The sequence below is a fragment of the Scyliorhinus torazame genome, chromosome 24 (genome assembly GCF_047496885.1).
Source record: "Scyliorhinus torazame isolate Kashiwa2021f chromosome 24, sScyTor2.1, whole genome shotgun sequence".
Lineage (NCBI taxonomy): Eukaryota > Metazoa > Chordata > Chondrichthyes > Carcharhiniformes > Scyliorhinidae > Scyliorhinus > Scyliorhinus torazame.
In genome coordinates, this window is record NC_092730.1 from 16666521 (window position 1) to 16737873 (window position 71353).

The 71353-nt window shown below is 55.1% G+C and overlaps 2 protein-coding genes across 3 annotated transcripts in view; both read left to right on the top strand.

The window, feature by feature from the left end:
• Positions 1-572: 572 nt before the first annotated feature.
• polr2g (RNA polymerase II subunit G) lies at positions 573-51411 on the top strand. Of its 2 annotated transcripts, none has more exons than XM_072489408.1 (8): positions 573-696; positions 2522-2631; positions 4502-4661; positions 6158-6208; positions 12696-12761; positions 48886-48957; positions 50139-50172; positions 50488-51411. In XM_072489408.1, exons 1-8 carry the CDS (start codon positions 685-687, stop codon positions 50499-50501), a joined length of 519 nt encoding a protein of 172 aa, XP_072345509.1. In that variant the 5' UTR covers positions 573-684; the 3' UTR covers positions 50502-51411. The 2 variants fall into 2 exon arrangements, with proteins under 2 accessions (XP_072345509.1, XP_072345508.1); XM_072489407.1 differs by lacking the exon at positions 573-696 and adding an exon at positions 850-981.
• Positions 51412-60932: 9521 nt separating this feature from the next.
• LOC140399926 (5'-3' exonuclease PLD3-like) overlaps positions 60933-71353 on the top strand; it is a 43516-nt gene continuing 33095 nt past the window's right edge. The window contains exons 1-3 of the mRNA XM_072489409.1: positions 60933-61268; positions 63827-63994; positions 65225-65365. Of these exons, the coding sequence (XP_072345510.1) occupies positions 61215-61268; positions 63827-63994; positions 65225-65365 (363 nt within the window). The 5' untranslated portion in view covers positions 60933-61214. The remainder of the gene's footprint in view (positions 61269-63826; positions 63995-65224; positions 65366-71353) is intronic.

Below are 71353 nucleotides of genomic sequence, written 5' to 3' on the forward strand. Positions count from 1 at the left end.
CTCCGCAGGTTCCTGTGCTCCTGCGACGCCCGGTCTTGCTCGATCTTGGCGACGGCGGTACTTTTGGGAGGGTAAGTGCGGCGGGGGGGGGGGGGAGGGAATCCTCCGTCCTCGCCCCGGCTTGACCGACATGCGACGTCAACCCCGCTCGCGCCCCACACCGCCAACGTGGTCGACTCATAACCACCCCATAACCGGCCTGATGGTATCAAACCACCACAGGTAAGCGAAGAGGGGGTTATTTTATGCGGGGGGGGGGGGGGGGGGGAGAGAGGAGGGGGGGGAGGAGAGCTGTCCTCCCTGGCGGGCGTCGATCTTTTGGCTGAGGGAACAAAATGGCGGCCGGGGCCGTCAGGCGGGACGACCGTTGGAGGGGGAGGCGGGGCAGCCGCGTCACGTGGTGGGAGGGGGGGGGCGCGGAGCGACGTACGCGGGACGGGGGGACGTACGTGGGGCGGTGCGATGTCGGCCATCCGACGCGATGACGTCACCAGCGGACGCGATGACGTCACCAGCGGACGCGATGACGTCGCCCATCCGCCGCAGGCCTTTTGGGCGGCCTGAAGGTTGGTTGCCGGCTCGGCTCCGGCACTCGCGCTTTTTCCGGACGGCTTCACTGCACCCAGCCACCCCCCCCCCCCCCCCCCCCGACCGAACGGAGACGACTGAGATCGCGTCGCCGCCATGTTCTATCACGTGAGCGGTTTCAGCTTTTGTTCGACGTTTTTAAAAGAAAATCGTCTTTTTGTCCGCGCGGCCGGGAGACGGTGGCCGGGCGCGAGGTGGGCGGTGACGTCGGCTGACGGACAGCTGTCCCGACCAATCCGGGCGCGGCTGGGCAGCGATGCCGTTTGACGGGCAGCCAGCCCGACCAATCCGGGCAGCTGGTGGGCGGTGATGTCAGTTGACTGACAGCCATTTCGACCAATCCGGGCGGTGATGGTACCTGATTGGCAGCGGTCTCGACCAATCCGGGTGGCGGTAGGTGGTGATACTACTTGATTGGCAGCCATCCGGACCAATCCGGGTGGCGGTGGGCAGTGGTGTCGGTTGACTGGCAGCCGTCACAACCTATCCAGGCGGCGATTTCACCTGACGGCAGCCGTCCCGACCTATCCGGGCGTTGGCCCCAGGATGGGGCGTGACACCAGGTGACAAACTCCATTTTCCTTCTCGGATGGCGGCCGTGGAACTTTTACGTCCAGCGAAGAGGTTTTAAAATTCCTGGTGAAGGATCGCTGACCTGAACCGTGAACTCGCCACGTGCCGCTTTTGTGATCTATGCACGGCAACCCCCAAATCCCTCGGTGCTGCAGCTTTCTGCCGTCTCTCTCCATTTAAGTAATACTCGGCTCCTTTATTCTTCCTACCAAGGTGCACGATTTCACATTTTCCTGCATTATATTCCATCTGCCTTACCTAGACCCATCTTCCGTTTGTTGAATAATAATAATCTTTATTAGTGTCACAAGTAGGCTTACATTAACAGGGAAGCGCCGTGGTTAGCACAGTTGCTTCACGTCTCCAGGGGCGCAGGTTCGATTCCCGGCTTGGGCCACTGCGGAGGCTGCACGTTAGCCCCGTGTTTGCGTGGGTTTCCTCCGGGTGCTCCGGTTTCCTCCCATAGGCCAAAGATGTGCAGGTTAGGTGGATTGGCCATGATAAATTGCCCTTAGCATCCAAAAAAGGTTAAGTTGGGTTGCGGCGGTGTAAGCTTAAGTGGGGTGCATTTGCAAGGGCCGGTGCAGACTCGATGGGCCGAATGGCCTCCTTCTGCACTATGATGTTCAGTTCTATGATGTTTGAACACAGCAATGAAGTTACTGTGGAAAATCCCCTTGTCGCTGCATTCCGGAGCCTGTTCGGGTACACGGAGGGAGAATTTAGCAAGTCCTATTCATCTAACAAGCACGTCTTTCGGGACTTTGTGGGAGGAAACCAGAGGAACTATCAGCCATGATTGAATGGCGGAGCAGACTCGATGGGCCGAGTGGCCTAATTCTGCTCCTATGTCTTCTGACACGGGGAGAATCTGCAGACTCCGCACAGACAGGGACCCAAGGGGCTGGTTTAGCACACTGGGCTAAATTGCTGGCTTTGAAAGCAGACCGAGGCAGGCCAGCAGCTCGGTTCAATTCCCGTACCAGCCTCCCCGAACAGGCGCCGGAATGTGGCGACTAGGGGGCTTTTCACAGTAACTTCATTTGAAGCCTACTTGTGCCAATTAGCGATTTTCATTTCATTTCACGCCTGGGAATTGAACCTGGGTCCCTGGTGCTGTGAAGCAACGGTGCTAACCATTGTGCTACTGTGCCGCCCTACGTAGCGCCGCCTCCTTTTTTTTAACCTGGCTCCGTCATCCCTTGCCAATTAATCTCTCCTGTCTCCTACCCCCTCACAGACCGTCTCCTCCGACTTTGGCGAGCTCGGGGAATGGTTGAATCCTGTGAAATTCCGGTCACGGACAGGCCGCGTACCCGTGACATTTTTAAATATTTGGGTGCCCCTCTCATATTTTCAGATTTCTTTGGAGCACGAGATCCTGCTGCACCCTCGGTATTTTGGACCGAACCTGCTCAACACCGTCAAGCAGAAGCTCTTCACTGAGGTCGAGGGAACCTGCACTGGGAAGTGAGTGACATTTGCAGTCGTGAACCTCGCGCCTGTGCTGCTTCCCGTGTACAAACATGTGGCGTCTTTTCTCCGGTTGCGCTGTCCACAGTCGATCACCCCCCCCCCCCCCCCCCCCCCCCCCCCCCTCACACCCCTTGAAGCCTGTTGCAGGCACGGCAGACATATATTGCCCATTTTGTTGCCCAACCATCGGCTCTGGTTGGGACTCCCACCTCTGACTGACTCAAGGCAGTGAGGGGGGGGGGGGTGACCTCCTGGTGGGGGTTTAAGATCCTGAAAGGGTTTTGCGTGAGCGCGGCTACAGAGAGATTGTCTCCTCTCCGGGGGAAGAGCATAGACTGGAGGTCTCCGATATAACACAGTCCCCAGTCCTTTACCCGGAGAATGTGGAACTTGCTCACAGTGGTTCAAGCGAATCGGTTCTCAAAATTTATTCTTTCAGGGTACAGGGCAGCAGAACTTTAGACTTCAAAAAAAAAAAAAATGATTGATGGGAGTTTTAAATTTAGAGTACCCAATTATTATTTTTTTCCCAATTAAGAGACAATTTAGCCTGGCCAATCCACCTAACCCTACACATCTTTGGGTTGCGGGGGTGAAACGCACGGGGAGAATGTGCAAACTCCGCAGGGGCAGTGACCCAGAGCCGGGATTCAAACACTGCTCCTCAGCGTCCTAGGCAGCAGTGCTAACCAGTGCGCCGCCGTGCCGCCCCGCTGATTTCGTGGGAGCTGGCCGTCGCTGGACAAGGCCCAGCATTTGTAGTCCAGCCCCTCAAACTGAGCGTCTCGCTCGGCCCATTTCAGAGGTGGGGGGAGGGGGGGGGTGCGGTTAAAAGTCGACCACATTGCTGTGTGGGGGGTCTGGAGTCACGTGTAGGCCAGACCGGGGTAAAGACGGCAGATTTCCCCTTTGCCTAAAGGGGACGTGACTGAACAGGATGGTTTTTTTTTTATTTTCATGTCAATCGAATATAGTTTCTTGATCACCATGAATGAAACTGGCTTAATCAGTCCAGATTTTATTAATTGAATTTAAATTCCACGCCCTAATAGTGGTGGGATTTGAACCTATGTCCCCACAGCATTAGTTTGGATTACTCCTGCTTCATCTTTGGCAGTGCCTGCGGGTCGAGGATGGGGGGGGGAGGGTTTATAACCAATCCCGGAGCCACAGATTGAAGAGGCGGGTGGGTGGGACGCTCCGCATTCTGTGCGTTCTTTCCGCTGCTTGTGCCTGGCCGCCACATGCCCCACTCGGTGACGCTCGAGGCGGTTGGCGCCTTCACAGAATTCCTACAGGCCATTTGGCCCATCGGGTCGGCCCCGACCCTCCGCAAGAGCACCCTGCCTGGGCCTACCCCCTACCCTATCCCCATGACCCCATCTAACCTGCGCGTCTTTGGACTGCGGGAGGAAACCGGAGCGCCCGGAGGAAACCCACCCAGACGGTGGGTGGGGAACGTGCAGACTCGGCACAGACAGTGACCCGAGGCCCGGGAATCGAACCCGGGACCCCCGGCGCCGTGGGGCAGCGGTGCTACTCACCACGGCGCGGATGACTCTATTCCAGCTTGTGCTTTCTGGGTCGAGTGATTCCCCTGTGTCGGTGGGGATGTTGCGTTTATTTAGGGGGGGCGCTTAGAATGCCCTTGTAGAGTGCCCCCCCCCCACCCGCTCGGCCTGTACGTTTCGCTGGCCGCCCGAGCATCAAGGCAGGCCCGCGCATTTGTCCAGGAAACCGCCGGGGAGCTCCGTACCCTGACCTGGTGGCCGGCACTGCCTCGTGTTTGAGTGGGCCGTGAGCTGGGCTGGAGTAGCTGCCGCTGTAAACTGCAGCCTTGCTGTTCGATGTGGTCTCTCCACAGGTACGGGTTTGTCATCGCTGTCACCACCATAGACAACATCGGAGCCGGGGTGATCCAGCCAGGGCGGGGATTTGTACTCTACCCCGTCAAGTACAAGGCCATAGTCTTCCGGCCCTTCAAAGGGGAGGTGGTCGACGCTGTGGTCACTCAGGTCAACAAGGTAACTGAACGTCCGGGTATATTCGCTCCCCAGAATCCCAGCGTGACGTCCGATGAAGCTGACTCCAGTGACTTCCAGTGAAGTTTATTCCCTCTTCTCTTTGCTCTTACACCTCTGGAAAGCTAAATGACCGGATTGGGGGGAGGGGGGGGGGAGGTGAATTAGCCAGGGGGAGGTTAATTGACCGGGGTGGGCGGGGGTTTAATTGGCCGGAGGGGCAGGAGGTGATTGATGGGCGGCTGGAGTGGGAGGACGTATTTGGCCAGGTCACTTTGGCGGGCTTTTCTTGCCCTTGGGTTGGCACGGGGCCTTTTTTTTTTTTTGTTGTTGCGGTTTCACCTTTAAATCTGAGCTGGGCGTTGCCGGCAATTCCGCCCCTCGGTCGGAACGTGGCCGGTTCCAACCCCGCGCCAGGGACCAAGCTCAGCAGCCTCCAGTGGCTGCCGTTCCTCTGCAGTGCCAAGGAGCTGCTGCATTGTCAGAGGAGCTGTCCTTGAACGGTCCCATCCGGATCCTGGGTCATCCTGAGGCTGTGCCTTAACAGGCCCCCCCCCCCCCCCCCCCCGTGACGATCAGCTCCTCAAACATGGTCACAAACATGCCCCACCTTTTACCAAACCCCTCCGCAGAGCCCCTTAACTAAGACTTTACCTTCTCTAACCGCAGGAAGTCGTACAGGTCGCCCAGCCAAGCCGCTACCCCCGGTGGCGATGCCGACCGCCACTCCAGCAAAATTCGCCGCCGTGCGGTCAGAGAGGCGAAGGCCACGACATCGGCCTTCCTCCTCTCAGTGAGCTCCGGCTTCTCCGAGACCCCAAATATCGCCACCAAAGGGTCCGGGTCCACTCCCTCCTCCACTATCCTGGCCAAGACCGCGAACACTCCCGCCCAGAATCTTCCCAATTTATCGCAACCCCAAAACATGTGCGCGTGATTCGCTGGCCCCCGCCCCCACACCTCTCACACTCATCTGCTGCCCCCTGAAAGAACCCACTCATTCTCGCCCGAGTCATACGCACCCTGTGCGCCGCCTTAAACTGTATCAGGCTCATCCTTGCACAGGAGGAGGTCCCGTTTACCCTGCGCAGTGCCTCACTCCATACTCCCCAATTGATCTCCCCGCCCGACTCCCCTTCCCATTTCTCCCTGATCGTCACCACCCGCTCGCCTCCCTGCACCCCCAGCCACTTGTGTATATCCCAAGTCCTCCCTTCCACGTTTACAGAGGGAATAATCCTACTTTCTAAATACAATTGTTACGTTGTCGGCCCTGGCAGAATCTGTCAGAGATTCAGTTGAATGAAGGTGGCGCGACCGCCATCGAGCAGTGAAGGATTACTCACTTAACAGTATCGAGCCCTGGTTGGTTCACCCCCTCGGACAGAGGATCTCTCGTTTTGTAACCGCGTCTCTTTATTCAGCAGCTCTGTCGCTGTCCGGGGTTCCTGTCTGTCTGACTGGGGGTTGTTGTTTTTTTTTTTTTTCTCGTACCACAGGTCGGACTTTTCACTGAAATCGGGCCCATGTCCTGCTTCATCTCCAGACACGTGAGTTGGACAATTTGAAAGGATCGTTCCTCTTATCCAGCGATGGTTGTTGCAGAAATCCAGAGAGCCGGGATTAAAATCCCTTCTTGGCAGTTTGACAATGCAAATTCAGTTCATTTTCCCAGGGTGGGGGGGGAAACCCTGAAGCATTAAAACGTTGGTCGGAGAGGGGGGGGGGGGGGGGGGGGGGGATACTTAGCGTAAGGCTGTCAGATTGTCGTAAAACTGTTCGCTGAGTCCTTTGTTCAAGGAAAGAAAACCCCCCCCCCCAAAAAAAAACTAATTCCTAAATCAAACGTTTCTTCAGTTCGAAAGTTTTTTTTACATTTAAATATGTTTATTCAAAGTTTTTACAACAAAAATTTTCAACCAATTTAACCCCCCCCCCCCGGTAACAGAAAAGCAGAGCAGAACATTACATAAACCTATCAATCCAACATAATACAGAACTTGTACACTGGGTTCCTCCCGCACATATTGACTCTCCCATATATTTATGTTTTTCCTTTTTCAAGTACCCCTAGGAAAACCCCCTTCCCCGCCCACCCATACCCCCCCCCCCGGGGTTGCTGCTGACCGACCTCTTTCAAACGCTCCGCGAGATAGTCTAGGAACGGTTGCCACCGCCCAAGGAACCCCTGCGCAGACCCTCGCAAGGCAAACTTTATCCTCTCCAGCTTGATGAACCCGGCCGTGTCATTTATCCGGGCTTCCACACTGGGGGGGGCTTCGCATCTTTCCACAATTGCCAAATCCTCCGCCGGGCTACCAGGGACGCAAAGGCCAGGATACCGGCCTCTTTCGCCTACTGCACTCCCGGTTCGTCCGCCACCCCAATTAGTGCCAGCCCCCAACTCGGCTTGACCTGGACTTTCACCACCTTGGACATAGTCCTCGCGAAACCCCTCCAAAACCCATCCAGTGCCGGGCACGACCAGAACATATGGACGTGATTCGCCGGGCTTCCCGAGCACCTCCCACTTCTGTCCTCCACCCCAAAGAACCTACTCAGCCTCGCCCCTGTCATATGCGATCTGTGGATAACCTTAAACTGCATCAGGCTAAGCCTGGCAGACGAGGAAGAGGAATTAACCCTACTCAGGGCGTCAGCCCACAGACCCTCTTCAATCTCCTCCCCCAGCTCCTCCTCCCACTTGCCCTTCAGCTCCTCTACCGAAGCCTCCTCCTCTTCTTTCATCTCCTGGTATACTGCCGACACCTTGCCCTCTCCGACCCATACAGCCGAGATCACCCTGTCCTGAATCTCCTGTGTCGGGAGCAACGGGAATTCCCTCACCTGCCGCCTCACAAACGCCCTCACCTGCATATACCTGAACGCATTTCCCGGGGGTAACCCAAACTTCTCCTCCAGCGCCCCTAGGCTCGCAAACGTCCCATCTATAAACAGGTCGCCCACCCTTCTGATCCCCGCCTGATGCCAGCTCTGAAACCCCCCGTCCATCCTTCCTGGGACAAACCGATGGTTATCTCTGATCGTGGACCACACCGAGGCTCCCATCTCACCCCTGTGTCGTCTCCACTGCCCCCAGATCTTTAGCGTTGCCGCCACCACCGGACTCGCGGTGTACCTTGTCGGCGAGAGCGGCAGCGGTGCCGTCACCAGCGCCCTCAGGCTCGTTCCTTTGCAGGACGCCATCTCCAACCTCTTCTCATGCCGCCCCCTCTCCCTCCATTACCCACTTACAGATCATCGCCACATTGGCTGCCCAATAATAGCCGCACAAATTCGGCAGCGTCAGCCCCCCCCCCTGTCCCTGCTACGCTCCAGAAACCCCCTCCTTACCCTCGGGGTCTTATTTGCCCACACAAAACCCACGATGCCTACCTGCTTAAAAAAGGCCTTGGTAATCATAATAGGAAGGCACTGGAACACAAAAAGAAACCTCGGGAGGACCATCATTTTAATCGACTGTACCCTGCCCGCTAGCGAGAGTGGCAACACATCCCATCGTTTGTAGTCCTCCTCCATCTGCTCCACCAGCCGCGTCAAATTAAGTTTGTGCAGGGCCCCCCAACTCCTAGCTACCTGGATCCCCAAGTACCGAAAGCTCCTTTCCGCCCTCCTCAATGGTAGGTCGTCTATCCCTCTTCCTTGGTTCCCTGGATGCGAGCTCTCCAGAGCTCACTTTTCCCTACATTGAGCTTATACCCCGAGAAGTCCCCAAACTCCCTTAGGATCCGCATGACCTCCACCATCCCCTCCACTGGATCCGCCACATACAGCAACAGGTCGTCCGCATACAGCGACACCCGATGCTCCTCTCCCCCTCGGACCACCCCCCTCCATTTCCTGGACTCCCTTAGTGCCATGGCCAAAGGCTCAATTGCTAATGCAAACAACAGGGGGCACCCCTGCCTCGTCCCTCGATACAGCCGAAAATACTCCGACCTCCGCCGATTCGTGACCACACTCGCCACCGGGGCTCTATATAGGAGCTTAACCCAACTGATAAACCCCTCCCCAAACCCAAACCTCCACAACACTTCCCAGAGATACTCCCACTCCACTCGGTCAAAGGCCTTCTCCGCGTCCATAGCTGCCACTATCTCCGCCTCTCCCTCCGCCGATGGCATCATAATCACGTTTAGGTGCCTCCACACATTGGTACTTAGCTGCCTGCCCTTTACAAATCCCGTCTGTTCCTCATGACTCACCCCCAGGACACAGTCCTCAATTCTCGTAGCCAGCACTTTTGCCAGCAACTTAGCATCCACATTAAGGAGCGAAATCGGCCTATACGACCCACATTGCAGTGGGTCCTTGTCCCACTTCCGGATCAGAGAGATCAGCGCCCCGGACATTGTCAGGGGCAAGGTCCCCCCATCCCTTGCCTTATTGAAGGTCCTCAGTAACAACGGGCCTTGCAGGTCCACGTATTTCCTGTAAAACTCGACCGGGAACCCATCTGGCCCCGGGGCCTTCCCCGCCTGCATTCTCCCCAGTCCTTTAATCAGCTCCTCCAACCCAATTGGACGTCACCCTCGGGAACCACAGTTGATCCAGAAATCGTCGCATCCCCTCTTCCCCCGCTGGGGGCTGAGATCTGTACAGCTCCTCATGAAAGGCCTTAAATGCCTCATTTACTTTCACCGCACTCCGCACCATAGTTCCCCTGCCATCCTTGACTCCACCTATCTCCCTCGCTGCCATCCTCTTACGGAGCTGATGTGCCAGCATCCAGCTCGCCTTGTCCCCATACTCGTACACCGCCCCCTGTGCCTTCCTCCACTGTGCCTCTGCTTTCCCTGTGGTCAACAGGTTGAATTCCATCTGGAGACTTCACCGCTCCCTAAGTAGTCCCTCTTCAGGGGCCTCTGCATATCTCCTGTCCACCCTTAGGATCTCCCCCACTAACCTCTCCCTTACCCTGCCCTCTCTCTTCTCCCTGTGAGCCCTGATGGAGATTAACTCTCCCCTGACCACCGCCTTCAGCGCCTCCCATACTACCCCCACCGTATACGTTTACCAATACCACCCACGCCCCCTGCAGCCTACCGCTCACCATCACGTATCGACCTCCATTGTCCACTACTATGTTCTTGGCCTCAAATGACACCCGCTTCCCCACCAGTATTGCCACCCCTCTATTCTTCGCATCCAGCCCCGAATGGAATACCTGTCCTACCCATCCCTTCCTTAACCTGACCTGATCTGCCACCTTCTGATGTGTCTCCTGGAGCATGACCACGTCTGCCTTCAGTCCCGTTAAGTGCGCGAACACTCGAGCCCCCTTAACCGGCCCATTCAGGCCCCTCACATTCCACGTTATCAGCCGGATTGGGGGGCTTCTCCCCCCCCCCCCCCTCTTGCCGATTAGCCATCTTAGCCATTTCCTTTTCTAGGCCAGTCCTGTGCCCGCGCCTCCCGCACCCTCCAGTCCCCCAGACGGGGGATCCCCGACCACCTCTTCTGTTTCCAGTTCCCCCTCGGCCAATGCAGCAGCAACCCTATCTCCCCACCTCCCCCCGCTAGATCCGTATCTAGCTCTTTTGCTCCCCCCATAACACTCCCGTAAGTCAGCTGACACCTGCTGACCCCGGCCTCCCCCGCCATCCCATGTGTGGGAATCCCCCCTCCCCTTCCTCCCCAGCAATCGGTGTGCGCTCCTCCACCCCCACCCCTCCGTCCTTCCCTAGCGCGGGAAAAAGCCCGCGCTTTCCTGAGCCAGCCCCGCCCCCTCTGCCGCAGCTCCTGTTGCGGCCTTATCCCAATTCCCCCATCCCCGGGCCTCCCCTCCCTCCAGCACCAGCGCCCACATTCTCTCTCAGTCTCCCCATCAGATCTCTTCCCCCATCCCCATCCATCACCCAACCCGTGGAGCATTCCCTACGCATAGTTAAAACCCTGTATACAACCGACATCCCCCCCCCCCCACAACCACAGACCCTCAGTTTGAGTCCAACTTTTCAGTTTGTATAAAGGTCCAAGCCTCTTCAGGCGTTTCAAAGTAGTGGTGTTGATCCTGAAATGTGACCCACAGTCGCGCTGGCTGCAGCATTCCGAATCTCACCCCCTTCCGATGGAGCACCGCCTTAGCCCGATTAAAACCAGCTCTCTTCTTCGCCACCTCCGTACTCCAGTCCTGATAGATTCAGATCACTGTATTCTCCCACCTGCTGCTCCGCTCTTTCTTGGCCCATCTCAGGACACACTCTCTGTCCACGAGACGGTGAAACCTCACCACTACCGCCCTTGGGGGCTCGTTGGCCTTGGGTCTCCTCGCCAGGACCCGATGAGCCCCATTAGCTCCAGGGGACTCGGAGAGGCCTCCGCACCCATCAGCGAATGGAGCATCGTGCTCACATACGCCCCGGCATCGGCCCCCTTCAGGGAGACCCAGAATCCGAAGATTCTTCCTCCTCGACCTGTTCTCCAGGTCCTCTAATCTTTCCGCCCACCTCTTGCGCAGCGCCTCGTGCGCCTCCACCTTCACCGCCAGGCCCAAGATCTCGTCCTCGTTCTCCGAGGCTTTTTCCCGGATCTCCACCCCGTGGGCCTTCTGGGTCTCCTTCAGCCCCTCGATCGCCGTCAGCAGTGGCGCCAGCACCTCTTTCTTAAGCTCCTCCCCGCTGCTCCGGCCCCCCCATGCCGCTCGATCTCCGCCATCTTGTTTTTTCCTCCCTCGCTTCTTTCACTGCTCCGAAACCGCTTTTTTGACCGCTCCACTTCTGGTCCACCCCATATACTATGGAAGGGGGGAACCTTGCTCTCACCTTCCCATACGGGAAGTCGTCGAAAAATTGCCGTTGGGGCTCCTCAGGAGAGCCCAAAAGTCCGTTCTAGCGGGAGCCGCCGAAATGTGCGGCTCAGCTCCGCATCGCCGCAACCGGAAGCCCCCTCAGTTAGAAAGTCAACACCATCATCAGTTGGCAGATTCATTCTGGTGTTCAAAGCGAGTTTCCAGTCAACTCAATAAACGCTTTAATTTCCAATGGTACAAGCCGTGGCCGCTGTTTTCCCCCGCACGTTACCCGCTCTTTAACTACCCTCCAAAGTGGTCTCTGGTGTAGCAAAACCCCTTCAAGCGGCCGGTGGATTGGCCATAATCAATTTCCCCTTAGTGTCCAAAAGGTTAGGTTAGGTGGGGGTAACGGGGATAGGGTGGGGGTCTGACCCTCGGCTGGGTTCCCTTTCAGAGGGTAGGTGCAGACTCGATGGGCCGTATGGCATCCTTGTGCACTGTAGTGATTCTATTCTATCCTAAATGCTGGGCTCGCCAGCAATGCCTGCATCTTTGGGAGTTCATTTCCTTTCCCCGGGGCCAGATGGGTTCCCGGTAGAGTTTTACAGGAAATACGTGGCTCCCGTTTGGGTTCAGAGCATGTGACATCTTATGCACAATTAGCTCCTCATCCGACGAGGAGAGGGAATCCTCGTCCCTGTCTTTAAGTCTAAATTCGACTTTTCCGAGGCAGTGGTCAGCAGCAATGTTGACTGAGGGGCGATTGTCAGGGGGCCCTCCGGCTGGGGGATATTTAAAAGTCAGTCGAGTGTGCATAGTCTTCCCCCACAGTGTCGGGTGACCGTTTGAAACCTTTACACATCACTTCCTCCTCACCCTGAGGGTTATGGCCGGCTCGGAGCTCCTGGGATGGACTGGCTTTATGTTCTTGACACGTCCACCTCGATAATGGCGGCAGGAAGATACTGGGTGGGCAGGAGTCACTGCAGGCATGTGGATATGAGCCCCCCCCCCCCCCCCCCCCCCCCCCCCCCCCCCCTCGTTCATGTCTGCCAGGGAAAGGGAGGTTCGTCGGGACATCCGGTATGAAAATCCCATGTGGCCCTGTGCCCGATGGGAGTTGTGACGGCGTCCGCAGTCTGATAGCCCGCCGGGGCCTTACGACGAGGCTGAAGCATGCCGGCGGCTGCTCGCGGGTCGGGCCACTGGGTGGGGGGGGGGGTGGGGGGGTACAATTGCCGCGTCTGCCGCTAAATCCGTCGCCCTCTTCTCTTTCCTTGCAGTCAATTCCGTCAGAAATGGAGTTTGATCCCAATTCCAACCCTCCCTGTTACAAGACCGGTGATGAGGTATGTTTGCGCCGGATGAGGTATGCGTCACGTTGAGAAATGGACGTCTAGCCAGCTCGTGAACCATGAACCTGGGTGTGAACTGGTTTAGTTACAGAATGCAACGTTACCTATGTCTGCCCTCTGCGTGCTAACCCAGTCGCTCAGCTGGTAAGAGAGAAATTATCCTTGGTTCCCACCTCCTCGGTGACGAGTCACCCGATTCGCCGGAAAACAAGTCCATGCGGACGTTAGGCGAGTGAGAATAAATTGCCCAGTCGTCGTGCAACAATTATTAAATACTATTAATTGAAGAAAAGACAAATAAATGCTAACAAGACCAATCTACTCTCACACGGTTAGGAATGTATGAATTACTAAACACACCGTTTCCCTAGAATGTATCCCTTGTTACCAAACATGTCTAGGGTACCTGAACTCTTCCCTGTTCCCCAAAACTCGTCCAAATTGAATAACACATTACAGGGATGGTACTCAAATCTTGGAACCGCTTTTTTCCTGATCCGGCGGAGATATATTATGACAAAAGGTTTTCTGCACTGCCTCGACTCCCAAGACGCGGAAGCTTGCTTGCTGTAAGCCTGGCCTTCAGGCTTGGTGGCTGGAAGCTGGCCTGTCCGCTGTCCGAGACTGATAGGTAGCAACTGCGTCTCCTGGATCCTCGGGTTTATGCCTTTGTTGTACTTTGATTATGCCTTCTGTGTTGTCGGCCGTCTGCCCCCCCCCCCCCCCCCAATCAACTTACCTTTTTTTAAATAAAAAAAATTTAGAGTACCCAATTCATTTCTTCCAATTTAGCGTGTCCAATCCACCTGCCCCGGCACATCTTTGGATTGTGGGGGCGAAACCCACGCAGACACGGGGAGAATGTGCAAACTCCACACTGACAGTGACCCAGAGCCGGAATCGAACCTGGGACCTCAGCGCCGTGAGGCAGCAGGGCTAACCCACTGCGCCACCGCGTCAACTTACCTGACCATATATTAACATAGGTATATCTCCGGGACCTTCCCGGTCATCTAGAACCTGTTCCTCCTCCGTAAACCATTCACGCTTGATAATGATCTGTGCTGCTGTACTAAACTCGAGAGAGAGGCGCAGACCACATGAGGCCCCTTTGAAGACTTGCTATTGCGGTCTTTTGGCCTGTCGCTCTGATGTGGGGACTCCCGGTAGATCCCGGGCTTCAAGAGCCCGGCTCCCGTTTGGGTTCAGAGCATGTGACATCTTATGCACAATTAGCTCCTCATCCGACGAGGAGAGGGAATCCTCGTCCCTGTCATTAAGTCTAAATTTGACTATTCCAACCCTCACCGGGCTGCTGGCCCGTATTCTACACTCCGTAAACGGGAGGACATCATTCTCAGCAGGTCCTGCTCCGTGCTTGCTGATCTACTTGCCTCCCAGTCAAGCAACATCTTGATTTTAAAATTCACATCCATGCCTTCAAATCTTTCCGTACGCTTCCCAGCCCGACAACCCTGCCTATCTCTGTAACCTGCTCCAGCCCCTGACAACCCTCCCTATCTCTGTAACCTCCTCCAGCCCCTGACAACCCTCCCTATCTCTGTAACCTCCTCCAGCCCCGACAACCCTTCCTATCTCTGTAACCTCCTCCAGCCCCCTACACGCCTCCCTATCTCTGTAACCTCCTCCAGCCCCCTACACCCCTCCCTATCTCTGTAACCTCCTCCAGCCCCCTACAACCCTCCCTATCTCTAACCTCCTCCAGCCCCGACAACCCTCCCTATCTCTGTAACCTCCTCCAGCCCCTACAACCCTCCCTATCTCTGGAACCTCCTCCAAACCCCACAACCCTCCCTATCTCTGTAACCTCCTCCAGCCCCTACAACCCTCCCTATCTCTGTAACCTCCTCCAGCCCCCACAACCCTCCCTATCTCTGTAACCTCCACCCGCCCCTACAACCCTCCCTATTTCTGTAACCTCCTCCAGCCCCTACAACCCTCCCTATCTCTGTAACCTCCTCCAAACCCTACGACCCTCCCTATCTCTGTAACCTCCTCCAGCCCCGACAACCCTCCCTATCTCTGTAACCTCCTCCAGCCCCGACAACCCTCCCTATCTCTGTAACCTCCTCCAGCCCCGACAACCCTCCCTATCTCTGTACCCTCCTCCAGCCCCGACAACCCTCCCTATCTCTGTAACCTCCTCCAAACCCCACAACCCTCCCGATCACTGTAACCTCCTCCAGCCCCCACAACCCTCCCTATCTCTGTAACCTCCTCCAGCCCCGACAACCCTCCCTATCTCTGTAACCTCCTCCAAACCCCACAACCCAACCTATCTCTGTAACCTCCTCCAGCCCCGACAATCGTCCCTATCTCTGTAACCTCCTCCAGCCCCGACAACCCTCCCTATCTCTGTAACCTCCTCCAGTCCCTACAACCCTCCCTATCTCTGTAACCTCCTGCAAACCCCACAACCCTCCCTATCTCTGTAACCTCCTCCAGCCCCTACAACCCTCCCTATCTCTGTAACCTCCTCCAGCCCTTACAACCCTCCCTATCTCTCTAACCTCCTCCAGCCCCGACAACCCTCCCTATCTCTGTAACCTGCACCCGCCCCTACAACCCTCCCTATTTCTGTAACCTCCTCCAGCCCCTACAACCCTCCCTATCTCTGTAACCTCCTCCAGCCCCTACAACCCTCCCTATCTGTAACCTCCTCCAAACCCTACGACCCTCCCTATCTCCGTAACCTCCTCCAGCCCCGACAACCCTCCCTATCTCTGTAATCTCCTCCAATCCCATACAACCCTCCCTATCTCTGTAATCTCCTCCAATGCCATACAACCCTCCCTATCTCTGTAACCTCCTCCAGCCCCGACAACCCTCCCTATCTCTGTAACCTCCTCCAGCCCCGACAACCCTCCCTATCTCTGTAACCTCCTCCAGCCCCGACAACCCTCCCTATCTCTGTAATCTCCTCCAATCCCATACAACCCTCCCTATCTCTGTAACCTCCTCCAAACCCCACAACCCTCCCTATCTCTGTAACCTCCTCCAGCCCCGACAACCCTCCCTATCTCTGTAATCTCCTCCAATCCCATACAACCCTCCCTATCTCTGTAATCTGCTCCAATCCCATACAACCCTCCCTATCTCTGTAACCTCCTCCAGCCCCGACAACCCTCCCTATCTCTGTAACCTCCTCCAGCCCCGACAACCCTCCCTATCTCTGTAACCTCCTCCAGCCCCGACAACCCTCCCTATCTCTGTAACCTCCTCCAATCCCATACAACCCTCCCTATCTCTGTAATCTCCTCCAATCCCATACAACCCTCCCTATCTCTGTAACCTCCTCCAGCCCCGACAACCCTCCCTAATTCTGTAACCTCCTCCAGCCCCGACAACCCTCCTTATCTCTGTGACCTTCTCCTGCCCACAACCCTCCCTATCTCTGTAACCTCCTCCAGCCCCGACAACCTTCCCTATTTCTGTAACCTCCTCCAGCCCCGACAACCCTCCCTATCTCTGTAACCTCCTCCAATCCCCTACAACCCACCCTATCTCTGTAATCTCCTCCAATCCCATACAACCCTCCCTATCTCTGTAACCTCCTCCAATCCCCTACAACCCTCCCTATCTCTGTAATCTCCTCCAATCCCCTACAACCCTCCCTATCCCTGTAATCTCCTCCAATACCATACAACCCTCCCTATCTCTAACCTCCTCCAGCCCCTACAACAATCCCTATCTCTGTAACCCACTACAACCCACCCAATCGCTGTAACCTCCTCCAGCCCCGACAACCCTCCCTATCTCTGTAACCTCCTTTAGCCCCGACAACACTCCCTATCTCTTAACCTCCTTCAGCCCCTACAACCCTCCCTATCTCTGTAATCTCCTCCAATCCCATACAACCCTGCCTATCTCTGTAAACTCCACCAACCCCTACAACAATCCCTATCTCTGTAACCCACTACAACCCACCCAATCGCTGTAACTCCCTCCAGCCCCTACAACCCTCCCTATCTCTGTAACCTCCTTCAGCCCCTACAATCCTTCCTATCTCTTAACCTCCTTCAGCCCCTACAACCCTGCCTATCTCTGTAAACTCCACCAACCCCTACAACAATCCCTATCTCTGTAACCCACTACAACCCACCCAATTGCTGTAACCCCCTCCAGCCCCTACAACCCTCCCTATCTCTGTAACCTCCTCCAGCCCCTCCAACCCTCCCTATCTCTGTAACCTCCTCCAGCCCCTGTAACCCTCCCCATCTCTGTAACCTCCTCCAATCCCCTACAACCCTCCCTATCTCTGTAATCTCCTCCAATCCCCTACAACCCTCCCTATCTCTGTAATCTCCTCCAATACCATACAACCCTCCCTATCTCTAACCTCCTCCAGCCCCTACAACAATCCCTATCTCTGTAACCCACTACAACCCACCCAATCGCTGTAACCTCCTCCAGCCCCGACAACCCTCCCTATCTCTGTAACCTCCTTTAGCCCCGACAACACTCCCTATCTCTTAACCTCCTTCAGCCCCTACAACCCTCCCTATCTCTGTAATCTCCTCCAATCCCATACAACCCTGCCTATCTCTGTAAACTCCACCAACCCCTACAACAATCCCTATCTCTGTAACCCACTACAACCCACCCAATTGCTGTAACTCCCTCCAGCCCCTACAACCCTCCCTATCTCTGTAACCTCCTTCAGCCCCTACAATCCTCCCTATCTCTTAACCTCCTTCAGCCCCTACAACCCTGCCTATCTCTGTAAACTCCACCAACCCCTACAACAATCCCTATGTCTGTAACCCACTACAACCCACCCAATTGCTGTAACCCCCTCCAGCCCCTACAACCCTCCCTATCTCTGTAACCTCCTCCAGCCCCTCCAACCCTCCCTATCTCTGTAACCTCCTCCAGCCCCTGTAACCCTCCCCATCTCTGTAACCTCCTCCAGCCCCTACAACTATCCCTATCTCAGTAACCTCCTCCAGCCCCTACAACTATCCCTATCTCTGTAACCCCCTCCAGCCCCGACAACCCTCCCTGCCCCTGTAACCCTCCCCATCTCTGTAACCTCCTCCAGCCCCGACAACCCTCCCTATCTCTGTAACCCCCTCCAGCCCCTACAACCCTCCCTATCCCTGTAACCTCCTCCAGCTCCTACAACCTATAACCCTCCCTATCTCTGTATCCTCCTCCAGCTCCTACATCCCCCTCTATCTCTGTTACCTCCTCCAGGCCCAACAACCCTCCCTATCTCTGTAACCTCCTTCAGCCCCTACAACGCTCCCTATCTCTGTAACCTCCTCCAGCCCCTACAACCCTCCCAAATCTGTAATCTCCTCCAGCTCCTACAACCTACAACCCTCCCTATCTCTGTATCCTCCTCCAGCTCCTACAACCCCCTCTATCTCTGTTACCTCCTCCAGGCCCAACAACCCTCCCTATCTCTGTAATCTCCTCCAATCCCCTACAACCCTCCCTATCTCTGTATTCTCCTCCAATCCCCTACAACCCTCCCAAATCTGTAATCTCCTCCAATACCATACAACCCTCCCTATCTCTGTATCCTCCTCCAGCCCCGACAACCCTCCCTATCTCTGTAACCTCCTTCAGCCCCTACAACCCTCCCTATCTCTGTAACCTCCTTCAGCCCCTACAGCCCTCCCTATCTCTTAACCTCCTTCAGCCCCGACAACCCTGCCTATCTCTGAAAACTCCACCAACACCTACAACAAACCCTATCTCTGTAACCCACTACAACCCACCCAATCACTGTAACCCCGCTTCAGCCCCTACAACCCTCCCTATCTCTGTAACCTCCTCCAGCCCCGACAACCCTCCCTATCTCTGTAACCTCATCCAGCCCCGCAACCCTCCCTATCTCTGTAATCTCCTCCAATCCCCTACAACCCTCCCTATCTCTGTAATTTCCTCCAATCCCCTACAACCCTCCCTATCTCTGTAATCTCCTCCAATCCCCTACAACCCTCCCTATCTCTGTAATCTCCTCCAATACCATACAACCCTCCCTATCTCTAACCTCCTCCAGCCCCGACAACCCTCCCTATCTCTGTAATCTCCTCCAATACCCTAAAACCCTCCCTATCTCTGTAACCTCCTCCCGCCCCGACAACCCTCCCTATCTCTGTGACCTCCTCCAGCCCACAACCCTCCCTATCTCTGTTACCTCCTCCAGCCCCGACAACCCTCCCTATCTCTGTAACCTCCTCCAGCCCCGACAACCATCCCTATCTCTGTAACCTCCTCCAAACCCCACAACCCTCCCTACCTCTGTAACCTCCTCCAGCCCCGACAACCCCCCCCTATCTCTGTAATCTCCTCCAATCCCATACAACCCTCCCTATCTCTGTAATCTCCTCCAGCCCCGACAACCCTCACTATCTCTGTAACCTCCTCCAGCCCCGACAACCCTCCCTATCTCTGTGACCTCCTCCAGCCCACAACCCTCCGTTTCTCTGTAACCTCCTCCAGCCCCGACAACCCTCCCTATCTCTGTAACCTCCTCCAGCCCCGACAACCGTCCCTATTTCTGTAACCTCCTCCAGCCCCTACAACCCTCCCTATCTCTGTAACCTCCTGCAGCCCCGACAACCCTCCCTATCTCTGTAATCTCCTCCAATCCCCTACAACCCTTCCTATCTCTGTAAACTCCACCAACCCCTACAACAATCCCTATCTGTAACCCACTACAACCCACCCAATCGCTGTAACACCCTCCAGCCCCTACGACCCTCCCTATCTCTGTAACCTCCTCCAGCCCCTACAACCTTCCCTATCTCTGTAACCTCCTCCAGCCCCGACAACCCTCCCTATCTCTGTCACCTCCTCCAGCCCCTACAACCCTCCCTATCTCTGTAACCTCCTTCCGCCCCGACAACCCTCCCTATCTCTTAACCTCCTTCAGCCCCGACAACCCTCCCTATCTCTGTAATCTCCTCCAATCCCATACAACCCTCCCTATCTCTGTAACCTCCTCCAATCCCATACAACCCTCCCTATCTCTGTAACCTCCTCCAAAACCCACAACCCTCCCTATCTCTGTAACCTCCTCCAGCCCCGACAACCCTCCCTATCTCTGTAATCTCCTCCAATCCCATACAACCCTCCCTATCTCTGTAATCTCCTCCAATCCCATACAATCCTCCCTATCTCTGTAACCTCCTCCAGCCCCGACAACCCTCCCTATCTCTGTAACCTCCTCCAGCCCCGACAACCCTCCCTATCTCTGTAACCTCCTCCAGCCCCGACAACCCTCCCTATCTCTGTAACCTCCTCAAGCCCCGACAACCCACCCTATCTCTGTAACCTCCTCCAGCCCCGACAACCCTCCCTATCTCTGTAATCTCCTCCAATCCCATACAACTCTCCCTATCTCTGTAATCTCCTCCAATCCCATACAACCCTCCCTATCTCTGTAACCTCCTCCAGCCCCGACAACCCTCCCTATCTCTGTAACCTCCTCCAACCCCGACAACCCTCCCTAATTCTGTAACCTCCTCCAGCCCCGACAACCCTCCTTATCTCTGTGACCTTCTCCTGCCCACAACCCTCCCTATCTCTGTAACCTCCTCCAGCCCTGACAACCTTCCCTATTTCTGTAACCTCCTCCAGCCCCGACAACCCTCCCTATCTCTGTAACCTCCTCCAATCCCCTACAACCCTCCCTATCTCTGTAATCTCCTGCAATCCCATACAACCCTCCCTATCTCTGTAACCTCCTCCAATCCCCTACAACCCTCCCTATCTCTGTAATGTCCTCCAATCCCCTACAACCCTCCCTATCTCTGTAATCTCCTCCAATACCATACAACCCTCCCTATCTCTAACCTCCTCCAGCCCCTACAACAATCCCTATCTCTGTAACCCACTACAACCCACCCAATCGCTGTAACTCCCTCCAGCTCCTACAACCCTCCCTATCTCTGTAACCTCCTTCAGCCCCTACAATCCTCCCTATCTCTTAACCTCCTTCAGCCCCTACAACCCTGCCTATCTCTGTAAACTCCACCAACCCCTACAACAATCCCTATCTCTGTAACCCACTACAACCCACCCAATTGCTGTAACCCCCTCCAGCCCCTACAACCCTCCCTATCTCTGTAACCTCCTCCAGCCCCTCCAACCCTCCCTATCTCTGTAACCTCCTCCAGCCCCTGTAACCCTCCCCATCTCTGTAACCTCCTCCAGCCCCTACAACTATCCCTATCTCAGTAACCTCCTCCAGCCCCGACAACTATCCCTATCTCTGTAACCCCCTCCAGCCCCTACAACCCTCCCTGCCCCTGTAACCCTCCCCATCTCTGTAACCTCCTCCAGCCCCGACAACCCTCCCTATCTCTGTAACCCCCTCCAGCCCCTACAACCCTCCCTATCTCTGTAACCTCCTCCAGCTCCTACAACCTATAACCCTCCCTATCTCTGTATCCTCCTCCAGCTCCTACAACCCCCTCTATCTCTGTTACCTCCTCCAGGCCCAACAACCCTCCCTATCTCTGTAACCTCCTTCAGCCCCTACAACCCTCCCTATCTCTGTAACCTCCTCCAGCCCCTACAACCCTCCCAAATCTGTAATCTCCTCCAGCTCCTACAACCTACAACCCTCCCTATCTCTGTATCCTCCTCCAGCTCCTACAACCCTCCCTATCTCTGTAACCTCATCCAGCCCCGCAACCCTCCCTATCTCTGTAATCTCCTCCAATCCCCTACAACCCTCCCTATCTCTGTAATTTCCTCCAATCCCCTACAACCCTCCCTATCTCTGTAATCTCCTCCAATCCCCTACAACCCTCCCTATCTCTGTATTCTCCTCCAATCCCCTACAACCCTCCCAAATCTGTAATCTCCTCCAATACCATACAACCCTCCCTATCTCTGTATCCTCCTCCAGCCCCGACAACCCTCCCTATCTCTGTAACCTCCTTCAGCCCCTACAACCCTCCCTATCTCTGTAACCTCCTTCAGCCCCTACAATCCTCCCTATCTCTGTAACCTCCTTCAGCCCCTACAACCCTCCCTATCTCTTAACCTCCTTCAGCCCCTACAACCCTGCCTATCTCTGTAAACTCCACCAACACCTACAACAATCCCTATCTCTGTAACCCACTACAACCCACCCAATCACTGTAACCCCCTCCAGCCCCTACGACCCTCCCTATCTCTGTAACCTCCTCCAGCCCCGACAACCCTCCCTATCTCTGTAACCTCATCCAGCCTCGCAACCCTCCCTATCTCTGTAATCTCCTCCAATCCCCTACAACCCTCCCTATCTCTGTAATTTCCTCCAATCCCCTACAACCCTCCCTATCTCTAATCTCCTCCAATCCCCTACAACCCTCCCTATCTCTGTAATCTCCTCCAATACCATACAACCCTCCCTATCTCTAACCTCCTCCAGCCCCGACAACCCTCCCTATCTCTGTAATCTCCTCCAATACCCTAAAACCCTCCCTATCTCTGTAACCTCCTCCCGCCCCGACAACCCTCCCTATCTCTGTGACCTCCTCCAGCCCACAACCCTCCCTATCTCTGTAACCTCCTCCAGCCCCGACAACCCTCCCTATCTCTGTAACCTCCTCCAGCCCCGACAACCATCCCTATCTCCGTAACCTCCTCCAAACCCCACAACCCTCCCTACCTCTGTAACCTCCTCCAGCCCCGACAACCCTCCCTATCTCTGTAATCTCCTCCAATCCCATACAACCCTCCCTATCTCTGTAATCTCCTCCAGCCCCGACAACCCTCACTATCTCTGTAACCTCCTCCAGCCCCGACAACCCTCCCTATCTCTGTGACCTCCTCCAGCCGACAACCCTCCGTTTCTCTGTTACCTCCTCCAGCCCCGACAACCCTCCCTATCTCTGTAACCTCCTCCAATCCCATACAACCCTCCCTATCTCTGTAACCTCCTCCAGCCCCTACAACCCACCCTATCTCCGTATCCTCCTCCAGCCCCGACAACCCTCCCTATCTCTGTAACCTCCTTCAGCCCCTACAACCCTCCCTATCTCTGTAACCTTCTTCAGCCCCTACAACCCTCCCTATCTCTGAACCTCCTTCAGCCCCTACAACCCTGCCTATCTCTGTAAACTCCACCAACCCCTACAACAATCCCTATCTGTAACCCACTACAACCCACCCAATCGCTGTAACCCCCTCCAGCCCCTACGACCCTCCCTATCTCTGTAACCTCCTCCAGCCCCTACAACCTTCCCTATCTCTGTAACCTCCTCCAGCCCCGACAACCCTCCCTATCTCTGTAACCTCCTCCAGCCCCTACAACCCTCCCTATCTCTGTAACCTCCTTCAGCCCCGACAACCCTCCCTGTCTCTGTAACCTCCTCCAGCCCCTACAACCCTCCCTATCTCTGTAACCTCCTCCAGTCCCTACAACCCTCCCTATCTCTGTAACCTCCTTCAGCCCCGACAACCCTCCCTGTCTCTGTAACCTCCTCCAGCCCCTACAACCCTCCCTATCTCTGTAACCTCCTCCAGCCCCGACATCCCTCCCTATCTCTGTAACCTCCACCAGCCCCTACAACCCTCCCTATCTCTCTAACCTCCACCAGCCCCTACAACCCTCCCTATCTCTGTAACCTCCTCCAGCCCTGACAACCTTCCCTATTTCTGTAACCTCCTCCAGCCCCGACAACCCTCCCTATCTCTGTAACCTCCTCCAATCCCCTACAACCCTCCCTATCTCTGTAATCTCCTGCAATCCCATACAACCCTCCCTATCTCTGTAACCTCCTCCAATCCCCTACAACCCTCCCTATCTCTGTAATGTCCTCCAATCCCCTACAACCCTCCCTATCTCTGTAATCTCCTCCAATACCATACAACCCTCCCTATCTCTAACCTCCTCCAGCCCCTACAACAATCCCTATCTCTGTAACCCACTACAACCCACCCAATCGCTGTAACCTCCTCCAGCCCCGACAACCCTCCCTATCTCTGTAACCTCCTTTAGCCCCGACAACACTCCCTATCTCTTAACCTCCTTCAGCCCCTACAACCCTCCCTATCTCTGTAATCTCCTCCAATCCCATACAACCCTGCCTATCTCTGTAAACTCCACCAACCCCTACAACAATCCCTATCTCTGTAACCCACTACAACCCACCCAATCGCTGTAACTCCCTCCAGCTCCTACAACCCTCCCTATCTCTGTAACCTCCTTCAGCCCCTACAATCCTCCCTATCTCTTAACCTCCTTCAGCCCCTACAACCCTGCCTATCTCTGTAAACTCCACCAACCCCTACAACAATCCCTATCTCTGTGACCTCCTCCAGCCCACAACCCTCCCTATCTCTGTAACCTCCTCCAGCCCCGACAACCCTCCCTATCTCTGTAACCTCCTCCAGCCCCGACAACCATCCCTATCTCCGTAACCTCCTCCAAACCCCACAACCCTCCCTACCTCTGTAACCTCCTCCAGCCCCGACAACCCTCCCTATCTCTGTAATCTCCTCCAATCCCATACAACCCTCCCTATCTCTGTAATCTCCTCCAGCCCCGACAACCCTCACTATCTCTGTAACCTCCTCCAGCCCCGACAACCCTCCCTATCTCTGTGACCTCCTCCAGCCCACAACCCTCCGTTTCTCTGTTACCTCCTCCAGCCCCGACAACCCTCCCTATCTCTGTAACCTCCTCCAATCCCATACAACCCTCCCTATCTCTGTAACCTCCTCCAGCCCCTACAACCCACCCTATCTCCGTATCCTCCTCCAGCCCCGACAACCCTCCCTATCTCTGTAACCTCCTTCAGCCCCTACAACCCTCCCTATCTCTGTAACCTCCTTCAGCCCCTACAACCCTCCCCATCTCTGAACCTCCTTCAGCCCCTACAACCCTGCCTATCTCTGTAAACTCCACCAACCCCTACAACAATCCCTATCTGTAACCCACTACAACCCACCCAATCGCTGTAACCCCCTCCAGCCCCTACGACCCTCCCTATCTCTGTAACCTCCTCCAGCCCCTACAACCTTCCCTATCTCTGTAACCTCCTCCAGCCCCGACAACCCTCCCTATCTCTGTAACCTCCTCCAGCCCCTACAACCCTCCCTATCTCTGTAACCTCATCCAGCCTCGCAACCCTCCCTATCTCTGTAATCTCCTCCAATCCCCTACAACCCTCCCTATCTCTGTAATTTCCTCCAATCCCCTACAACCCTCCCTATCTCTAATCTCCTCCAATCCCCTACAACCCTCCCTATCTCTGTAATCTCCTCCAATACCATACAACCCTCCCTATCTCTAACCTCCTCCAGCCCCGACAACCCTCCCTATCTCTGTAATCTCCTCCAATACCCTAAAACCCTCCCTATCTCTGTAACCTCCTCCCGCCCCGACAACCCTCCCTATCTCTGTGACCTCCTCCAGCCCACAACCCTCCCTATCTCTGTAACCTCCTCCAGCCCCGACAACCCTCCCTATCTCTGTAACCTCCTCCAGCCCCGACAACCATCCCTATCTCCGTAACCTCCTCCAAACCCCACAACCCTCCCTACCTCTGTAACCTCCTCCAGCCCCGACAACCCTCCCTATCTCTGTAATCTCCTCCAATCCCATACAACCCTCCCTATCTCTGTAATCTCCTCCAGCCCCGACAACCCTCACTATCTCTGTAACCTCCTCCAGCCCCGACAACCCTCCCTATCTCTGTGACCTCCTCCAGCCGACAACCCTCCGTTTCTCTGTTACCTCCTCCAGCCCCGACAACCCTCCCTATCTCTGTAACCTCCTCCAATCCCATACAACCCTCTCTATCTCTGTAACCTCCTCCAGCCCCTACAACCCACCCTATCTCCGTATCCTCCTCCAGCCCCGACAACCCTCCCTATCTCTGTAACCTCCTTCAGCCCCTACAACCCTCCCTATCTCTGTAACCTTCTTCAGCCCCTACAACCCTCCCTATCTCTGAACCTCCTTCAGCCCCTACAACCCTGCCTATCTCTGTAAACTCCACCAACCCCTACAACAATCCCTATCTGTAACCCACTACAACCCACCCAATCGCTGTAACCCCCTCCAGCCCCTACGACCCTCCCTATCTCTGTAACCTCCTCCAGCCCCTACAACCTTCCCTATCTCTGTAACCTCCTCCAGCCCCGACAACCCTCCCTATCTCTGTAACCTCCTCCAGCCCCTACAACCCTCCCTATCTCTGTAACCTCCTTCAGCCCCGACAACCCTCCCTGTCTCTGTAACCTCCTCCAGCCCCTACAACCCTCCCTATCTCTGTAACCTCCTCCAGTCCCTACAACCCTCCCTATCTCTGTAACCTCCTTCAGCCCCGACAACCCTCCCTGTCTCTGTAACCTCCTCCAGCCCCTACAACCCTCCCTATCTCTGTAACCTCCTCCAGCCCCGACATCCCTCCCTATCTCTGTAACCTCCACCAGCCCCTACAACCCTCCCTATCTCTCTAACCTCCACCAGCCCCTACAACCCTCCCTATCTCTGTAACCTCCTCCAGCCCTGACAACCTTCCCTATTTCTGTAACCTCCTCCAGCCCCGACAACCCTCCCTATCTCTGTAACCTCCTCCAATCCCCTACAACCCTCCCTATCTCTGTAATCTCCTGCAATCCCATACAACCCTCCCTATCTCTGTAACCTCCTCCAATCCCCTACAACCCTCCCTATCTCTGTAATGTCCTCCAATCCCCTACAACCCTCCCTATCTCTGTAATCTCCTCCAATACCATACAACCCTCCCTATCTCTAACCTCCTCCAGCCCCTACAACAATCCCTATCTCTGTAACCCACTACAACCCACCCAATCGCTGTAACCTCCTCCAGCCCCGACAACCCTCCCTATCTCTGTAACCTCCTTTAGCCCCGACAACACTCCCTATCTCTTAACCTCCTTCAGCCCCTACAACCCTCCCTATCTCTGTAATCTCCTCCAATCCCATACAACCCTGCCTATCTCTGTAAACTCCACCAACCCCTACAACAATCCCTATCTCTGTAACCCACTACAACCCACCCAATCGCTGTAACTCCCTCCAGCTCCTACAAACCTCCCTATCTCTGTAACCTCCTTCAGCCCCTACAATCCTCCCTATCTCTTAACCTCCTTCAGCCCCTACAACCCTGCCTATCTCTGTAAACTCCACCAACCCCTACAACAATCCCTATCTCTGTGACCTCCTCCAGCCCACAACCCTCCCTATCTCTGTAACCTCCTCCAGCCCCGACAACCCTCCCTATCTCTGTAACCTCCTCCAGCCCCGACAACCATCCCTATCTCCGTAACCTCCTCCAAACCCCACAACCCTCCCTACCTCTGTAACCTCCTCCAGCCCCGACAACCCTCCCTATCTCTGTAATCTCCTCCAATCCCATACAACCCTCCCTATCTCTGTAATCTCCTCCAGCCCCGACAACCCTCACTATCTCTGTAACCTCCTCCAGCCCCGACAACCCTCCCTATCTCTGTGACCTCCTCCAGCCCACAACCCTCCGTTTCTCTGTTACCTCCTCCAGCCCCGACAACCCTCCCTATCTCTGTAACCTCCTCCAATCCCATACAACCCTCCCTATCTCTGTAACCTCCTCCAGCCCCTACAACCCACCCTATCTCCGTATCCTCCTCCAGCCCCGACAACCCTCCCTATCTCTGTAACCTCCTTCAGCCCCTACAACCCTCCCTATCTCTGTAACCTCCTTCAGCCCCTACAACCCTCCCCATCTCTGAACCTCCTTCAGCCCCTACAACCCTGCCTATCTCTGTAAACTCCACCAACCCCTACAACAATCCCTATCTGTAACCCACTACAACCCACCCAATCGCTGTAACCCCCTCCAGCCCCTACGACCCTCCCTATCTCTGTAACCTCCTCCAGCCCCTACAACCTTCCCTATCTCTGTAACCTCCTCCAGCCCCGACAACCCTCCCTATCTCTGTAACCTCCTCCAGCCCCTACAACCCTCCCTATCTCTGTAACCTCCTTCAGCCCCGACAACCCTCCCTGTCTCTGTAACCTCCTCCAGCCCCTACAACCCTCCCTATCTCTGTAACCTCCTCCAGTCCCTACAACCCTCCCTATCTCTGTAACCTCCTCCAGCCCCGACATCCCTCCCTATCTCTGTAACCTCCACCAGCCCCTACAACCCTCCCTATCTCTCTAACCTCCACCAGCCCCTACAACCCTCCCTATCTCTGTAACCTCCTCCAGCCCTGACAACCTTCCCTATTTCTGTAACCTCCTCCAGCCCCGACAACCCTCCCTATCTCTGTAACCTCCTCCAATCCCCTACAACCCTCCCTATCTCTGTAATCTCCTGCAATCCCATACAACCCTCCCTATCTCTGTAACCTCCTCCAATCCCCTACAACCCTCCCTATCTCTGTAATGTCCTCCAATCCCCTACAACCCTCCCTATCTCTGTAATCTCCTCCAATACCATACAACCCTCCCTATCTCTAACCTCCTCCAGCCCCTACAACAATCCCTATCTCTGTAACCCACTACAACCCACCCAATCGCTGTAACCTCCTCCAGCCCCGACAACCCTCCCTATCTCTGTAACCTCCTTTAGCCCCGACAACACTCCCTATCTCTTAACCTCCTTCAGCCCCTACAACCCTCCCTATCTCTGTAATCTCCTCCAATCCCATACAACCCTGCCTATCTCTGTAAACTCCACCAACCCCTACAACAATCCCTATCTCTGTAACCCACTACAACCCACCCAATCGCTGTAACTCCCTCCAGCTCCTACAACCCTCCCTATCTCTGTAACCTCCTTCAGCCCCTACAATCCTCCCTATCTCTTAACCTCCTTCAGCCCCTACAACCCTGCCTATCTCTGTAAACTCCACCAACCCCTACAACAATCCCTATCTCTGTAACCCACTACAACCCACCCAATTGCTGTAACCCCCTCCAGCCCCTACAACCCTCCCTATCTCTGTAACCTCCTCCAGCCCCTCCAACCCTCCCTATCTCTGTAACCTCCTCCAGCCCCTGTAACCCTCCCCATCTCTGTAACCTCCTCCAGCCCCTACAACTATCCCTATCTCAGTAACCTCCTCCAGCCCCGACAACTATCCCTATCTCTGTAACCCCCTCCAGCCCCTACAACCCTCCCTGCCCCTGTAACCCTCCCCATCTCTGTAACCTCCTCCAGCCCCGACAACCCTCCCTATCTCTGTAACCCCCTCCAGCCCCTACAACCCTCCCTATCTCTGTAACCTCCTCCAGCTCCTACAACCTATAACCCTCCCTATCTCTGTATCCTCCTCCAGCTCCTACAACCCCCTCTATCTCTGTTACCTCCTCCAGGCCCAACAACCCTCCCTATCTCTGTAACCTCCTTCAGCCCCTACAACCCTCCCTATCTCTGTGACCTCCTCCAGCCCCTGCAACCCTCCCAAATCTGTAATCTCCTCCAGCTCCTACAACCTACAACCCTCCCTATCTCTGTATCCTCCTCCAGCTCCTACAACCCCCTCTATCTCTGTTACCTCCTCCAGGCCCAACAACCCTCCCTATCTCTGTAACGTCCTCCAGCCCCTGCAAGCCTCCCTATCTCTGTAATCTCCTCCAATCCCCTACAACCCTCCCTATCTCTGTATTCTCCTCCAATCCCCTACAACCCTCCCAAATCTGTAATCTCCTCCAATACCATACAACCCTCCCTATCTCTGTATCCTCCTCCAGCCCCGACAACCCTCCCTATCTCTGTAACCTCCTTCAGCCCCTACAATCCTCCCTATCGCTGTAACCTCCTTCAGCCCCTACAACCCTCCCTATCTCTTAACCTCCTTCAGCCCCTACAACCCTGCCTATCTCTGTAAACTCCACCAACACCTACAACAATCCCTATCTCTGTAACCCACTACAACCCACCCAATCACTGTAACCCCCTCCAGCCCCTACGACCCTCCCTATCTCTGTAACCTCCTCCAGCCCCGACAACCCTCCCTATCTCTGTAACCTCATCCAGCCCCGCAACCCTCCCTATCTCTGTAATCTCCTCCAATCCCCTACAACCCTCCCTATCTCTGTAATTTCCTCCAATCCCCTACAACCCTCCCTATCTCTGTAATCTCCTCCAATCCCCTACAACCCTCCCTATCTCTGTAATCTCCTCCAATACCATACAACCCTCCCTATCTCTAACCTCCTCCAGCCCCGACAACCCTCCCTATCTCTGTAATCTCCTCCAATACCCTAAAACCCTCCCTATCTCTGTAACCTCCTCCCGCCCCGACAACCCTCCCTATCTCTGTGACCTCCTCCAGCCCACAACCCTCCTATCTCTGTAACCTCCTCCAGCCCCGACAACCCTCCCTATCTCTGTAACCTCCTCCAGCCCCGACAACCATCCCTATCTCTGTAACCTCCTCCAAACCCCACAACCCTCCCTACCTCTGTAACCTCCTCCAGCCCCGACAACCCTCCCTATCTCTGTAATCTCCTCCAATCCCATACAACCCTCCCTATCTCTGTAATCTCCTCCAGCCCCGACAACCCTCACTATCTCTGTAACCTCCTCCAGCCCCGACAACCCTCCCTATCTCTGTGACCTCCTCCAGCCCACAACCCTCCGTTTTTCTGTTACCTCCTCCAGCCCCGACAACCCTCCCTATCGCTGTAACCTCCTCCAATCCCATACAACCCTCCCTATCTCTGTAACCTCCTCCAGCCCCGACAACCCTCCCTATCTCTGTAACCTCCTCCAGCCCCTACAACCCACCCTATCTCCGTATCCTCCTCCAGCCCCGACAACCCTCCCTATCTCTGTAACCTCCTTCAGCCCCTACAACCCTCCCTATCTCTGTAACCTCCTTCAGCCCCTACAACCCTCCCTATCTCTGAACCTCCTTCAGCCCCTACAACCCTGCCTATCTCTGTAAACTCCACCAACCCCTACAACAATCCCTATCTGTAACCCACTACAACCCACCCAATCGCTGTAACCCCCTCCAGCCCCTACGACCCTCCCTATCTCTGTAACCTCCTCCAGCCCCTACAACCTTCCCTATCTCTGTAACCTCCTCCAGCCCCGACAACCCTCCCTATCTCTGTAACCTCCTCCAGCCCCGACAACCCTCCCTATCTCTGTAACCTCCTCCAGCCCCTACAACCCTCCCTATCTCTGTAACCTCCTTCAGCCCCGACAACCCTCCCTGTCTCTGTAACCTCCTCCAGCCCCTACAACCCTCCCTATCTCTGTAACCTCCTCCAGTCCCTACAACCCTCCCTATCTCTGTAACCTCCTCCAGCCCCGACATCCCTCCCTATCTCTGTAACCTCCACCAGCCCCTACAACCCTCCCTATCTCTCTAACCTCCACCAGCCCCTACAACCCTCCCTATCTCTGTATTCTCCTCCAGCCCCTACAACGCTCCCTATCTCTGTAACCTCTTCCAGCCCCTACAACCCTCCCTATCTCTGTAACCTCCTCCAGCCCGGACACCCCTCCCTATCTCTGTAACCTCCTCCAGCCCCTACAACCCTCCCTATCTCTGTAACCTCCTCCAGCCCCTACAACCCTCCCTATCTCTGTAACCTCCACCAGCCCCTACAACCCTTCCTATCTCTGTATTCTCCTCCAGCCCCTACAACCCTCCCTATCTCTGTAACCTCCTCCAGCCTGGACACCCCTCCCTATCTCTGTAATCTCCTCCAGCCCCTACAACCCTCCGTATCTCTGTAACCTCCTCCAGCCCCTACAACCCTCCCTATCACTGTAACTTCCTCCAGCCCCGACAACCCTCCCTATCTCTGTAACCTCCTCCAGCCCCGACAACCCTCCCTATCTCTGTAACCTCCTCCAGCCCCTACAACCCTCCCTATCTCTGTAACTTCCTCCAGCCCCGACAACCCTCCCTATCTCTGTATCCTCCTCCAGCCCCTACAACCCTCCCTATCTCTGTAACCTCCTCCAGCCCCTACAACCCTCCCTATCTCTGTATCCTCCTCCTAGCCCTTACACCCCTCCCTATCTCTGTAACCTCCTCCAGCCCCTACAACCCTCCCTATCTCTGTAACTTCCTCCAGCCCCGACAACCCTCCCTGTCTCTGTATCCTCCTCCAGCCCCTACAACCCTCCCTATCTCTGTAACCTCCTCCAGCCCCGACAACCCTCCCTATCTCTGTAACTTCCTCCAGCCCCGACAACCCTCCCTATCTCTGTAACCTCCTCCAGCCCCTACAACCCTCCCTATCTCTGTAACCTCGTCCAGCCCCTACACCCCTCCCTATCTCTGTAACTTCCTCCAGCCCCGACAACCCTCCCTATCGCTGTAACCTCCTCCAGCCCCTACAACCCTCCCTATCTCTGTAACTTCCTCCAGCCCCTACAACCCTCCCTATCTCTGTATCCTCCTCCAGCCCCAACAACCCTCCCTATCTCTGTAACCTCCTCCAGCCCCTACAACCCTCCCTATCTCTGTATCCTCCTCCAGCCCCTACAACCCTCCCTATCTCTGTAACCTCCTCCAGCCCGGACACCCCTCCCTATCTCTGTATCCTCCTCCTAGCCCTTACACCCCTCCCTATCTCTGTAACCTCCTCCAGCCCCTACAACCCTCCCTATCTCTGTATCCTCCTCCTAGCCCTTACACCCCTCCCTATCTCTGTAACCTCCTCCAGCCCCTACAACCCTCCCTATCTCTGTATCCTCCTCCTAGCCCTTACACCCCTCCCTATCTCTGTAACCTCCTCCAGCCCCTACAACCCTCCCTATCTCTGTAACTTCCTCCAGCCCCTACAACCCTCCCTATCTCTGTAACCTCCTCCAGCCCGGACACCCCTCCCTATCTCTGTAACCTCCTCCAGCCCCTACAACCCTCCCTATCTCTGTATCCTCCTCCTAGCCCTTACACCCCTCCCTATCTCTGTAACCTCCTCCAGCCCCTACAACCCTCCCTATCTCTGTATCCTCCTCCTAGCCCTTACACCCCTCCCTATCTCTGTAACCTCCTCCAGCCCCTACAACCCTCCCTATCTCTGTATCCTCCTCCTAGCCCTTACACCCCTCCCTATCTCTGTAACCTCCTCCAGCCCCTACAACCCTCCCTATCTCTGTAACCTCCTCCAGCTCCTACAACCTATAACCCTCCCTATCTCTGTATCCTCCTCCAGCTCCTACAACCCCCTCTATCTCTGTTACCTCCTCCAGGCCCAACAACCCTCCCTATCTCTGTAACCTCCTTCAGCCCCTACAACCCTCCCTATCTCTGTAACCTCCTCCAGCCCCTACAACCCTCCCAAATCTGTAATCTCCTCCAGCTCCTACAACCTACAACCCTCCCTATCTCTGTATCCTCCTCCAGCTCCTACAACCCCCTCTATCTCTGTTACCTCCTCCAGGCCCAACAACCCTCCCTATCTCTGTAACGTCCTCCAGCCCCTGCAAGCCTCCCTATCTCTGTAATCTCCTCCAATCCCCTACAACCCTCCCTATCTCTGTATTCTCCTCCAATCCCCTACAACCCTCCCAAATCTGTAATCTCCTCCAATACCATACAACCCTCCCTATCTCTGTATCCTCCTCCAGCCCCGACAACCCTCCCTATCTCTGTAACCTCCTTCAGCCCCTACAACCCTCCCTATCTCTGTAACCTCCTTCAGCCCCTACAATCCTCCCTATCGCTGTAACCTCCTTCAGCCCCTACAACCCTCCCTATCTCTTAACCTCCTTCAGCCCCTACAACCCTGCCTATCTCTGTAAACTCCACCAACACCTACAACAATCCCTATCTCTGTAACCCACTACAACCCACCCAATCACTGTAACCCCCTCCAGCCCCTACGACCCTCCCTATCTCTGTAACCTCCTCCAGCCCCGACAACCCTCCCTATCTCTGTAACCTCATCCAGCCCCGCAACCCTCCCTATCTCTGTAATCTCCTCCAATCCCCTACAACCCTCCCTATCTCTGTAATTTCCTCCAATCCCCTACAACCCTCCCTATCTCTGTAATCTCCTCCAATCCCCTACAACCCTCCCTATCTCTGTAATCTCCTCCAATACCATACAACCCTCCCTATCTCTAACCTCCTCCAGCCCCGACAACCCTCCCTATCTCTGTAATCTCCTCCAATACCCTAAAACCCTCCCTATCTCTGTAACCTCCTCCCGCCCCGACAACCCTCCCTATCTCTGTGACCTCCTCCAGCCCACAACCCTCCTATCTCTGTAACCTCCTCCAGCCCCGACAACCCTCCCTATCTCTGTAACCTCCTCCAGCCCCGACAACCATCCCTATCTCTGTAACCTCCTCCAAACCCCACAACCCTCCCTACCTCTGTAACCTCCTCCAGCCCCGACAACCCTCCCTATCTCTGTAATCTCCTCCAATCCCATACAACCCTCCCTATCTCTGTAATCTCCTCCAGCCCCGACAACCCTCACTATCTCTGTAACCTCCTCCAGCCCCGACAACCCTCCCTATCTCTGTGACCTCCTCCAGCCCACAACCCTCCGTTTTTCTGTTACCTCCTCCAGCCCCGACAACCCTCCCTATCGCTGTAACCTCCTCCAATCCCATACAACCCTCCCTATCTCTGTAACCTCCTCCAGCCCCGACAACCCTCCCTATCTCTGTAACCTCCTCCAGCCCCTACAATCCACCCTATCTCCGTATCCTCCTCCAGCCCCGACAACCCTCCCTATCTCTGTAACCTCCTTCAGCCCCTACGACCCTCCCTATCTCTGTAACCTCCTTCAGCCCCTACAACCCTCCCTATCTCTGAACCTCCTTCAGCCCCTACAACCCTGCCTATCTCTGTAAACTCCACCAACCCCTACAACAATCCCTATCTGTAACCCACTACAACCCACCCAATCGCTGTAACCCCCTCCAGCCCCTACGACCCTCCCTATCTCTGTAACCTCCTCCAGCCCCTACAACCTTCCCTATCTCTGTAACCTCCTCCAGCCCCGACAACCCTCCCTATCTCTGTAACCTCCTCCAGCCCCTACAACCCTCCCTATCTCTGTAACCTCCTTCAGCCCCGACAACCCTCCCTGTCTCTGTAACCTCCTCCAGCCCCTACAACCCTCCCTATCTCTGTAACCTCCTCCAGTCCCTACAACCCTCCCTATCTCTGTAACCTCCTCCAGCCCCGACATCCCTCCCTATCTCTGTAACCTCCACCAGCCCCTACAACCCTCCCTATCTCTCTAACCTCCACCAGCCCCTACAACCCTCCCTATCTCTGTATTCTCCTCCAGCCCCTACAACGCTCCCTATCTCTGTAACCTCTTCCAGCCCCTACAACCCTCCCTATCTCTGTAACCTCCTCCAGCCCGGACACCCCTCCCTATCTCTGTAACCTCCTCCAGCCCCTACAACCCTCCCTATCTCTGTAACCTCCTCCAGCCCCTACAACCCTCCCTATCTCTGTAACCTCCACCAGCCCCTACAACCCTTCCTATCTCTGTATTCTCCTCCAGCCCCTACAACCCTCCCTATCTCTGTAACCTCCTCCAGCCTGGACACCCCTCCCTATCTCTGTAATCTCCTCCAGCCCCTACAACCCTCCGTATCTCTGTAACCTCCTCCAGCCCCTACAACCCTCCCTATCACTGTAACTTCCTCCAGCCCCGACAACCCTCCCTATCTCTGTAACCTCCTCCAGCCCCGACAACCCTCCCTATCTCTGTAACCTCCTCCAGCCCCTACAACCCTCCCTATCTCTGTAACTTCCTCCAGCCCCGACAACCCTCCCTATCTCTGTATCCTCCTCCAGCCCCTACAACCCTCCCTATCTCTGTAACCTCCTCCAGCCCCTACAACCCTCCCTATCTCTGTATCCTCCTCCTAGCCCTTACACCCCTCCCTATCTCTGTAACCTCCTCCAGCCCCTACAACCCTCCCTATCTCTGTAACTTCCTCCAGCCCCGACAACCCTCCCTGTCTCTGTATCCTCCTCCAGCCCCTACAACCCTCCCTATCTCTGTAACCTCCTCCAGCCCCGACAACCCTCCCTATCTCTGTAACTTCCTCCAGCCCCGACAACCCTCCCTATCTCTGTAACCTCCTCCAGCCCCTACAACCCTCCCTATCTCTGTAACCTCGTCCAGCCCCTACAACCCTCCCTATCTCTGTAACTTCCTCCAGCCCCGACAACCCTCCCTATCGCTGTAACCTCCTCCAGCCCCTACAACCCTCCCTATCTCTGTAACTTCCTCCAGCCCCTACAACCCTCCCTATCTCTGTATCCTCCTCCAGCCCCAACAACCCTCCCTATCTCTGTAACCTCCTCCAGCCCCTACAACCCTCCCTATCTCTGTATCCTCCTCCAGCCCCTACAACCCTCCCTATCTCTGTAACCTCCTCCAGCCCGGACACCCCTCCCTATCTCTGTAACCTCCTCCAGCCCCTACAACCCTCCCTATCTCTGTATCCTCCTCCTAGCCCTTACACCCCTCCCTATCTCTGTAACCTCCTCCAGCCCCTACAACCCTCCCTATCTCTGTATCCTCCTCCTAGCCCTTACACCCCTCCCTATCTCTGTAACCTCCTCCAGCCCCTACAACCCTCCCTATCTCTGTATCCTCCTCCTAGCCCTTACACCCCTCCCTATCTCTGTAACCTCCTCCAGCCCCTACAACCCTCCCTATCTCTGTAACTTCCTCCAGCCCCTACAACCCTCCCTATCTCTGTAACCTCCTCCAGCCCGGACACCCCTCCCTATCTCTGTAACCTCCTCCAGCCCCTACAACCCTCCCTATCTCTGTATCCTCCTCCTAGCCCTTACACCCCTCCCTATCTCTGTAACCTCCTCCAGCCCCTACAACCCTCCCTATCTCTGTATCCTCCTCCTAGCCCTTACACCCCTCCCTATCTCTGTAACCTCCTCCAGCCCCTACAACCCTCCCTATCTCTGTATCCTCCTCCTAGCCCTTACACCCCTCCCTATCTCTGTAACCTCCTCCAGCCCCTACAACCCTCCCTATCTCTGTAACTTCCTCCAGCCCCTACAACCCTCCCTATCTCTGTAACCTCCTCCAGCCCGGACACCCCTCCCTATCTCTGTAACCTCCTCCAGCCCCTACAACCCTCCCTATCTCTGTATCCTCCTCCTAGCCCTTACACCCCTCCCTATCTCTGTAACCTCCTCCAGCCCCTACAACCCTCCCTATCTCTGTATCCTCCTCCTAGCCCTTACACCCCTCCCTATCTCTGTAACCTCCTCCTGCCCCTACAACCCTCCCTATCTCTGTAACCTCCTCCAGCCCGGACACCCCTCCCTATCTCTGTAACCTCCTCCAGCCCCTACAACCCTCCCTATCTCTGTATCCTCCTCCTAGCCCTTACACCCCTCCCTATCTCTGTAACCTCCTCCAGCCCCTACAACCCTCCCTATCTCTGTAACTTCCTCCAGCCCCTACAACCCTCCCTATCTCTGTAACTTCCTCCAGCCCCGACAACCCTCCCTATCGCTGTAACCTCCTCCAGCCCCTACAACCCTCCCCATCTCTGTAACTTCCTCCAGCCCCTACAACCCTCCCTATCTCTGTATCCTCCTCCAGCCCCAACAACCCTCCCTATCTCTGTAACCTCCTCCAGCCCCTACACCCCTCCCTATCTCTGTAACCTCCTCCTGCCCCTACAACCCTCCCTATCTCTGTAACCTCCTCCAGCCCGGACACCCCTCCCTATCTCTGTAACCTCCTCCAGCCCCTACAACCCTCCCTATCTCTGTATCCTCCTCCGAGCCCTTACACCCCTCCCTATCTCTGTAACCTCCTCCAGCCCCTACAACCCTCCCTATCTCTGTAACTTCCTCCAGCCCCTACAACCCTCCCTATCTCTGTAACTTCCTCCAGCCCCGACAACCCTCCCTATCGCTGTAACCTCCTCCAGCCCCTACAACCCTCCCTATCTCTGTAACTTCCTCCAGCCCCTACAACGCTCCCTATCTCTGTATCCTCCTCCAGCCCCAACAACCCTCCCTATCTCTGTAACCTCCTCCAGCCCCTACAACCCTCCCTATCTCTGTATCCTCCTCCAGCCCCGACAACCCTCCCTATCTCTGTAACCTCCTCCAGCCCGGACACCCCTCCCTATCTCTGTATTCTCCTCCAGCCCCTACAACCCTCCCTATCTCTGTAACCTCCTCCAGCCCCTACAACCGTCCCTATCTCTGTAACTTCCTCCAGCCCCTACAACCCTCCCTATCTCTGTATCCTCCTCCAGCCCCAACAACCCTCCCTATCTCTGTAACCTCCTCCAGCCCCTACAACTCTCCCTATCTCTGTATCCTCCTCCAGCCCCTACAACCCTCCCTATCTCTGTAACCTCCTCCAGCCCGGACACCCCTCCCTATCTCTGTAACCTCCTCCAGCCCCTACAACCCTCCCTATCTCTGTATCCTCCTCCTAGCCCTTACACCCCTCCCTATCTCTGTAACCTCCTCCAGCCCCTACAACCCTCCCTATCTCTGTAACTTCATCCAGCCCCTACAACCCTCCCTATCTCTGTAACTTCCTCCAGCCCCGACAACCCTCCCTATCGCTGTAACCTCCTCCAGCCCCTACAACCCTCCCTATCTCTGTAACCTCCTCCAGCCCCTACAACCCTCCCTATCGCTGTAACCTCCTCCAGCCCCTACAACCCTCCCTATCTCTGTAACTTCCTCCAGCCCCTACAACCCTCCCTATCTCTGTATCCTCCTCCAGCCCCAACAACCCTCCCTATCTCTGTAACCTCCTCCAGCCCCTACAACCCTCCCAATCTCTGTATCCTCCTCCAGCCCCGACAACCCTCCCTATCTCTGTAACCTCCTCCAGCCCGGACACCCCTCCCTATCTCTGTATTCTCCTCCAGCCCCTACAACCCTCCCTATCTCTGTAACCTCCTCCAGCCCCGACAACCCTCCCTATCTCTGTAACTTCCTCCAGCCCCGACAACCCTCCCTATCTCTGTAACCTCCTCCAGCCCCTACAACCCTCCCTATCTCTGTAACCTCCTCCAGCCCCTACAACCCTCCCTATCTCTGTAACTTCTTCCAGCCCCGACAACCCTCCCTATCGCTGTAACCTCCTCCAGCCCCTACAACCCTCCCTATCTCTGTAACTTCCTCCAGCCCCTACAACCCTCCCTATCTCTGTATCCTCCTCCAGCCCCAACAACCCTCCCTATCTCTGTAACCTCCTCCAGCCCCTACAACCCTCCCTATCTCTGTATCCTCCTCCAGCCCCTACAACCCTCCCTATCTCTGTAACCTCCTCCAGCCCGGACACCCCTCCCTATCTCTGTAACCTCCTCCAGCCCCTACAACCCTCCCTATCTCTGTATCCTCCTCCTAGCCCTTACACCCCTCCCTATCTCTGTAACCTCCTCCAGCCCCTACAACCCTCCCTATCTCTGTATCCTCCTCCTAGCCCTTACACCCCTCCCTATCTCTGTAACCTCCTCCAGCCCCTACAACCCTCCCTATCTCTGTAACTTCCTCCAGCCCCTACAACCCTCCCTATCTCTGTAACCTCCTCCAGCCCCTACAACCCTCCCTATCTCTGTAACTTCCTCCAGCCCCTACAACCCTCCCTATCTCTGTAACTTCCTCCAGCCCCGACAACCCTCCCTATCGCTGTAACCTCCTCCAGCCCCTACAACCCTCCCTATCTCTGTAACTTCCTCCAGCCCCTACAACCCTCCCTATCTCTGTATCCTCCTCCAGCCCCAACAACCCTCCCTATCTCTGTAACCTCCTCCAGCCCCTACAACCCTCCCTATCTCTGTATCCTCCTCCAGCCCCGACAACCCTCCCTATCTCTGTAACTTCCTCCAGCCCCTACAGCCCTCCCTATCTCTGTATCCTCCTCCAGCCCCAACAACCCTCCCTATCTCTGTAACCTCCTCCAGCCCCTACAACCCTCCCTATCTCTGTATCCTCCTCCAAACCCCACAACCCTCCCTACCTCTGTAACCTCCTCCAGCCCCGACAACCCTCCCTATCTCTGTAATCTCCTCCAATCCCATACAACCCTCCCTATCTCTGTAATCTCCTCCAGCCCCGACAACCCTCACTATCTCTGTAACCTCCTCCAGCCCCGACAACCCTCCCTATCTCTGTGACCTCCTCCAGCCCACAACCCTCCGTTTTTCTGTTACCTCCTCCAGCCCCGACAACCCTCCCTATCGCTGTAACCTCCTCCAATCCCATACAACCCTCCCTATCTCTGTAACCTCCTCCAGCCCCGACAACCCTCCCTATCTCTGTAACCTCCTCCAGCCCCTACAACCCACCCTATCTCCGTATCCTCCTCCAGCCCCGACAACCCTCCCTATCTCTGTAACCTCCTTCAGCCCCTACGACCCTCCCTATCTCTGTAACCTCCTTCAGCCCCTACAACCCTCCCTATCTCTGAACCTCCTTCAGCCCCTACAACCCTGCCTATCTCTGTAAACTCCACCAACCCCTACAACAATCCCTATCTGTAACCCACTACAACCCACCCAATCGCTGTAACCCCCTCCAGCCCCTACGACCCTCCCTATCTCTGTAACCTCCTCCAGCCCCTACAACCTTCCCTATCTCTGTAACCTCCTCCAGCCCCGACAACCCTCCCTATCTCTGTAACCTCCTCCAGCCCCTACAACCCTCCCTATCTCTGTAACCTCCTTCAGCCCCGACAACCCTCCCTGTCTCTGTAACCTCCTCCAGCCCCTACAACCCTCCCTATCTCTGTAACCTCCTCCAGTCCCTACAACCCTCCCTATCTCTGTAACCTCCTCCAGCCCCGACATCCCTCCCTATCTCTGTAACCTCCACCAGCCCCTACAACCCTCCCTATCTCTCTAACCTCCACCAGCCCCTACAACCCTCCCTATCTCTGTATTCTCCTCCAGCCCCTACAACGCTCCCTATCTCTGTAACCTCTTCCAGCCCCTACAACCCTCCCTATCTCTGTAACCTCCTCCAGCCCGGACACCCCTCCCTATCTCTGTAACCTCCTCCAGCCCCTACAACCCTCCCTATCTCTGTAACCTCCTCCAGCCCCTACAACCCTCCCTATCTCTGTAACCTCCACCAGCCCCTACAACCCTTCCTATCTCTGTATTCTCCTCCAGCCCCTACAACCCTCCCTATCTCTGTAACCTCCTCCAGCCTGGACACCCCTCCCTATCTCTGTAATCTCCTCCAGCCCCTACAACCCTCCGTATCTCTGTAACCTCCTCCAGCCCCTACAACCCTCCCTATCACTGTAACTTCCTCCAGCCCCGACAACCCTCCCTATCTCTGTAACCTCCTCCAGCCCCGACAACCCTCCCTATCTCTGTAACCTCCTCCAGCCCCTACAACCCTCCCTATCTCTGTAACTTCCTCCAGCCCCGACAACCCTCCCTATCTCTGTATCCTCCTCCAGCCCCTACAACCCTCCCTATCTCTGTATCCTCCTCCTAGCCCTTACACCCCTCCCTATCTCTGTAACCTCCTCCAGCCCCTACAACCCTCCCTATCTCTGTAACTTCCTCCAGCCCCGACAACCCTCCCTGTCTCTGTATCCTCCTCCAGCCCCTACAACCCTCCCTATCTCTGTAACCTCCTCCAGCCCCGACAACCCTCCCTATCTCTGTAACTTCCTCCAGCCCCGACAACCCTCCCTATCTCTGTAACCTCCTCCAGCCCCTACAACCCTCCCTATCTCTGTAACCTCGTCCAGCCCCTACAACCCTCCCTATCTCTGTAACTTCCTCCAGCCCCGACAACCCTCCCTATCGCTGTAACCTCCTCCAGCCCCTACAACCCTCCCTATCTCTGTAACTTCCTCCAGCCCCTACAACCCTCCCTATCTCTGTATCCTCCTCCAGCCCCAACAACCCTCCCTATCTCTGTAACCTCCTCCAGCCCCTACAACCCTCCCTATCTCTGTATCCTCCTCCAGCCCCTACAACCCTCCCTATCTCTGTAACCTCCTCCAGCCCGGACACCCCTCCCTATCTCTGTAACCTCCTCCAGCCCCTACAACCCTCCCTATCTCTGTATCCTCCTCCTAGCCCTTACACCCCTCCCTATCTCTGTAACCTCCTCCAGCCCCTACAACCCTCCCTATCTCTGTATCATCCTCCTAGCCCTTACACCCCTCCCTATCTCTGTAACCTCCTCCAGCCCCTACAACCCTCCCTATCTCTGTATCCTCCTCCTAGCCCTTACACCCCTCCCTATCTCTGTAACCTCCTCCAGCCCCTACAACCCTCCCTATCTCTGTAACTTCCTCCAGCCCCTACAACCCTCCCTATCTCTGTAACCTCCTCCAGCCCGGACACCCCTCCCTATCTCTGTAACCTCCTCCAGCCCCTACAACCCTCCCTATCTCTGTATCCTCCTCCTAGCCCTTACACCCCTCCCTATCTCTGTAACCTCCTCCAGCCCCTACAACCCTCCCTATCTCTGTATCCTCCTCCTAGCCCTTACACCCCTCCCTATCTCTGTAACCTCCTCCAGCCCCTACAACCCTCCCTATCTCTGTATCCTCCTCCTAGCCCTTACACCCCTCCCTATCTCTGTAACCTCCTCCAGCCCCTCCAACCCTCCCTATCTCTGTAACTTCCTCCAGCCCCTACAACCCTCCCTATCTCTGTAACCTCCTCCAGCCCGGACACCCCTCCCTATCTCTGTAACCTCCTCCAGCCCCTACAACCCTCCCTATCTCTGTATCCTCCTCCTAGCCCTTACACCCCTCCCTATCTCTGTAACCTCCTCCAGCCCCTACAACCCTCCCTATCTCTGTATCCTCCTCCTAGCCCTTACACCCCTCCCTATCTCTGTAACCTCCTCCTGCCCCTACAACCCTCCCTATCTCTGTAACCTCCTCCAGCCCGGACACCCCTCCCTATCTCTGTAACCTCCTCCAGCCCCTACAACCCTCCCTATCTCTGTATCCTCCTCCTAGCCCTTACACCCCTCCCTATCTCTGTAACCTCCTCCAGCCCCTACAACCCTCCCTATCTCTGTAACTTCCTCCAGCCCCTACAACCCTCCCTATCTCTGTAACTTCCTCCAGCCCCGACAACCCTCCCTATCGCTGTAACCTCCTCCAGCCCCTACAACCCTCCCTATCTCTGTAACTTCCTCCAGCCCCTACAACCCTCCCTATCTCTGTATCCTCCTCCAGCCCCAACAACCCTCCCTATCTCTGTAACCTCCTCCAGCCCCTACACCCCTCCCTATCTCTGTAACCTCCTCCTGCCCCTACAACCCTCCCTATCTCTGTAACCTCCTCCAGCCCGGACACCCCTCCCTATCTCTGTAACCTCCTCCAGCCCCTACAACCCTCCCTATCTCTGTATCCTCCTCCGAGCCCTTACACCCCTCCCTATCTCTGTAACCTCCTCCAGCCCCTACAACCCTCCCTATCTCTGTAACTTCCTCCAGCCCCTACAACCCTCCCTATCTCTGTAACTTCCTCCAGCCCCGACAACCCTCCCTATCGCTGTAACCTCCTCCAGCCCGGACACCCCTCCCTATCTCTGTATTCTCCTCCAGCCCCTACAACCCTCCCTATCTCTGTAACCTCCTCCAGCCCCTACAACCGTCCCTATCTCTGTAACTTCCTCCAGCCCCTACAACCCTCCCTATCTCTGTATCCTCCTCCAGCCCCAACAACCCTCCCTATCTCTGTAACCTCCTCCAGCCCCTACAACTCTCCCTATCTCTGTATCCTCCTCCAGCCCCTACAACCCTCCCTATCTCTGTAACCTCCTCCAGCACGGACACCCCTCCCTATCTCTGTAACCTCCTCCAGCCCCTACAACCCTCCCTATCTCTGTATCCTCCTCCTAGCCCTTACACCCCTCCCTATCTCTGTAACCTCCTCCAGCCCCTACAACCCTCCCTATCTCTGTAACTTCATCCAGCCCCTACAACCCTCCCTATCTCTGTAACTTCCTCCAGCCCCGACAACCCTCCCTATCGCTGTAACCTCCTCCAGCCCCTACAACCCTCCCTATCTCTGTAACCTCCTCCAGCCCCTACAACCCTCCCTATCGCTGTAACCTCCTCCAGCCCCTACAACCCTCCCTATCTCTGTAACTTCCTCCAGCCCCTACAACCCTCCCTATCTCTGTATCCTCCTCCAGCCCCAACAACCCTCCCTATCTCTGTAACCTCCTCCAGCCCCTACAACCCTCCCTATCTCTGTATCCTCCTCCAGCCCCGACAACCCTCCCTATCTCTGTAACCTCCTCCAGCCCGGACACCCCTCCCTATCTCTGTATTCTCCTCCAGCCCCTACAACCCTCCCTATCTCTGTAACCTCCTCCAGCCCCGACAACCCTCCCTATCTCTGTAACTTCCTCCAGCCCCGACAACCCTCCCTATCTCTGTAACCTCCTCCAGCCCCTACAACCCTCCCTATCTCTGTAACCTCCTCCAGCCCCTACAACCCTCCCTATCTCTGTAACTTCTTCCAGCCCCGACAACCCTCCCTATCGCTGTAACCTCCTCCAGCCCCTACAACCCTCCCTATCTCTGTAACTTCCTCCAGCCCCTACAACCCTCCCTATCTCTGTATCCTCCTCCAGCCCCAACAACCCTCCCTATCTCTGTAACCTCCTCCAGCCCCTACAACCCTCCCTATCTCTGTATCCTCCTCCAGCCCCTACAACCCTCCCTATCTCTGTAACCTCCTCCAGCCCGGACACCCCTCCCTATCTCTGTAACCTCCTCCAGCCCCTACAACCCTCCCTACCTCTGTATCCTCCTCCTAGCCCTTACACCCCTCCCTATCTCTGTAACCTCCTCCAGCCCCTACAACCCTCCCTATCTCTGTATCCTCCTCCTAGCCCTTACACCCCTCCCTATCTCTGTAACCTCCTCCAGCCCCTACAACCCTCCCTATCTCTGTAACTTCCTCCAGCCCCTACAACCCTCCCTATCTCTGTAACCTCCTCCAGCCCCTACAACCCTCCCTATCTCTGTAACTTCCTCCAGCCCCTACAACCCTCCCTATCTCTGTAACTTCCTCCAGCCCCGACAACCCTCCCTATCGCTGTAACCTCCTCCAGCCCCTACAACCCTCCCTATCTCTGTAACTTCCTCCAGCCCCTACAACCCTCCCTATCTCTGTATCCTCCTCCAGCCCCAACAACCCTCCCTATCTCTGTAACCTCCTCCAGCCCCTACAACCCTCCCTATCTCTGTATCCTCCTCCAGCCCCGACAACCCTCCCTATCTCTGTAACTTCCTCCAGCCCCTACAGCCCTCCCTATCTCTGTATCCTCCTCCAGCCCCAACAACCCTCCCTATCTCTGTAACCTCCTCCAGCCCCTACAACCCTCCCTATCTCTGTATCCTCCTCCAGCCCCTACAACCCTCCCTATCTCTGTAACCTCCTCCAGCCCGGACACCCCTCCCTATCTCTGTAACCTCCTCCAGCCCCTACAACCCTCCCTATCTCTGTATCCTCCTCCTAGCCCTTACACCCCTCCCTATCTCTGTAACCTCCTCCAGCCCCTACAACCCTCCCTATCTCTGTATCCTCCTCCTAGCCCTTACACCCCTCCCTATCTCTGTAACCTCCTCCAGCCCCTACAACCCTCCCTATCTCTGTAACTTCCTCCAGCCCCTACAACCCTCCCTATCTCTGTAACCTCCTCCAGCCCCTACACCCCTCCCTATCTCTGTAACCTCCTCCTGCCCCTACAACCCTCCCTATCTCTGTAACCTCCTCCAGCCCGGACACCCCTCCCTATCTCTGTAACCTCCTCCAGCCCCTACAACCCTCCCTATCTCTGTATCCTCCTCCTGGCCCTTACACCCCTCCCTATCTCTGTAACCTCCTCCAGCCCCTACAACCCTCCCTATCTCTGTAACTTCCTCCAGCCCCTACAACCCTCCCTATCTCTGTAACTTCCTCCAGCCCCGACAACCCTCCCTATCGCTGTAACCTCCTCCAGCCCCTACAACCCTCCCTATCTCTGTATCCTCCTCCAGCCCCAACAACCCTCCCTATCTCTGTAACCTCCTCCAGCCCCTACAACCCTCCCTATCTCTGTATCCTCCTCCAGCCCCGACAACCCTCCCTATCTCTGTAACTTCCTCCAGCCCCTACAGCCCTCCCTATCTCTGTATCCTCCTCCAGCCCCAACAACCCTCCCTATCTCTGTAACCTCCTCCAGCCCCTACAACCCTCCCTATCTCTGTATCCTCCTCCAGCCCCTACAACCCTCCCTATCTCTGTAACCTCCTCCAGCCCGGACACCCCTCCCTATCTCTGTAACCTCCTCCAGCCCCTACAACCCTCCCTATCTCTGTATCCTCCTCCTAGCCCTTACACCCCTCCCTATCTCTGTAACCTCCTCCAGCCCCTACAACCCTCCCTATCTCTGTATCCTCCTCCTAGCCCTTACACCCCTCCCTATCTCTGTAACCTCCTCCAGCCCCTACAACCCTCCCTATCTCTGTAACTTCCTCCAGCCCCTACAACCCTCCCTATCTCTGTAACCTCCTCCAGCCCCTACACCCCTCCCTATCTCTGTAACCTCCTCCTGCCCCTACAACCCTCCCTATCTCTGTAACCTCCTCCAGCCCGGACACCCCTCCCTATCTCTGTAACCTCCTCCAGCCCCTACAACCCTCCCTATCTCTGTATCCTCCTCCTGGCCCTTACACCCCTCCCTATCTCTGTAACCTCCTCCAGCCCCTACAACCCTCCCTATCTCTGTAACTTCCTCCAGCCCCTACAACCCTCCCTATCTCTGTAACTTCCTCCAGCCCCGACAACCCTCCCTATCGCTGTAACCTCCTCCAGCCCCTACAACCCTCCCTATCTCTGTATTCTCCTCCAGCCCCTACAACCCTCCCTATCTCTGTAACCTCCTCCAGCCCCTACAACCGTCCCTATCTCTGTAACTTCCTCCAGCCCCTACAACCCTCCCTATCTCTGTATCCTGAGATAGTTACAGAGATAGGGACGGTTGTAGGGGCTGGAGGAGGTTACAGAGATAGGGAGGGTTGTAGGGGCTGGAGGAGAATACAGAGATAGGGAGGGGTGTCCGGGCTGGAGGAGGTTACAGAGATAGGGAGGGTTGTCGGGGCTGGAGGAGGATACAGAGATAGGGAGGGTTGTAGGGGCTGGAGGAGGTTACAGAGATAGGGAGGGTTGTTGGGGCTGGAGGAGGATACAGAGATAGGGAGGGTTGTAGGGGCTGGAGGAAGTTACAGAGATAGGGAGGGTTGTAGGGGCTGGAGGAGGTTACAGCGATAGGGAGGGTTGTCGGGGCTGGAGGAAGTTACAGAGATAGGGAGGGTTGTAGGGGCTGGAGGAAGTTACAGAGATAGGGAGGGTTGTAGGGGCTGGAGGAGGTTACAGAGATAGGGAGGGGTGTAAGGGCTCGGAGGAGGATACAGAGATAGGGAGGGTTGTAGGGGCTGGAGGAGGTTACAGAGATAGGGAGGGGTGTCCGGGCTGGAGGAGGTTACAGAGATAGGGAGGGTTGTAGGGGCAGGAGGAGGTTACAGAGATAGGGAGGGGTGTAGGGGCTGGAGGAGGTTACAGAGATAGGGAGGGTTGTTGGGGCTGGAGGAGGATACAGAGATAGGGAGGGTTGTAGGGGCTGGAGGAAGTTACAGAGATAGGGAGGGTTGTAGGGGCTGGAGGAGGTTACAGCGATAGGGAGGGTTGTCGGGGCTGGAGGAAGTTACAGAGATAGGGAGGGTTGTAGGGGCTGGAGGAAGTTACAGAGATAGGGAGGGTTGTAGGGGCTGGAGGAGGTTACAGAGATAGGGAGGGGTGTAAGGGCTAGGAGGAGGATACAGAGATAGGGAGGGTTGTAGGGGCTGGAGGAGGTTACAGAGATAGGGAGGGGTGTCCGGGCTGGAGGAGGTTACAGAGATAGGGAGGGTTGTAGGGGCAGGAGGAGGTTACAGAGATAGGGAGGGGTGTAAGGGCTAGGAGGAGGATACAGAGATAGGGAGGGTTGTAGGGGCTGGAGGAGGTTACAGAGATAGGGAGGGGTGTAAGGGCTAGGAGGAGGATACAGAGATAGGGAGGGTTGTAGGGGCTGGAGGAGGTTACACAGATAGGGAGGGGTGTCCGGGCTGGAGGAGGTTTGGCAGCTGTGCCGAACAGTGTGTCCAGCTTATATTCACACAGCGTGGCCAGCTTATATTCACACAGCGTGGCCAGCTTATATTCACAGCTTATATTCACAACCCTCCCTATCGCTGTAACCTCCTCCAGCCCCTACAACCCTCCCTATCTCTGTAACTTCCTCCAGCCCCTACAACCCTCCCTATCTCTGTATCCTCCTCCAGCCCCAACAACCCTCCCTATCTCTGTAACCTCCTCCAGCCCCTACAACCCTCCCTATCTCTGTATCCTCCTCCAGCCCCGACAACCCTCCCTATCTCTGTAACCTCCTCCAGCCCGGACACCCCTCCCTATCTCTGTATTCTCCTCCAGCCCCTGCACCCCTCCCTATCTCTGTAACCACCTCCAGCCCCGACAACCCTCCCTATCTCTGTAACCTCCTCCAGCCCCGACAACCCTCCCTATCTCTGTAACCTCCTCCAGCCCCGACAACTCTCCCTATCTCTGTATCCTCCTCCAGGCCCTACAGCCCTCCCTATCTCTGTAACCTCCTCCAGCCCCTACAACCCTCCCTATCTCTGTAACCTCCTCCAGCCCCAACAACCCTCCCTATGTCTGTATTCTCCTCCAGCCCCTACAACCCTGCCTATCTCTGTAACCTCCTCCAACCCTCCCTCTCTCTGTAACCTCCTCCAGTCCCAACAACCCTCCCTATCTCTGTATTCTCCTCCAGCCCCTACAGCCCTCCCTATCTCTGTAACCTCCTCCAGTCCCAACAACCCTCCCTATCTCTGTATCCTCCTCCAGCCCCAACAACCCTCCCTATCTCTGTAACCTCCTCCAGCCCCTACAACCCTCCCTATCTCTGTATCCTCCTCCAGCCCCGACACCCCTCCCTACAAGCTGGCCACGCTGTGTGAATATAAGCTGGCCACGCTGTGTGAATATAAGCTGGCCACACTGTGTGAATATAAGCTGGCCACGCTGTGTGAATATAAGCTGGCCACACTGTGTGAATATAAGCTGGACACACTGTTCGGCACAGCTGCCAAACCCTGACTGACCAAGGGGCCTCCCAACTCTTGTGACTTTTGTTTCCAGGACATTGTTATCCAACAAGACGATGAAATTCGACTGAAGGTCGTAGGGACCAGAGTGGATAAAAACGACATTGTGAGTACACAGCCCAATGTTTTGCGAATTATTGTATAATGGCTACCCGCGTACCCGGTGACGAGAGGCTGGACTGCGTATCGAGCAGCCGCCGGGGCGGGGGGTCAGCGAGGGATATTCCCGGAGTATTTTATTCCTGGTCAGCCCCGAGGGGGTTTCGAAATAATTTTCATTCCATCAATGACTCCATCGATGCACCGAGATGCCCGTGTGTGTGTGCACCAACAAACACACAACACGCACACCAACATACACACAACACGCACACCAACATACACACAACACGCACACCAACATACACACAACACGCACACCAACATGCACACAACACGCACACCAACATGCACACAACACGCACACCAACATGCACACAACACGCACACCAACATACACACAACACGCACACCAACATACACACAACACGCACACCAACATACACACAACACGCACACCAACATACACACAACACGCACACCAACATACACACAACACGCACACCAACATACACACAACACGCACACCAACATACACACAACACGCACACCAACATGCACACCAACATGCACACCAACATGCACACCAACATGCACACAACACGCACACCAACATGCACACAACACGCACACCAACATACACACAACACGCACACCAACATACACACAACACGCACACCAACACGCGCACAGCGCGTGCACACAACACTAGCTTAATTTAAAAGGAGCTGCCTTACTGATTTAATTCAATTCCCACCTAGATTCAAATTCCCAAACTCACTCTTAGCTGTGTCTCACTCCTGGCTCTGTCTTCTCTGGCTCACTGGGAGAACACACACGCACACACAACACATAGACAACGCGCGCGCAACGCACAAACACGCGCGTGCAGCGCACAAACACGCGCGTGCAGCGCACAAACACGCGCGTGCAGCGCACAAACACGCGAGTGCACACACCCACAACACAGACACAACCAAACACTCGCCACACGGGGCTGAAGACTCTGACAATACTTTGATGAACGTCACGGGACCCTAGTGCTGGAGGCACATGTCAGGGCCACGGCCGGGTGGAGGAGGCGGGGAGGGGGACCCTGGGTTTGTTTTCCACACGCCGGATTTTACCGACGGGAATTGAATTGCGAGCTGCGGTGACCTTGACACTCTCGTTTCCCTTCCCTTCCAGTTTGCTATTGGCTCTCTGATGGACGACTACTTGGGTGAGTGTGACTGCTGCCTCTGCCCAACGGGGGTTTACGCCGGTCCTGTTCCGCGGGCATCTTCGCTGGACACCGGGTATGGAGTGCACAGCCGAGGCTGAACACTGCCTGCGGGCTGTCACTGGGTGGGGGGCACCAGACCCTATTGTACGAGAGTTAAGTCGGAGGTAGGCTTGAGATGGTGTCAGGTGCCCAGATTGGTGCGCGATGGGAGTGGAGCATTGGTATCGGCCTTGGAGGGAGAGGGGTGGACCTGTTCTTGGATACATCATCGCTCCCAGTGGTTAAACCTTTAATTATCTTCCCTCCTTGCAGGACTTGTGAGCTAAAGCGACCGGCAATCCTTCAGAGCTGGCGGAAGGGAGGGGGGGAGCGGACACGGCCTGAAGATAACACCTTTCCCTCCCGGATACATTCTTCCGTCCCTGCCTCTCGAACGACGCGGCGTCCGCTCGCTGGCTCCCCCCCCCCCCCCACCACCCGAGCCTGTGCTGGTGCGACGGCGATTGATCCAAACGTCCCGCTTTCAGCAGGGTCGGCGAATCGGCGGACTCCCCCCTCTTGTCCGGGGGGGGGGGGGGGGGGGACGCACTTCCGCCGGGGAACCTCCGTAAGCCGGCGCGAAAATCAAATACGGCGAACCGCTGAAAATCTGAACGAGAGAGGCCGCAAACGCTCGGCGGGACTGGCAGCGCCCGAGGGGAGAGAAGGATCCGTGTCCTGGCGGCTCCTCTGCCGAGCCGAAGGACTCTTCCTCGTGTCTCTGAAGAAGAGTGGCAAGGACCCGGGGCGTTGACCCCCTCCCACCGGCTGCTGCCGGACCCGCTGAGCTCGCGTGCCGATTTCTGCCTTCATACCCGCTCCCAATCTGACCAGACGCGGCGATTGAGCTCCTCTTGGGCAGCGGGCACGCCCGCTCACGCCGTCTGCCTTTCCCCAACCGGTGGGTGCCGCCTAATTTACCTACCAGCGTCCTGAGGGTGCACCACCCCCCCCCCCCCCCCCCCATTTTGGTGAGCGTTTTGGCTGCTCCTGTTCATCGGTACGTCTCCGGCATCGAGCGTTTGCCGTGAGTTTTGAAGTCCGCGTCTGGCTGCTGGAGACGAGTGCTGGCGTGTGGGGGGGGGAAAACCTTCCCGATCTGACATTCCTGTGACTGAATATTCCTATAATTTTGTTTGTTTGTATAGAATCGTGCGAGAACAGAATCCAATAAAGAAATACTAATAAACCCGCAAACCTGCTGCTTTGTTTTTGTTCCTGAAGCTGCAACTCCAGGCTTGCTTCTTTCTCTGTTACGTTAAGTTTATTGTTAAAAGTGATGACGTTCGAATCCCGCTCGTCGAAATGGCACAGTCTGGAATGTCGCATCAACTTGTAACTCGATCGACTGATGATAACACTGAGACGGCAGTTACTGTTTGAAGGCAGAACTAGGCCATGGTTGTGGGGGCTGGAGGAGGTTACAGAGATAGGGAGGGTTGTCGGGGCTGGAGGAGGTTACAGAGAGAGGGAGGGTTGTAGGGACTGGAGGAGGTTACAGAGATAGGGAGGGTTGTAGGGGCTGGAGGAGGTTACAGAGATAGGGAGGGTTGTAGGGGCTGGAGGAGGTTACAGAGATAGGGAGGGTTGTCGGGGCTGGAGGAGGTTACAGAGAGAGGGAGGGTTGTAGGGGCTGGAGGAGGTTACAGAGATAGGGAGGGTTGTCGGGGCTGGAGGAGGTTACAGAGATAGGGAAGGGTTGTAGGGGCTGGAGGAGGTTACAGAGATAGGGAGGGTTGTAGGGGCTGGAGGAGGTTACAGGGATAGGGAGGGTTGTCTGGGCTGGAGGAGGTTACAGAGATAGGGAGGGTTGTCGGGGCTGGAGGAGGTTACAGAGAGAGGGAGGGTTGTAGGGGCTGGAGGAGGTTACAGAGATAGGGAGGGTTGTGGGGTTTGGAGGAGGTTACAGAGATAGGGAGTGTTGTCGGGGTGGAGGAGGTTACAGAGATAGGGAGGGTTGTCGGGGCTGGAGGAGGTTACAGAGATAGGGAGGGGTGTAGGGGCTGGAGGAGGTTACAGAGATAGGGAGTGTTGTCGGGGTGGAGGAGGTTACAGAGATGGGGAGGGTTGTAGGTGCTGGAGGAGGTTACAGAGATAGGGAGGGTTGTCGGGGCTGGAGGAGGTTACAGAGATAGGGAGGGTTGTAGGTGCTGGAGGAGGTTACAGAGATAGGGAGGGTTGTAGGGGGCTGGAGGAGGTGACAGAGATAGGGAGGGTTGGAGGAGGTGACAGAAATTAATTTTCAATCCAGATTTTATGAATTGAAAGCTGGTGGGATTTGAACCCGTGCCCCCAGAGAGAAAGCCTGGGGCCTCTCGACTGCCGGCCCAGTGACAGTCCCACTACCACCACCTCCCCGTGTTATTGATCTCTGGATCAATGATAAAGCCGTATTTATTGTGAAACAGCCGTTTCCGCGAGGCCCCAGTATTGACATGTTCCCATACCAAGCACTGCCCCGAGGACCCTCTAGCCCAGTGCCGGCCCCTCCTGTCCCTGACCTCTGTAATACTCACCTTCACCACGGGAGGGGGTACGGAGCTCCTGGGAGTCTCCTCGTCCTCCACCTGTTCCTCCTCCAATTGTGAAGGAGGCTTTGCTGCCATCTTGTGCAGAATGACCTGAACAGGCCTCACAGCAACCTGAGGAAACGGCAAGATTCTCAGCCTCCAGGGACAGTGATTCCATTCAGCCCCTCCGACAGTGCAGCACTCCCTCAGTTCTGACAGTGCTGCACACCCTCAGTACTGACCCTCCGACAGTGCAGCACTCCCTCAGTACTGACCCTCCGACTGTGCTACACTCCCGCAGTACTGACCCTCTGACAGTGCAGCACTCCCTCAGTACTGACCCTCTGACAGTGCAGCACTCCCTCAGTACCGACCCTCTGACAGTGCAGCACTCCCTCAGTACTGACCCTCTGACAGTGCAGCACTCCCTCAGTACTGACCCTCTGACAGTACAGCACTCCCTCAGTACTGACCCTCCGACAGTGCAGCACTCCCTCAGTACTGACCCTCTGACAGTGCAGCACTCAGTACTGACCCTCTGACAGTGCAGCACTCCCTCAGTACTGACCCTCTGACAGTACAGCACTCCCTCAGTACTGACCCTCCGACAGTGCAGCACTCCCTCAGTACTGACCCACTGACAGTGCAGCGTTCCCTCAGTACTGACCCTCTGACAGTGCAGCACTCCCTCAGTACTGACCCTCTGACAGTGCAGCACTCCCTCAGTACTGACACTCTTGGTGACAGTGCAGCGTTCCCTCAGTACTGACCCTCCGACAGTGCAGCACTCCCTCAGTACTGACCGTCCGACAGTGCAGCACTCCCTCAGTACTGACCCTCTGACAGTGCAGCACTCCCTCAGTACTGACCCTCTGACAGTGCAGCACTCCCTCAGTACTGACCCTCTGACAGTGCGGAGACATTTTCAACGAGTGAATGGGTGGACAAGACCAGTCGGGGAGCTCACTTTTCTTGTGGTAGCAACACCTCAAAACACCAGGAGAGGGCAGCATCTGCACATCGTAGCAGGACCCAAGGCCCCATGTTCCACCTCAAGACACAAGGAGACAGTACGGGGTTGGTTTTATGGAGTGTCTTAACGGGGGAGAGAGAGAGCTGGAGGGGTTTAGGGCGCGAATTCTAGAGCTTAGTGCCCCTCAGGCAGCCAAAGGCATCGCCGCCAATGCCGGAGCTGTCGTAACTCCCCACGGGGAAACCATTATCCTTTTTTTTGAATAAATTTAGAGTATCCAATTTTTTTTTTTCCCCAATTAAGGGGCAATTTAGCGCGGCCAATCCACCTAACCCTGCACATCTTTTGGGTTGTGGGAGCGAAACACGGGGAGAATGTGCAAACTCCACACGGACAGTGACCCAGGGCCGGGATCGAACCCGGGACCTCGGCGCCGTGAGGCAGCAGTGCTAACCACTTGCGCCACCGTGCTGCCCCAGGGAAAACCATTATCGATCTCCCCGTGTGGCACATGGGAGTACGAAGTTCGCAGGTCAGGGGCTGAGCAGGGACCTGCTGGGCCTGAGCAGGGACCAGCAACTGCGATTGTAGATAGTTACCGCCGAGACTGCTGGCTTTGCAGATTCATAGAACCCCTGCAGTGCAGAAGGGTCCATCTAGTCTGTACCGACCCTCCAAAAAGCATGCCGCCTAGGGTCCGACCCAAATTATTTGAATTGTTTTATTGATGATATTGTTACGGTTTAACGGCTGTTGTGTTGCCTGGGTTTAACTGCGCTGTTAACTGGGGAATGGGCATGTGACTGTCTGCAAGTGGGGACGGCTGGGACACTGGGCAGCCTGGAGTGATGTTGTCCACCATAGAAGTCAATGAACCTCCCTCCGCTCAAGGAAGCAGCTGCGTTTTCGCCAACTGGCACTGATCCAATTAATAATCGTACTAATCTTCATGGTCACAAGTAGGCTCACATTAACGCTGCAATGAGGTGACTGTGAAAATCCCCTCGTCGCCACATTCCGGCGCCTGTTCGGGGACACGGAGGGAGAATTCAGAATGTCCAATTCACCCAACAAGCACGTCTTTCGGGGACTTGTGGGCGGAAACCCACGCAGACACAGGGGGGGGGGGGGGGGAGAACGTGCAGTCTCCGCACAGACGGTGACCCAAGCCGGGAATCGAACCCGAGACCCTGGAGCTGTGAAGCAACAGTGCTAACCGCTGTGCTACCGTGCCGCCGTAGGTTAACCCCTAGGACCGAGGACGCGGTTCCGGAGTAAGAGATCGACTATTTTAGACGGAGCGGCGCCAGGGACCCGGGTTCGATTCCCGGCCTCGGGTCCCTGTCTGTGCGGGGTCTGCACGTTCTCCCCCCCCCCCCGTGTGAGCGTGGGTTTCCTCCGGGTGCTCCGGTTTGCTCCCACAGTCCAAAGATGTGCAGTTTAAGTGGGGGTTACTGGGATCGGTCAGGGGAGTGGGTTTGCACGAGGTGCTGTATCAGAGGGTCGGCGCAGGCTCGATGGGCCGAATGGCCTTACTCCTGTTCCTATAGCTCGTATTTGGCGACCTCCTCTTAAGTCTCATTTTTCAACTTGGTTGAGTTATTGCGCTCCCACCACCTTTAATTCCCCGTCAGGCAGTTATTTTTTTTAAATTGGTTAAGGGGCAGCACGGTAGCATTGTGGATAGCACAATTGCTTCACAGCTCCAGGGTCCCAGGTTCGATTCCCGGCTTGGGTCACTGTCTGTGCGGAGTCTGCACATCCTCCCCGTGTGTGCGTGGGTTTCCTCCGGGTGCTCCGGTTTCCTCCCACAGTCCAAAGATGTGCAGGTTGGGGTGGATTGGCCGTGATAAATTGCCCTTAGTGTCCAAAATTGCCCTTGGTGTTGGGTGGGGTTACTGGGTTATGGGGATAGGGTGGAGGTGTTGACCTTGGGTAGGGTGCTCTTTCCAAGAGCCGGTGCGGACTCGATGGGCCGAATGGCCTCCTTCTGCACTGTAAATGCTATGATAATCTATGAACCCAATAATCTATCCCGGGTTCGATCCCGGCTCTGGGTCACTGTCCGTGTGGAGTTGGCACACTCTCCCCGTGGGTCTCGCCCCCACAACCCAAAGATGCGCAGGATTAGGTGGATTGGAAATGAAATGAAAATCGCTTATTGTCCACAAGTCGGCTTCAAATGAAGTGACTGTGAAAAGCCCCTAGTCGCCACATTCCGGCGCCTGTTCGGGGAGGCCGGTACGGGAATCGAACCGTGCTGCTGGCCTGCCTGGGTCTGCTTTCAAAGCCAGCGATTTAGCCCTGTGCTAAACCGGCCCCTGCTGAACCAGCCCCTAAACCAGGCCACGCTAAATTAGAAAGAATGAATTGGGTACTTTGGATTGCGAAAAAAGGGAACTCGGATGTATGTGGTCCAGAAACACAGAGGGACTCCTGACTGCTGCCCGACCGTGCCTTTCCCCACCACCCCACCCTGCCCCTTTCGCAGTGTGCTGACAACACACACGCAGTGGTCCAGTAATCCGCGTGCGAACCAGGCCGAATCCACAACTCCAGGGCCCCAGTCAGCTCGCCTGGTCGGACCAAGCGGCAGGGGCCTCGTGAATCCCCCCCCCCCCCCCCCCCCCCCCTTCCCACCATTTTCCTCATCATTTCACTCGGCATTTCAACCCCATTTGCTCACTCCTTTTCCCCACCTGGTAGTCAGGCCTGCGCTGAAGCAAGAACGAAGGCCCAGACCTCCAGCTCTGTGACGTCAGTCACAGCTGCAGAAAATAATCGGAGAGGTCGATGGAAGTACTGCCCTTTATATCGGGGGGGGGGGGGGGGGGGGGGGGGGGGCGTGTAGAAGTCAGGCTTCAGCTGTGCAGAGTCCTGGTTAGGCCTCACCCAGAGTCTGGGCCCCGCACCTCAGGAAGGGCAGACTGACCTCGGAGGGAGCGCGGTGTGGGTTTCAGAATGATACCTGGACTCTGAGGAGAGCTGGGGTTGTGCTCCTCAGAATTTTGGAGAATCCGGGGGGGGGGGGGGGGGGGGAGATTTGATCTTTTTTTTTATTCGTTCCTGAGGGGCCAGTTAAGAGTCAGCCACCTGGCTGTGGGTCTGGAGTCACATGTAGGCCAGACCGGGTAAAGGACGGCAGATTTCCTTCCCTAAAGGACATTAGTGAACCAGATGGGTTTTTCCGACAATCGGCAATGGTTTCACGGTCATCGTTAGACTTTTAATTCCAGATACCTTATTGAGTTTAAATTCCATTGCCCGCCGTGGTGGGAATCGGACCCGGGACCCCAGATCATTACCCTGGGTGTCTGGATTACTAGTCCAACGACAACACGACAGGTGGATGAGGGTAAAGCAGTTGATGTGGTGTATATGGATTTCAGTAAAGCGTTTGATAAGGTTCCCCACGGTAGGCTACTGCAGAAAATACGGAGGCATGGGATTCAGAGTGATTTAGCAGTTTGGATCAGAAATTGGCTAGCTGGAAGAAGACAAAGGGTGGCGGTTGATGGGAAATGTTCAGACTGGAGTCCAGTTACTAGCGGTGTACCACAAGGATCTGTTTTGGGGCCACTGCTGTTTGTCGTTTTTATAAATGACCTGGAGGAGGGCGTAGAAGGATGGGTGAGTAAATTTGCAGATGACACTAAAGTCGGTGGAGTTGTGGACAGTGCGGAAGGATGTCACAAGTTACAGAGGGACGTAGATAAGCTGCAGCGCTGGGCTGAGAGGTGGCAAATGGAGTTTAATGCAGAAAAGTGTGAGGTGATTCATTTTGCAAGGAATCCAGGAAGACAGAGTACTGGGCCAATGGTAAGATTCTTGGTAGTGTGGATGAGCAGAGAGATCTCGGTGTCCATGTACATAGATCCCTGAAAGTTGCCACCCAGGTTGAGAGGGTTGTTAAGAAGGCGTACGGTGTGTTAGCTTTTATTGGTAGAGGGATTGAGTTTCGGAGCCATGAGGTCATGTTGCAGCTGTACAAAACTCTGGTGCGGCCGCATTTGGAGTATTGCATGCAATTCTGGTCGCTGCATTATAGGAAGGATGTGGAAGCATTGGAAAGGGTGCAGAGGAGATTTACCAGAATGTTGCCTGGTATGGAGGGAAGATCTTATGAGGGAAGGCTGAGGGACTTGAGGCTGTTGTCGTTAGAGAGAAGAAGGTTAAGAGGTGACTTAATTGAGGCATACAAGATGATCAGAGGATTGGATAGGGTGGACAGTGAGAGCCTTTTTCCTCGGATGGTGATGTCTAGCACGAGGGGACATAGCTTTAAATTGAGGGGTGATAGATATAGGACAGATGTCAGAGGTAGGTTCTTTACTCAGAGAGTAGTAAGGGCGTGGAATGTCCTGCCTGCAACAGTAGTGGACTCGCCAACACTAAGGGCATTCAAATGGTCATTGGATAGACATATGGACGATAAAGGAATAGTGTAGATGGGCTTTAGATGGTTTCACAGGTCGGTGCAACATCGAGGGTCGAAGGGCCTGTACTGCGCTGTAATGTTCTATGTTCCTGTGCTGCCCACTGGGTGGCATTTCACCTGAGGCTGGGAACCTTTTGGAGGGGGAGGGGGAGCAATGAGCCTGGTAAACTCCCAAGTGACCCTCATCTCTGAATTCAGCAGAATGATGGAAGCTTTGAGACAAGGTGTAGTGGAGTTCTGTTTTAGAGTGTTAGGGTACAGCAATGAGTTAGATACGGAGTAAAGCTCCCTCTACACTGTCCCCATCAAACACTCCCAGGACACGTACAGCACGGGGTTAGATACAGAGTAAAGCTCCCTCTACACTGTCCCCATCAAACACTCCCAGGACAGCTACAGCACGGGGTTAGATACAGAGTAAAGCTCCCTCTACACTGTCCCCATCAAACACTCCCAGGACAGCTACAGCACGGGGTTAGATACAGAGTAAAGCTCCCTCTACACTGTCCCCATCAAACACTCCCAGGACAGGTACAGCACGGGGTTAGATACAGAGTAAAGCTCTCTCTACACTGTCCCCATCAAACTCTCCCAGGGCAGGTACAGCACGGGGTTAGATACCGAGTAAAGCTCCCTCTACACTGTCCCCATCAAACACTCCCAGGGCAGGTACAGCACGGGGTTCGATAGAGTAAAGCTCCCTCTAAACTGTCCCCATCAAACACTCCCAGGACAGGTACAGCACGGGGTTCGATAGAGAGTAAAGCTCCCTCTAAACTGTCCCCATCAAACACTCCCAGGACAGGTACAGCACGGGGTTACAGACAGAGTAAAGCTTCCTCTACACTGTCCCCATCAAACACTCCCAGGACAGCTACAGCACGGGGTTAGATACAGAGTAAAGCTCTCTCTACACTGTCCCCATCAAACTCTCCCAGGACAGGTACAGCACGGGGTTAGATACAGAGTAAAGCTCCCTCGACACTGTCCCCATCAAACACTCCCAGGCCACGTACAGCACGGGGTTAGATACAGAGTAAAGCTCCCTCTACACTGTCCTCATCAAACACTCCCAGGACAGCTACAGCACGGGGTTAGATACAGAGTAAAGCTCCCTCTACACTGTCCCCATCAAACACTCCCAGGACAGCTACAGCACGGGGTTAGATACAGAGTAAAGCTCTCTCTACACTGTCCCCATCAAACTCTCCCAGGGCAGGTACAGCACGGGGTTCGATAGAGTAAAGCTCCCTCTAAACTGTCCCCATCAAACACTCCCAGGACAGGTACAGCACGGGGTTCGATAGAGAGTAAAGCTCCCTCTAAACTGTCCCCATCAAACACTCCCAGGACAGGTACAGAACGTGGTTAGATACAGAGTAAAGCTCCCTCCACACTCTCCCCATCAAACACTCCCAGGACAGGTACAGCACGGGGTTAGATACAGAGTAAAGCTCCCTCTACACTGTCCCCATCAAACACTCCCAGGACAGGTACAGCACGGGGTTAGATACAGAGTAAAGCTCCCTCTACACTGTCCCCATCAAACACTCCCAGGACAGGTACAGCACAGGGTTAGATACAGAGTAAAGCTCCCTCTCCACTGTCCCCATCAAACACTCCCAGGACAGCTACAGCACTGGGTTAGATACAGAGTAAAGCTCCCTCTACACTGTCCCCATCAAACACTCCCAGGACAGGTACAGAACGTGGTTAGACACAGAGTAAAGCTCCCTCCACACTCTCCTCATCAAACACTCCCAGGACAGGTACAGCACGGGGTTAGATACAGAGTAAAGCTCCCTCAACACTGTCCCCATCAAACACTCCCAGGACAGGTACAGCACGGGGTTAGATACAGAGTAAAGCTCCCTCTACACTGTCTCCATCAAACACTCCCAGGACAGGTACAGCACGGGGTTAGATACAGAGTAAAGCTCCCTCTACACTGTCCCCATCAAACTCTCCCAGGACAGGTACAGCACGGGGTTCGATACCGAGTAAAGCTCCCTCTACACTGTCCCCATCAAACACTCCCAGGACAGGTACAGCAGGGGGTTAGATACAGAGTAAAGCTCCCTCTACACTGTCCCCATCAAACACTCCCAGGACAGGTACAGCACGGAGTTGGATACAGAGTAAAGCTCCCTCTACACTGTCCCCATCAAACACTCCCAGGACAGGTACAGCACGGGGTTCGATATCGAGTAAAGCTCCCTCTACACTGTCCCCATCAAACACTCCCAGGACAGGTACAGCAGGGGGTTAGATACAGAGTAAAGCTCCCTCTACACTGTCCCCATCAAACTCTCCCAGGACAGGTACAGCACGGGGTTAGATACAGAGTAAAGCTCCCTCTACACTGTCCCCATCAAACACTCCCAGGACAGGTCCAGCACTGGGTTAGATACAGAGTAAAGCTCCCTCTACACTGTCCCCATCAAACACTCCCAGGACAGGTACAGCACGGAGTTGGATACAGAGTAAAGCTCCCTCTACACTGTCCCCATCAAACACTCCCAGGACAGGTACAGCAGGGGGTTAGATACAGAGTAAAGCTCCCTCTACACTGTCCCCATCAAACACTCCCAGGACAGGTACAGCACAGGGTTAGATACAGAGTAAAGCTCCCTCTACACTGTTTAGTGTAGTTGGGGGTATGATGAGTGTAGTTGAAACCTTGCAAGGGTGTGGAAATCCCAATCGAGCATGGGACAATTAGACAGATGTAAAACCCTGAGCTGCCACTGGAGGGCAGCCTCATGATCCCTCAACAGGACAGGGAGCAAAAAACAAACCCCGCTTTAGTTGACAACTGTTTGAATTCGAAACTCAGGCTGCTTAGTCGGGTTGACATTTTAACTGTGTGGGGCGGGAGAGGTTAAAAAAAAAAGTTTCTTATTAAAGAGGCGATCTGCACCCTCGCCTCAAATCGTTTCTTAATTAATCCAGAGAAATTGCAAACTCCCCAAAAAAGTTGGGTTTAAAAAGTTGCAACTTTAAAAAAAAAGTTTTGCAGCTCGTTTTTTTCCCTCTATCTCCTGGTTGTTTTCAGTCTCGATTTTTAGACTTTGTTGCAATGCCGAAGAAGAACTTGGAACCCCGCAGGAGATCGAGACGGACCAAGGCTCAGGTATGGGAGAACTTAATGTGTGTTTGCAACTGGAACGGAATGTGCAATTGTTAGAGAGTTGAATCCTCAAGGTTTGTCTGAAGTGTTGCAAATCCAGAGGGAGTTTACCTGCTGTCACTGCGTAGTGCACCCATGGATCAAACTGTTGTATTGACAGGGGGTGAACTGAACTCGTAACCAGGGGCCTTAGTTGCTATTTGAGCCCAATTCCCTGTCCATGTAACAGTTGGTGAGTGTAGTCCCTCACCCACTCCATCAAAGGCAACCTTTGCATTTCAGATATTAAACAGGGGGTTGAAATGTAGCCCCCCTACCAGTAACTTAAGTGTTTCATTTCAATCCCTCGTCCAGCTGCACAGTTACAATCCTGGCTAGCATTAGCAAGTTTTCAGTGTAACTTTTTGTCTGAACACTTCACCCCTGATCAATGCACACCCCAATTAGTTTTTTTTATTAAGACACAATTTGCAATTCAACCCCACTCCCACCCACTGGGTAACTCTGGGTGGGGGCGAGTTCACATCACTGCACTTCCAACATTAGGAAGAAATGAGGTGTAAAATATTTGAAACTGAAGGATCCCGGAAGTGGCAGACAGAATTACAACGCTGGGTGTTTCACACTGATCAATTTCTGGTCGCTTTTTGGCGCCAAAACAAAACTTCAACTAAAGTTTCAAAAAGTTTTTTGTTTTACAAAAGGAGAATTAAAATGGTTCTCTCCCCCCCCCCCCCACCCCTTTTGATCAGAATGAGAATTAAATAAAATGTTTTGTGCTTTTTTGAAAACTATAATGGGAATTAAATGTTTTTTTTGAAAAGTATGAAATTGAGAATTAAATGCTTTATACTTTTTTGAAAAAATAAGCATGAGAATTTTTTTTTAATTTGAAAAATATAAGATTAAGAGTTAAATGTTATTTTAAAAATATAAGATTGAGAATTAAATGTTATTTTAAAAATATAAGATTGAGAATTAAATGTTTTTTTGAAAGTATAAAATTGAGAATTAAATGTTTTATCCTTTTTTGAAAAATTGAGAATTAAATGTTTTTTTGAAAGTATAAAATTGAGAATTAAATGCTTTATCCTTCTTTGAAAAATATAAGATTGAGAATTAAATGTTTTATCAAAGAACAGTACAGCACAGGAACAGGCCCTTCGGCCCTCCAAGCCTGTACTGGTCATACCAACCTTTGCCAAAACCCTCGGCACTTCCTTGTGCCGTATCCCTCTATCCCCGTCCTATCCATGCGTTTGTCAAGATGCCTTTTGAACGCTGTTAATGTATCTGCTTCCACAGCCTCCCCTGACCACGCATTCCAGGCCCTCACCACCCTCTGCGTAAAAAACCTGCCTCGCACATCTCCTCTAAACTGTGCCCCACGGACCTTAAACCTCTGCCCCCTGGTGACTGACCCCTCCACCCTGGGAAAGAGTACTGCCCATCCACTCTATCCATGCCCCTCATAATCTTGTGGACCTCTCACCCCTCAACCTTTGTCGTTCTAATGAAAACAGTCCGAGTCTATTTAGCCCCCTCCGCGTAGCTAGCACCCTCCATACCAGGCAACCTCCTGGTAAACCCCCTCTGCACCCACTCCAAAGCCTCCACATCCTTTTTTGAACAAGATTAAAAAATGAGAATTAAACGGTTTGCCTCCATTTTCCTTGACAGAAACTGAGAACAAACTCTTCCTCCATTTGCAAAACTTCAGAAACCAAAAATTAAAACGATTCATTCCTTCTGCAGAACAAATGTAAAAGTGAGATTAAAGGAAGGCGTTTATAAAAAAAAAAGTGTGCCCCTTTGGCAAAGGAAACAAATATGTGCATTTAAATGTTTACCCCTTCTGGCAAAACAATAAGAAGGCAAATTAAAATTTTGCAAAAAAAAAAAAGAGCCAGATTTTGGCAGTGCACGTTTATTAGCATTGTGGATAGCACAATTGCTTCACAGCTCCAGGGACCAGGTTCGATTCCCGGCTTGGGTCACTGTCTGTGCGGAGTCTGCACGTCCTCCCCGTGTGTGCGTGGGTTTCCTCCGGGTGCTCCGGTTTCCTCCCACAAGTCCAAAGATGTGCGGGTTCGGTGGATTGGCCATGATAAATTGTCCCTTAGTGTCCAAAATTGCCCTGAGTGTTGGGTGGGGTTGCTGGGTTATGGGGATAGGGTGGAGGTGTTGACCTTGGGTAGGGTGCTCTTTCCAAGAGCCGGTGCAGACTCGATGGGCCGAATGGCCTCCTTCCGCACTGTAAATTCTATGATGATTAATTTGCTGTTTTACTCAAGGCGCTGAGCTCCCGGGTTCGATCCCGGCTCTGGGTCACTGTCCGCGTGGAGTTTGCACATTCTCCCCGTGTCTGCGTGGGTCTCGCCCCCACAACCCAAAGATGTGCAGGGTTAGGTGGATTGGCCGCGCTAAATTGCCCCTTCATTGGGGGGGGGGAACATTTTTTTTAAAGTGCTGTTTTTAAACGTGCAGTGTCTTGCCAAGTGTTGGTAGGTTTTGTTTATAAATTGCTCTTCATTTGCTGTGTTTGACGGTGGCGTCCACAGGTTCTGGATCTGGAGCAGGAGGACACGGACCCCGAAGCAGAGGCGCAGCCAGATGCCCCGTCTAAGGGGTTGCTCCTTCTGACCCCCAGGAACCCCATCCGAGGGAGCGCCAGGCATCTGAGGAGCAGAGGGCCCGAGGAAATTAAGGCAGAGGAGCAAGAGGAGGAGGTGAGTGGGGGAGGGTGGGAAAAGAGGGGAGTCCATCGAATCTACAATCCCACCCCCCAGTCCTCCGGTCCACTGAACCCGTTGCAAAAGTGCACCTTACAAGGTTGGGGGGGGGGGTTAAACACACCCAGTCCGCAGGCAATTCTTCAGAACTGTTCCCATCTCCAGAGAGGTGTGAGATATTCCCAAATGAAGCGATGAACGTGTGGAGATTGGATACGGAAATATGTTTTACAATTCGCGCCCACAACAGCGCCCCCATGCCACCACAGCGAAAAGGGTGTTGGAAGCGAAATGGGGGGCGGGGGGGGAGAGGGTTGAGAAATATCAAGGGCGGAATTCTCGGTCAGCCGAAGCCGGAATCGGGGCACGCGATTGGGCGGAGGGTTAGTACTGAGGGAGCGCTGCACTGTCAGAGGGTCAGTACTGAGGGAATGCTGCACTGTCAGAGGGTCAGTACTGAGGGAATGCTGCACTGTCAGAGGGTCAGTACTGAGGGAGTGCCGCACTGTCAGAGGGTCGGTACTGAGGGAGTGCTGCACTGTCAGAGGGTCAGTACTGAGGGAGTGCTGCACTGTCAGAGGGTCAGTACTGAGGGAGTGCCGCACTGTCAGAGGGTCAGTACTGAGGGAGTGCTGCACTGTCAGAGGGTCAGTACTGAGGGAGTGCCGCACTGTCAGAGGGTCAGTACTGAGGGGGTGCCGCACTGTCAGAGGGTCTGTACTGAGGGAGTGCCGCACTGTCAGAGGGTCAGTACTGAGGGAGTGCCGCACTGTCAGAGGGTCAGTACTGAGGGAGCGCCGCACTGTCAGAGGGTCAGTACTGAGGGAGTGCGGCACTGTCAGAGGGTCAGTACTGAGGGAGTGCTGCACTGTCAGAGGGTCAGTACTGAGGGAGTGCTGCACTGTCAGAGGGTCAGTACTGAGGGAGTGCTGCACTGTCAGAGGGTCAGTACTGAGGGAGTGCTGTGCTGTCAGAGGATCAGTACTGAGGGAGTGCTGCACTGTCAGAGGGTCAGTACTGAGGGAGTGCTGCACTGCCAGAGGGTCAGTACTGAGGGAGTGCTGCCCTGTCAGAGGATCAGTACTGAGGGAGTGCTGCACTGTCAGAGGGTCAGTACTGAGGGAGTGCTGCACTGTCAGAGGGTCAGTACTGAGGGAGTGCTGCACTGTCGGAGGGGCTGAATGGAATCACTGTCCCTGGAGGCTGAGAATCTTGCCGTTTCCTCAGGTTGCTGTGAGGCCTGTTCAGGTCATTCTGCACAAGATGGCAGCAAAGCCTCCTTCACAATTGGAGGAGGAACAGGAGGAGGACGAGGAGACTGAGGACGAGGAGACTCCCAGGAGCTCCGTACCCCCTCCCGTGGTGAAGGTGAGTATTACAACGGTCAGGGACAGGAGGGGCCGGCACTGGGCTAGAGGGTCCTCGGGGCAGTGCTTGGTATGGGAACATGTCAATACTGGGGCCTCGCGGAAACGGCTGTTTCACAATAAATACGGCTTTATCAATGATCCAGAGATCAATAACACGGGGAGGTGGTGGTAGTGGGACTGTCACTGGGCCGGCAGTCGAGAGGCCCCAGGCTTTCTCTCTGGGGGCACGGGTTCAAATCCCACCAGCTTTCAATTCATAAAATCTGGATTGAAAATTAATTTGTCACCTCCTCCGACCCTCCCTATCTCTGTAACCTCCTCCAGCCCCCTACAACCCTCCCTATCTCTGTAACCTCCTCCAGCCCCCTACAACCCTCCCTATCTCTGTAACCTCCTCCAGCCCCCTACAACCCTCCCTATCTCTGTAACCCCCTCCAGCCCCTACAACCCTCCCTATCTCTGTAACCTCCTCCAGCCCCCTACAACCCTCCCTATCTCTGTATCCTCCTCCAGCCCCGACAACCCTCCCTATCTCTGTAACCTCCTCCAGTCCCTACAACCCTCCCTATCTCTGTAACCCCCTCCAGCCCCTACAACCCTCCCTATCTCTGTAACCTCCTCCAGCCCCCTACAACCCTCCCTATCTCTGTAACCTCCTCCAGCCCCTACAACCCTCCCTATCAGTCACCTCCTCCAACCCCCTACAACCCACCCTATCTCTGTAACCTCCTCCAGCCCCCTACAACCCTCCCTATCTCTGTAACCTCCTCCAGCCCCTACAACCCTCCCTATCAGTCACCTCCTCCAACCCCCTACAACCCTCCCTATCTCTGTAACCTCCTCCAGCCCCTACAACCCTCCCTATCTCTGTAACCTCCTCCAATCCCCTACACCCCACCAGCTTTCAATTCATAAAATCTGGATTGAAAATTAATTTGTCACCTCCTCCGACCCTCCCTATCAGTCACCTCCTCCAGCCCCTACAACCCTCCCTATCTCTGTAACCGCCTCCAGCCCCAACAACCCTCCCTATCTCTGTAACCTCCTCCAATCCCCTACACCCCGCCCTATCTCTGTAACCTCCTCCAGCCCTACAACCCTCCCTATCTCTGTAACCTCCTCCAGCCCCAACAACCCTACCGATCTCTGTAATCTCCTCCAGCCCCAACAACCCTCCCGATCTCTGTAACCTCTTCCAGCCCCAACAACCCTCCCTATCTCTGTAACCTCCTCCAGCCCCTACAACCCTCCCTATCTCTGTAACCTCCTCCAGCCCCTACAGCCCTCCCTATCTCTGTAACCTCTTCCAGCCCCAACAACCCTCCCGATCTCTGTAACCTCCTCCAGCACCTACAACCCTCCCCTAACTCTGTAACCTCCTCCAGCCCCTACAACCCTCCCTATCTCTGCAACCTCCTCCAGCCCTACAACCCTCCCTATCTCTGTAACCTCCTCCAGCCCCAACAACCCTCCCTATCTCTCACCTCCTCCAGCCCCTACAACCCTCCCTATCTCTGTAACCTCCTCCAGTCCCTACAACCCTCCCTATCGCTGTAACCTCCTCCAGCCCCTACAACCCTCCCTATCTCTGTAACCTTCTCCAGCCCCTACAATCCTCCCTATCTCTGTAACCTCCTCCAGCCCCTACAACCCTCCCTATCTCTGTAACCTCCTCCAGTCCCGACAACCCTCCCTATCTCTGAGCCTCCTCCAGCCCCTACAAACCTCGCTATCACTCTGTAACCTCCTCCAGCCCCGACTACCATCCCTATCTCTGTAACCTCCTCCAGTCCCTCCAACCCTCCCTATCTCTGTAACCTATTCCAGTCCCTCCAACCCTCCCTATCTCTGCAACCTCCTCTAGTCCCTCCAACCCTCCATATATCTGTAACCTCCTCCAGTCCCTCCAACCCTCCATATATCTGTTGCCTCCTGCAGTCCCTCCAACCCTCCCTATCTCTGTAACCTCCTCCAACCCTCCCTATCTCTGTAACCTCCTCCAGCCCCCACAACCCTCCCTATCTCTGTAACCTCCTCCAGCCCCTACAGCCCTCCCTATCTCTGTAACCTCGTCCAGCCCCGACAACCCTCCCTATCTCTGTAACCTCCTCCATCCCCTACAGCCCTCCCTATCTCTGTAACCTCCTCCAGCCCTACAACCCTCCCTATCTCTGTAACCTCCTCCAGCCCCTACAACCCTCCCTATCTGTCACCTCCTCCAGCCCCACAACCCTCCCTATCTCTGTAACCTCCTCCAGCCCCTACAACCCTCACTATCTCTGTAACCTCCTCCAGCCCCTACAACCCTCCCTATCTCTGTAACCTCCTCCAGCCCCTACAACCCTCCCTATCTCTGTAACCTCCTCCTGCCTCTACAACCCTCCCTATCTCTGTAACCTCCTCCAGCCCCTACAACCCTCCCTATCTCTGTAACCTCCTCCAGCCCCTACAACCCTCCCTATCTCTGTAACCTCCTCCAGCCCCTACAAACCTCCCTATCTCTGTATTCTGCTCGAACCCCTACAACCCTCCCTCTCTCCGTAACCGCCACCAGTCCCTCCAACCCTCCCTATCTCTGTAACCTCCTCCAGCTCCCTACAACCGTCCCTATCTCTGTAAACTCCTCCAGCACCTACAACCATCCCTATCTCTGTAACCTCTTCCTGCCCCTACAATCCTCCCTATCTCTGTAACCTCCTCCAGCCCCGACAACCCTCCCTATCTCTGTAGCCTCCTCCAGCCCCTACAAACCTCGCTATCACTCTGTAACCTCCTCCAGCCCCGACTACCGTCCCTATCTCTGTAACCTCCTCCAGTCCCTACAACCCTCCCTATCTCTGTAACCTATTCCAGTCCCTCCAACCCTCCCTATCTCTGCAACCTCCTCCAGTCCCTCCAACCCTCCATATATCTGTAACCTCCTCCAGTCCCTCCAACCCTCCATATATCTGTAACCTCCTCCAGTCCCTCCAACCCTCCCTATCTCTGTAACCTCCTCCAACCCTCCCTATCTCTGTAACCTCCTCCAGCCCCCACAACCCTCCCTATCTCTGTAACCTCCTCCAGACCCACAACCCTCCCTATCTCTGTAACCTCCTCCAGCCCCTACAGCCCTCCCTATCTCTGTAACCTCCTCCAGCCCCGACAACCCTCCCTATCTCGGTAACCTCCTCCAGCCCTGACAACCCTCTCTATCTCTGTAACCTCCTCCATCCCCTACAGCCCTCCCTATCTCTGTAACCTCCTCCAGCCCCGACAACCCTCCCTATCTCGGTAACCTCCTCCAGCCCCAACAACCCTCTCTATCTCTGTAACCTCCTCCAGCCCCTACAAACCCCCCTATCTCTGTAACCTCCTCCAACCCTCCCTATCTCTGTAACCTCCTCCAACCCTCCCTATCTCTGTAACCACCTCCAGCCCCTACAACCCCCATATGTCTGTAACCTCTTCCAGCGCCCACAACCCTCCCTATCTCTGTAACCTTCTCCAGCCCCTACAACCCACCCTATCTCTGTAACCTCCTCCAGCCCATACAACCCTCCCTATCTCTGTAACCTCCTCCAGCCCGGACACCCCTCCCTATCTCTGTAACCTCCTCCCGCCCCTACAACCCTCCCTTTCTCTGTAACCTCCTCCAGCCCCTACAACCCTCCCTATCTCTCACCTCCTCCAGTCCCTACAACCCTCCCTATCTCAGTAACCTCCTCCAGCCCCTACAACCCTCCCTATCTCTGTAGCCTCCTCCAGTCCCTACAACGCTCCCTATCTCTGTCACCTCCTCCAGCACTACAACCCTCCCTATCTCTCACCTCCTCCAGCCCCTACAACCTTCCCTATCTCTGTAACCTCCTCCAGTCCTACAACCCTCCCTATCTCTGTAACTTCCACCAGCCCGACAACCCTTCCTATCGGTGTAACCTCCTCCAGCCCCCGACAACCCTCCCTATCTCTGTAACCTCCTCCAGCCCTGAGAACCCTCCCTATCTCTGTAACCTCCTCCTGCCTCTACAACCCTCCCTATCTCTGTAACCTCCTCCAGCTCCTACAACCCTCCCTATCTCTGTAACCTCCTCCAGCCCCTACAACCCTCCCTATCTCTGTAACCTCCTCCAGCCCTGACAACCCTCCCTATCTCTGTAACCTCCTCCAGCCCTACAATCCTCCCTATCTCTGTAACCTCCTCCTGCCTCTACAGCCCTCCCTATCTCTGTAACCTCCTCCAGCCCCTACAACCCTCCCTATCTCTGTAACCTCCTCCAGCCCCTTCAACCCTCCCTATCTCTGTAACCTCCTCCAGCCCTGAGAACCCTCCCTATCTCTGTAACCTCCTCCTGCCTCTACAACCCTCCCTATCTCTGTAACCTCCTCCAGCTCCTACAACCCTCCCTATCTCTGTAACCTCCTCCAGCCCCTACAACCCTCCCTATCTCTGTAACCTCCTCCAGCCCTGACAACCCTCCCTATCTCTGTAACCTCCTCCAGCCCTACAATCCTCCCTATCTCTGTAACCTCCTCCTGCCTCTACAGCCCTCCCTATCTCTGTAACCTCCTCCAGCCCCTACAACCCTCCCTATCTCTGTAACCTCCTCCAGCCCCTTCAACCCTCCCTATCTCTCACCTCCTCCAGTCCCTACAGCCCTCCCTATCTCAGTAGCCTCCTCCAGTCCCTACAACGCTCCCTATCTCTGTCACCTCCTCCAGCCCTACAACCCTCCTTATCTCTCACCTCCTCCAGCCCCTACCACCCTCCCTATCTCTGTCACCTCCTCCAGCCCCTACAACCCTCCCTATCTCTGTAACCTTCTCCAGTCCCTACAACCCTCCCTATCGCTGTAACCTCCTCCAGCCCCTACAACCCTCCCTATCTCTGTAACCTCCTCCAGCCCCTACAATCCTCCCTATCTCTGTAACCTCCTCCAGCCCTGACAACCCTCCCTATCTCTGTAACCTCCTCCAGTCCTACAACCCTCCCTATCTCTGTAACTTCCACCAGCCCTACAACCCTCCCTATCGGTGTAACCTCCTCCAGCCCCCGACAACCCTCCCTATCTCTGTAACCTCCTCCAGCCCTGACAACCCTCCCTATCTCTGTAACCTCCTCCAGCCCTACAATCCTCCCTATCTCTGTAACCTCCTCCTGCCTCTACAACCCTCCCTATCTCTGTAACCTCCTCCAGCCCCTACAACCCTCCCTATCTCTGTAACCTCCTCCAGCCCCTACAACCCTCCCTATCTCTGTAACCTCCTCCAGCCCCTACAAACCTCCCTATCTCTGTATTCTGCTCGAACCCCTACAACCCTCCCTATCTCTGTAACCTCCTCCAGCCCCGACAACCCTCCCTATCTCTGTAACCTCCTCCAGTCCCGACAACCCTCCCTATCTCTGTAGCCTCCTCCAGCCCCTACAAACCTCGCTATCACTCTGTAACCTCCTCCAGCTCCCTCCAACCGTCCCTATATCTGTAAACTCCTCCAGCCCCTACAACCATCCCTATCTCTGTAACCACTTCCTGCCCCTACAATCCTCCCTATCTCTGTAACCTCCTCCAGTCCCGACAACCCTCCCTATCTCTGTAGCCTCCTCCAGCCCCATCAAACCTCGCTATCACTCTGTAACCTCCTCCAGCCACGACTACCCTCCCTATCTCTGTAACCTCCTCCAACCCTCCCTATCTCTGTAACCTCCTTCAGCCCCCACAACCCTCCCTATCTCTGTAACCTCCTCCAGCCCTCCCTATCTCTGTAACCTCCTCCAGCCCTGACAACCCTCCCTATCTCTGTAACCTCCTCCATCCCCTACAGTCCTCCCTATCTCTGTAACCTCCTCCAGCCCCGACAACCCTCCCTATCTCTGTAACCTCCACCAGCCCCTACAACCCCCCCTATCTCTGTAACCTCCTCCAGCCCCTCCAACCCTCCCTATCTCTGTAACCTCCTCCAGCCCCTACAACCCCCCCGATCTCTGTAACCTCCTCCAGCCCCTCCA

Excerpts from the sequence above, each read along its gene's own strand:
- polr2g (XM_072489407.1), top strand. The coding sequence starts at position 940 with ATGGTACCTGATTGGCAGCGGTCTCGACCAATCCGGGTGGCG. Across the intron at positions 2,632-4,501 it reads GAGGGAACCTGCACTGGGAA|GTACGGGTTTGTCATCGCTG; the intron begins GTGAGTGACATT and ends GTCTCTCCACAG. Across the intron at positions 4,662-6,157 it reads TGGTCACTCAGGTCAACAAG|GTCGGACTTTTCACTGAAAT; the intron begins GTAACTGAACGT and ends CTCGTACCACAG.